This window comes from Anopheles cruzii, chromosome 2 (genome assembly GCF_943734635.1).
Source record: "Anopheles cruzii chromosome 2, idAnoCruzAS_RS32_06, whole genome shotgun sequence".
Taxonomy (NCBI): Eukaryota; Metazoa; Arthropoda; class Insecta; order Diptera; family Culicidae; genus Anopheles; species Anopheles cruzii.
The window spans coordinates 30,932,498-31,002,867 of record NC_069144.1 but is presented as its reverse complement, the minus strand read 5'-3'; the positions used below and the strand labels follow the sequence as shown (position 1 = coordinate 31,002,867).

The 70,370-nt window shown below is 49.7% G+C and overlaps 6 protein-coding genes across 6 annotated transcripts in view; 4 read left to right on the top strand and 2 right to left on the bottom strand.

Annotated features, from left to right (window-relative positions):
* LOC128268171 (supervillin) overlaps window positions 1–9,946 on the top strand; it is a 12,742-nt gene extending 2,796 nt beyond the window's left edge. The window contains exons 2-6 of the mRNA XM_053005196.1: window positions 3,278–3,428; window positions 3,497–4,246; window positions 4,548–6,753; window positions 6,922–7,042; window positions 7,818–9,946. Of these exons, the coding sequence (XP_052861156.1) occupies window positions 3,278–3,428; window positions 3,497–4,246; window positions 4,548–6,753; window positions 6,922–7,042; window positions 7,818–8,057 (3,468 nt within the window). The 3' untranslated portion in view covers window positions 8,058–9,946. The remainder of the gene's footprint in view (window positions 1–3,277; window positions 3,429–3,496; window positions 4,247–4,547; window positions 6,754–6,921; window positions 7,043–7,817) is intronic.
* Window positions 9,947–10,605: 659 nt separating this feature from the next.
* LOC128278871 (signal transducer and transcription activator-like) lies at window positions 10,606–12,810 on the bottom strand. Its single transcript, XM_053017597.1, has one exon. The coding sequence runs from the start codon at window positions 12,808–12,810 to the stop codon at window positions 10,606–10,608; it is 2,205 nt and encodes a 734-aa protein (XP_052873557.1).
* A 3,359-nt stretch (window positions 12,811–16,169) lies between these two features.
* LOC128278868 (signal transducer and activator of transcription 5A-like) lies at window positions 16,170–17,523 on the top strand. The gene is made up of 2 exons (XM_053017595.1): window positions 16,170–17,357; window positions 17,494–17,523. Exons 1-2 carry the CDS (start codon window positions 16,170–16,172, stop codon window positions 17,521–17,523), a joined length of 1,218 nt encoding a protein of 405 aa, XP_052873555.1.
* Window positions 17,524–17,657: 134 nt separating this feature from the next.
* LOC128278867 (signal transducer and transcription activator-like) lies at window positions 17,658–18,497 on the top strand. The gene is made up of 2 exons (XM_053017594.1): window positions 17,658–18,101; window positions 18,315–18,497. The coding sequence occupies exons 1-2, from the start codon at window positions 17,658–17,660 to the stop codon at window positions 18,495–18,497; spliced, it is 627 nt and encodes a 208-aa protein (XP_052873554.1).
* A 1,758-nt stretch (window positions 18,498–20,255) lies between these two features.
* Window positions 20,256–21,416, top strand: LOC128278866 (glutamate [NMDA] receptor subunit 1-like; the record flags this gene model as incomplete). The annotated part of the gene is made up of 5 exons (XM_053017593.1): window positions 20,256–20,445; window positions 20,513–20,673; window positions 20,746–20,851; window positions 20,928–21,085; window positions 21,147–21,416. Coding segments are annotated over 5 exons (885 nt in total), but the record flags the coding sequence as incomplete, so codon positions are not given.
* A 6,472-nt stretch (window positions 21,417–27,888) lies between these two features.
* Window positions 27,889–49,821, bottom strand: LOC128278865 (methylcytosine dioxygenase TET-like). The gene is made up of 12 exons (XM_053017592.1): window positions 49,792–49,821; window positions 48,543–49,082; window positions 35,919–36,047; window positions 33,254–35,666; window positions 32,375–33,223; window positions 32,104–32,308; window positions 31,827–31,990; window positions 30,325–30,603; window positions 30,025–30,256; window positions 28,446–29,928; window positions 27,987–28,394; window positions 27,889–27,927 (listed from the first exon to the last, which is right to left on the bottom strand). The coding sequence occupies exons 1-12, from the start codon at window positions 49,819–49,821 to the stop codon at window positions 27,889–27,891; spliced, it is 6,771 nt and encodes a 2,256-aa protein (XP_052873552.1).
* Between the last annotated feature and the right edge of the window lie 20,549 nt (window positions 49,822–70,370).

Genomic DNA, 70,370 nt, shown 5'->3' with positions numbered 1-70,370 from the left:
TCTTCGTAGCCACCCGCCGGGAGGCTAGGCGGCTCCTGGAGCGGCACGCCGAAGCGCTCAACCGAGACCGGCAGCGATTGATCGAAGAGATCAAGATCGATTTGCTCCAAACGCTCGGCAGCAAAGAGCGAGTGGCGGTGGCGGGGACTGTCCGGGAACCTGCAGACGGTGCCGATCCAGTGAAGGAGGAACGAATCGTACGTAGCGACACACCAACATCAACAGCAGCGGCACCAGCTGCAGCAGCTGGCTTGTGCAAGAAGCAGTTGCACGTAACGAAGGGAGTGGCTGCCCTCCCGCCGGACAACAATTGGCCGTCGGCGAGGCGGCTCGATCGGAAAGAGTGCAGCAACATTGTGAATGAAATCATCTACCAAATGCAAACGGGTTCACGGAGCGCCACGAATCTAGCCGAAGCCGAAGCCGGAGTAGATCGCGAAGGGCGAAACGCGGAAGACTCGGCCATTCTGCGCGATGTGCACAAGCGGAGCGTGGTGGCGCGCATGAAGACACTGTTCGAGCGGCAACACCACCAACCACCGGTCGGTCGGGAGAAACGGTCGGTCCAAACGACGCCCGTCCAGTTCGGCAGGGTGCTCCGTAGCAGCGCTGGCCCGCCTCGCTTTTGCAGTAGCTTGGAAAATCTGCGCTCACCGGCAGGAGGATCACCGATCACCGCTCGGTCCGAACCGCTAGCTGCTGGCGGAGGTCCTGCGGCCTTTTGGTTGCGCCGTCGCATACGCTCCCAGCAGAGCCTTTCCGAGTCGGTGGAGGACATTCTGGAGTCGCCGCCGTCGTCGGACGGTGCTCAGCGGAAACGATACTCGCAGCACTCGCCGGTCAGCGATCTGCTGCCGCCGGATGATGGCAGGAGTACAACACAGTACAACCGTGTGGCGCGGGGACTAAAAACACTGTCCACCTTCTCGCTGTCGGAACTGCTGCAGGATGACGACGAGGAGAAGGGCGCTAGTGATGGGTCTGCTGCTGCGAGTGAAACTGACGACGAGGACAGCAGTGTCGTCATACGTCCGAAGCACCACCAACTGGCTCCCCCGACAACCCCGAGGAAGCTTCCTCTGCGGCGCGATGGGCGCGAGGTCGTCGATAACATCGAGCAAATACTGATCGCGGAGAATCTGTCCAAAGATTACTGGAAGTATTCGATATCGAACCTGCTGGACTTTCTCGAGGACGACGATGGCGGCGTTGTGTGCCTGCAGGAGTTTAGCTAAGCGGCCGCCCGTGTTTATCGGCTTATCTGCGTGCGGAGGTGTTATCGATCGGTGGTGGGGCGACCGTGTGTGCTGATATGGCCAGAGAGTGCAGCAAACCGAACCGGACCTATTCCTTAATGGCTGTGATTGTGGTTTTATGTGTTTTTTCAAATGTCATCAGCGGATGACGTCGTTAGCTGTAGGTGCTGTGGAAAGTGGCAATTAAAAGTCAGTAAACTAATATTAGTTAAATACAGCAAGTTAGAAGTTATCAAATGTACCGCTGCAGTTTGAGCGCAGGTAAATGTTGCCGATTGAGTGACGCATCTCATCCACGGTGTTTCAGCTTTCTTTCTTCCGTGAACGTGCGGCCTTCGAATGGCACGATTAATGTCTTTATGAGGCGCCAACAGGCGAGGGCGACGACGGCGGCGCCCGAGAGACGGTCTTTGTGTCTCCGTTTGGGTGCTTCACAACGCCAGCAAGTCACTCCCCAGCGTATTTGCTTGCATTTTTTCTGATATCGGACTGACCAGAGGTGGCAGTAAACTAGCCACGCGTGCACCTCGTTTCGAATCATTCATTCTAAGGCCTAATGGCCACTTAGAATCGGGAAAAATTGATAGTTATAGTTGAATTTGATAGCTATATCTTTAGTAAACATTCGACTTTCAGTGCTGAAAGTTTCATCTTGGTACGCGGAGTTTATAGAAAGTTATGCTTAATGGAACTCGAAAGAAGCAAATTTTTTGCACAATCACGTCGAGAACCCTTCTGCTTTAAAAATCGTCTGCTCGTGTTTCTGTCTGCTTTAACGTTTCCGGCAACCCAATACCGTAGACCGAAAGACTCAGAGTAGGTGTCGTAGTGGAACATACGACCGGCAGCTGAACTGGAAGGTTTCGAGATCAATTAAGGCAAATTCTGAATCCCAGAAATACTGTCCACAGGATCTGTTTACGAATAGACTACTGTTCTTTCCTTGCATGTAAGCATCCAAACAGGACACTTAAGCAAAACCTAGTCGCTAAACAACGCGCTAGAAAGTTATACGAGAAGGTTCTGACGAGGTAAAAAGGATGCTTGCTTATGGACGATGAAACATACATGAAAATGGATTTTGGACCGCTTCCTGGACCAAAGTTTTATCTCGCCACGGCACGGGAAAATATCCTCTCCTGAAATTTGCACGGAAACTAATAATCTGGCAAGGAATTTGCACCTGTAGACGGAAAGCCAAGGTTTTCACCAGAAACTCGACGATGAACTCAACGCTGTACAAGGAAGAGTGCCTTAAAAAGCGAGTTCTATCATTTATTAAGTAACACAAAGGTCCGATTAAGTTTTGGCCTGATTTGGAAAGCTGCCACTACAGCAGGGAAGGTAGTTCAGAGAAACCGTGACAATAGGGTGGATTTAATCGCAAAGGATATGTAGAAATTTTGATATTTCTTTATTTTTATTTTTGTGATCGGGAGATATATTTTCGAGCGTCCGGATTCGTTGAGTGTCACGCATAAACTAACTTGAGTAATCTCCAATTGTGCGGAGAAAACTAGTCAATGAATACTTGACGATTTTTTGTAAACACTGCTCGACGATGCTACTCGAGTGCTTGAATTCGTATACGCGGACTTTTCGAAAAGATATTGCCTCGACGAGGTCGCTACAGATATCAACCCACCAAATTGCGCCCTGAACTCGGTGGCACAATTGAAAATTATTGGGCAATAATCAAATGGAAGTTGAAGAAGGCTGGAAAGCTGATGCAGGAGGCTGCAGAGATGGCGAGAAATTGGAACAAATTAGTCGCTGAGGTGGACCAGAAGATTGTTTTGAAATTCTTCTCTAAAAGTACAATAAAATACCTTTATTTTGACACCTTGACACATTTTTCCTAAGTCAAACCAACGCCGAGCTAATAGAGTTAATTCAATTGTTCCCGATTCTAAGTGGGTCAGGTTTTACTACATCACATCGTTACCGTTTTCAGCATTTTGCCGCTTTCCGTAAAAATAGGTTTATTAACAGGTTTCCCTTCCTTTTTTCCCTATCCGCAGAATGCACTTCTCGTTGCCAAGTCCCTCGAGAGCCCGGTGAAGAACAACTCACCTCGACCGTTCAGTCGGCCGACCGATCTAGAAGGGGGAAACATTTCCGACCGCTTGGGACAGATCAAGACATCGTCGGAGAACTGGAAAACCCGCGTCGGTAAGTGGCGGAAAAGAGTGTCCGCGAGACGATGATCGTCATATAACGTCATTTCGTTTCACTTTTAGAACTATCCGATGCAACGAACTTCACCGTTGCTGGCCGCATGGTCCCCAGCAAATCGCCCAAGTTACCGTTTATCAAGTCGGACACGAAGCAGTCGCCCCCGATGCACGTGTTCCGCAGCGTCAACCCACCGCAGCTCGGGCTCGCCAAGAGCCCCTCGATGATGGTCTCCTCCGTGGTGACCTCCTCCACCGTGTACGGCCAGCAGCAGCACCAGCAACATTCACCGAACCTTTCTAGTCCCGCTCCTGCTGCCGCTACTGTGCCCCAACAGCAGCGTGTTGTCGAGAGTCTTATGAAACGCAGCATTAGCGTGCCCGGGAGCGTCTCCGTAGGGACGGCCGGCGACCTACACTCATCCACCTTCGGTTCGAAGGTGTCCATTCCGAAGCTGGACGATGAAAGTTTCGGCAAGTTCTTCGGGAAGGTGGCAACTCACAGCAGCAGCACCAGCAGCGGCAGTGCGGTCAGTTCCTCGAGCTTCAAAACGTCATCGATTTCCTCGCTACTCAAGGCGTCAAGTAGCGGCGGGGACCCGGGCCAAGTGGTGACGCTCAGTGATCTCGACACGCTCAAGACGAGCGGCGCAAAGCTGACGCAGAAGAAGGTCGTGCAGGGACCGCGCGGTCGGCGAGCGATGTCCCGTAACCCACTGAAAACGTTGGCCGCCCGAGACGACCTGCAGACGGAGTACACCGAAATCAAGACAGGTATCGCCGACAAGGAGTTGCGAAGACTCAAACTAGAAGCAAGTAAGTGTCCCGATCGTCGATCGATCGATCGATCGTGTGATTGTGGGTGTGTGTCTGTGTGTGTGATAACAGCAACTGCCTCTCCCGCACGCGTGTTTGTAGTTGTTTGTAGCTCTCGATGCCGTCGCCCAGAACACGAACAGTCACGGACAGTGGAGAAGGTTGGCTGACACTAGCGCTCACCTGATCACACTAACACCCGCTCTCAGGACCGTAACGCCCTTACTGACCAAACGCATCCTTCTTCCTTTCTGCCTCTCTCTTTCTTTTTCTGCCCACCGTGTAATCGCTCTTTTTGCAGTCGCCAAAACTAGTAATCTGGCCGTCGAAGCGCTAGCCGGCTTGGCGTCCGTTGAAGATTTCAAATCGGTCAGTCTCAAGTCGAGCACGCTGCCCCTGAACCAATCGTTTGTCCCCTACAAACCGCTCATGCTGCTGCAGGTGAAGGGCCGCCGGCACGCCCAAACCCGGCTCGTCGAGCCCGTGGCCCGCTCGGTGAACCGCGGCGACTGCTTCATCGTCGTGACGGCCGACCGGCTGCTGGCGTTTCTCGGACAGTACGCGAACGTGATCGAGCGGTCACGGTGCAAGGAAATCTGCGAGCAGATTGTCCGCGACAAAGATCTCGGCTGCACGGCCGCCAGCGTCACGTTTCTCAACGATGGTGGCCCCGGCCCCGGTGGCGCTTCGGAGCGTCACTGGCATGAGTTCTGGCAGCTGCTCGGCCGCGACCGGGAGGAACCCGAAACGGCGGCGCCGGTGTGCGATTCGGGACACGCCGACGAGGACGAGCTGTTCGAGGCGTGCTTGATCGAGTCCAACATGGTGTACGAGTTCGCGGACGATTCGCTGGTGCCGGTGGCCGAACTCTGGGGCACGATACCTCGCATCGGGACGTTGGATGCCCACAAGGTGCTCGTTTTCGACTTTGGCTCCGAGCTGTACGTCTGGAGCGGCAAAAATGCTCCCTCGGAGCGCAAAAGGGCCGCGCTGCGGTTGGCGCAGGAACTGTACGCGGCCAGCTACAGTTACGACGAGTGTCAGCTGAATCCGCTCAACTTTGCCGAACTGGCCGGTGATCGACCACGGGACGCCGGTGTCCGTCCCGCGAAGACGGGCAATGGGCGGCCCGAGTGGGCACTGATCGGCCGGGTGACCCAGCACATGGAGACGGTGCTGTTCCGGGAAAAGTTTCTCGATTGGCCCGACATTACGGTGCAGTTTCGTGACGAGTTTCCGCTCGTCGGACAGGGAGGCGGCGACGGTGGCTCGATCGGGATGGAAATCAAGGCCCTCGATGGTGGACAAATGTATGGTCGTGTCAACGAGCCGTACGCCGAGCCAAACCTGGTGCTGGAGCACTCGAACCTGGGGCGAGGCAACTTCTATTACGATCCCGATTCGATGCGCCACTTTGACGTGCTGACGCACTCCGTTACGCAGTGGGAGATCGACGAGTACGAGCACAAACCGGTGGCGGGCGGCTCGCTTGGCCACTTCTACTCCGACGCCAGCTACACCGTGCGCTGGATGTATCAGATCAGCGTGACGGTGCGCGAGCTGAGCGGGAAGGTGTCGAACCGCAGCACGGTCGTGGGCCGCGATCGGTGCGCGTACTTCACCTGGCACGGCAAGAACGCACCGGCCAACGAGAAGGGAGCGGCCGCCCTGCTGACCGTCGAGCTGGACAAGGAGAAGGGTTCGCAGGTGCGTGTGGCCCAGGGCCAGGAGGCGCCCGCTTTCGTGCGTCTCTTCAAAGTGATGTTCGTTCACCGGAGCCGACGCGGTTCCGAGCCAAAGTGCGGCTGGCGGATGTACATGCTGTCCGGGAACGAGCCGGAGGAGTGCGTTTGCACCGAGGTCGAGTGCAGTATGCGCCAGTTGCGCTCCCGTGCCGCCGTGCTACTCGTACACGGAGCCCGCGGACGGGTGCTACTCTGGGAGGGCTGTAAGGCGTTGCCACACGCACGGGAGCTGGCAGCGAACACCCTGAAGCTGGTGCTGGAAGCGAAATCCCCGGAGCTGTTCGACGGCGCTACGGTCAGCAACCTGTCTTCGGTGGTGCTAGAGGAGGGCCGCGAAACGGAGGAGTTTTTCGGTGCAGTCGGTGGTCAAAATCGCCATCACTACCACAGTCTGCTGGGATCGTGCCAAAGCTACGACTACACACCGCGCGCCTTCCACCTGACGAGCATCAACAACGGGAACTTCGAGGCGACGGAGCTTCAGGGTGCGCTGCGCTCACGGGACCGCCCGACGGCCTATCCGTTCCGGCAGGATGATCTCTACCTGGCGCGCCAGCCAACGATCTTTCTGATCGACAACGGGCACGTCCTGTGGCTGTGGCAGGGTTGGTGGCCGCACGAGGACGGCTCCGGCAGTGACAGTGGCGGCAGCGGCGAAACCAATCACAGTAGCTTCGACAGCAATCGTTCCGGTGAAAACCGTTGGCAGATGGAACGGCGCGTTGCCATGGAAACGGCCGTCTCTTACTGGAAAGCGAAACAGCAGCAGGAGCGAAACGGAAGCGAAGCTTTGAATGGTCACCAAAGTGTGCCATGCAATGGAAATGGCACGGCATCGTCCGCCGCCACTGCCCTGCGCGATGAAAACGGAAACGATGAAGGTATCGATGAAGTGGACGCCCAACCGTACGGCAAACCGGCGGCGGTCAGCAGTGCGGCGGACACGACGGTGAATGGGTTCGTCGTGTGGGCTGGGTTGGAACCGCTTGAATTCATTGCCATGTTCCCGGAGTGGATTCAACAGGATGACGTTGCCGAAATTAGTGTACAGGTAAGTTATGCTTCCTCCCCACCCGAAACGGGCAGACACAGGACGTAGGTGGACGATGGTTTTCCACTCGATCGCTCCTCGCACCCCGGATAGCAAGAGGGGGTAGTTTTGGTTTGCGGCGGTTTAATAATGTGTAAACCACGATTTTTTTATTCAAAATCACAATAATTATAAGCATCTGTAAGAATCCGGGCGAGGGATCAGTGTGTGTCCTACTCGTCCCAACTCGACCACCGTGTGGTACGGTAAGCAGCCATTGATGTGCTTGACTTTACTGTTGTTTTCCATGGTTTTTGAGACCCCCCCTAATCGTTCCTCAGTGGAAACGTCTTCGTACGTTCTAACTGCTTTTCATCGCGTCGTTTGCCTCGGAAATGGATGGATGCTTCTGCGCTGCGCTGCACCTATTCTAACACCTAGACCCCCTGTGGTACTAACGGTCGACGGCGTCCCTAAATTGGCAGTCCGGTTTCAGTCACGGTTTAAAGTTCAAAAAACAAAACAGGCGTCGCAATATGGCGTCGCGATATGGCGTCGCGATATGGCGTCGCGATATGGCGTCAGCAAAACACCTCTCATGGATGACTCGATCGATAGTTAGTGCTTTAATGGGATTCAAAGGGCAATTGTTTGCCCTTTTTCAATGTTTCTAATCTTCTTGTCATAGCTTGATAATCAGATTGTTAGTGTCGCGTCAGAAGAGTGTCACGACAGGCATTGTTCGTCTCAGTTGGACCAACATTTTATTCCCCACTGTGCATGTCTCTCGTTTCAGGATGGTCGTAAATCGACACCGCAACCGATCTACGACAGTCTTTCGCTGCTGTCACGCAAAGAGTACCCGGTGGCCGTTCTGCTGGAGCGCCCGCTGCCCGAAGGGGTCGATCCAACCAAACTCGAACTGTACCTTCACGAGCACGACTATCCGGAGGCGCTCGGAATGCCAAAGGCGGAGTACGATCAGCTGCCAGCCTGGAAGCAGACGAAGCTGAAGAAGGAGCGCGGTTTGTTTTAACGAGATATCGGAGCCGCAACCGAGAGAAGCTAAATTGTCAGGAGGGAGGGCGGAACTTTCAGATTTCAGCCAGATAGAGGATCAAGTGTTCTCCTGTGTGTGTGTGTGTCTCTATGTGTGTGGCCTGTAGTAAGATTCGTCTCTCTCACCCGCCGCCAGGGGGCGCGCGCACTATATTCGTGTTCAGTTTCTGTGCTATTATTTTATGGCGGGGTGTTTTATGGAAATTACTTATCATTCGTCCGAGTGTGTTTTGTCACGGGTTGGTCAGCTTAACTGTTGTCCCCCCGCACCCCTGTGTCGTGTTGTGCGTGAAGAATGTTTTATCTTCGAGAGATTACATGGCGATAACTTTTTACGTTTTGTTACATTTTTTTTAATTTTTGTTTACTCAATGCATGCTGTCTTTCCAAGTTTTTAATATAAGCACATTTTTGTTTTAGTGTTTGATTATGTTTTCTTCTGTTCTCCCATGAACGCAAGCGCTCAGCGAACGTAACGTTCACTCATCGTTTCTTGCCAATCGTTATAACGTGCACCTCTTCTCTGTTGCGCTCTCGGGTCCCAGGTTTTTGTTTTGCCTACAGCTGGAATAATTCAATAAAAAATAGAGAGACCCTTCACATTTTCAGTTTTCGTATAGTAATCGACCGCCGCCGCGAACAATTGCTAGTCTTTAGACACGGTTCCCCGCAGTTATGCACACAGCATCCACATAACGGTGTCTGTAACGTTGTTTTTTTTAATTATCATTCTCATTATTCATATTATTTGCCTGTGTGGTGTAGTTTTTTTTTGTTCGTTACCTATGACATACTCTTTTATTTATTACTTCCGTCACAGTTGCCGCGTCACCGTTAGTGTCCTAGTGATGATGATAGAGTGTAGCAGACGCGAAAGGCTTTCCCCCGTTCAGGATGGTACAGGTTTCGAAATTGTGTGAGAAAACTACCAGCAGAAGGAGCACTGTGTTTAAGGCATAGTGAAAGCAGAAACAATAGAGGTCACTAGCGATCTGTGAACACGGATACTTTGTACTTATCTCGAAAACATAGACCACATACGGGGCGGCATCAGAGCGAGCAAGAGACAAGTAGGCTTGTGGATTATTGTGAACATATGTTTTAAGTAATAAAAAACGAAGATTTCGAAACGACGACACGACGAGGAACGGTGCTCAAGACCAGGATTGGTATACATGTATGCGTAGCATGAAGCGTATGTGTGTGTGTGTGTGTGTATACACGTGTATGATATTTTTACTTTATACAAATCAAGCAAACAAGTTTTCCTTAGACGCGGGATCAAGGCCGGTCTCTCGGGGCAACGTACTCATTGCCTAAACCTTAAACGACGAAGCACACGGAAAGTGTGGAAAGTTCTCTACCAGTAGCCCTCCAAAGTGACATGGAGCTCCATATTTTATTATTTTAAACATTTCAGTTTACATCACCAAGATTCGAAGCTGGGTTTTTTTGTAGTCACAGCTGCAGGCAACCAGACGCCACAAGGCTTCCGGAAGGCGAAAGATTGAATTCAATAAAGAACCTGAAAAAAGTAGAATTGTGTGCAATATAACATGTGTGATCGGCAGACGGAGGAACAGGAGGGAAAAACACGCAGCAGAGATAGCGCCCAGACTTTCTTGTCACCTTTGAGTTTTCTCGTTTTGTTCATTGTGTGGACCTTGCTGCCGCCCAGCCACATATCTTCTCTGCTTTCTTTGTATAAAATATTTACATTGATATTTGACTTATTTAGTAGCATAGAGTAGCCGATAACGAGAGTAACGTGACACGAACGATAATGTGACGAAAAAGGGGGGTAACACGGGAAAGAAGTTAACCCGGGGGCCCGGAAACTAAATGAACCCAAATAAAAACCGTGAAAATCTGTCGACACGTCTGTGTTGTTTTATTTGACCAATTGTCCTTTTGTGTTACCAGAAAGAATACAACGAAGCAATGTTTGTCCCAATACAGCAGCCAGCAGCCAGTGACTCGCGGACACAGTTCTCGGTCATTCATTTTTCCTGTTTCTATCGCCAACCAAATGCTTCCTTCTGGAACTGAAATCGCTCAGATGTAGGAACCAAGCGGGTCGGCATGGCAGTCCCCCGGAGCTGCCTGAGCTGACTTCCCATACCTTCAATTAGGATATACTTAGATCAACTACGTCTTCAAACTTTATGACCGGAACAGGAATGATTCAAAGAGAAAATAGTAATTATCGTTTGTCTACATCGGCACTAGATTGGAAAAGCGAAAAAAATATTTCTGGTGTCCTCTTCTTTGCCACGTCTGTCAGTGATTCTTCACGTCTTCCGGCAAATACAACCGCTGAGTGGTCTCGGCCAGTTCTCCTTAGTTCCGTTTTTACCTCTCACATTTCAACCAATTACTTCAAAAAATTCTCATTACGAAAATAACTGCTCACGCATTAAATTCTCAGCAGCTAACTTAATTCGCTGTACACAGTTCAAAATTGACTCCTATCTTGCCATCCTTGAAAAACCATTTCAGTTTGTCGAGCTACAAGAGATGTTTCACTATATATTCGCAAAGATGTTGAAAATACCCTCGTCGATGTGTAGTTCTTCACAGTCGGCTAACTCAAAGACGTTCACATTGCTCAAGCCAGCCGAAGTGGTGCTGCAGGAAGCTTCCAACGAATTGTTGTTGGTTTGGTTGTCAGGCTCAAGCACCATGCGCGTCCTTTGTGCGATGTAGCCCTTGTTCCTTGGAGTGTGGTCCGGGGTTATCGAACGGTGGAAGACTTCGTGTTTAGGTGTATTATTCGGAAACAGATAGAAGAGATCATCGATGTCATCGATACGATCGGACAATGAACGAATATGCAAATCTTTTGCGTTGAATGGTTGAAGGTGAAGAACCTGCGATCGGTCTTCGTAGAGCTTGTGGACCCACGCGATACTAATACTGCCGAGTTCACTGTCGGAAAATCGCAACAGGAATGTGCCAGGATCATGGTTCTCTAGGTAGTTCTTAGCTTGTGCTTTGGAGATGAACCCAATGATGTTACCATCGTACCACGAACGGTTGAAATGTATGCGCGTTAGCTTCATGGCTGCATAAAACCATTCCCAGAACGTGAAAGTACGATCTGGAATTTTGTCCTTACAAAATTGTTTCCTCGTGATAGTGAGATCGTTCGGTGCCGGAGTTGCGACGCTGGTGTTGAATGCTTTCTCGCAGAGGTAGTGCAAGTTTTCCGGGGTCAGCGAACGACCAGTGGAGTCACGGAACATCCTGTTCAAAACTGGTGCCAGTTTGGACCAGAGTATGGTGTCAGGTGTATCTAACGAGGATCGATTGGTAAAAGCGAAGGCGTTGTCCCAAATGATGGTGGACCATGATTCGAGTTCTTGATTGCGGTGCACAATTACGACGATCGGCTCAAAACTAGTCCAAACTGAAATTAGATAATCTCCGCAAACGTTGAAAGTAGATTGGAAAACCAAAGAAAATTTTTCTGCCAAGACACCAGCATTGATGAACAATTTGCTTCGTCGGATTGTTTTCAGTAATAGTTTTGGGAATGTTACCGAAAACTTCTTCGTTGCTTCGTTATACTGGAATTGTTCAATGTTTCTCACAAGTTCACCACATGATTGCTCTGGTGGTTGATCGCTTTGCAGCGCTCGCTGAAGTTGCGTGCCAGAAATGATCGATACTTTCACCAGCGGATTAACTGTTCTGATGTCGAGTACGTTGCCTACTAGTAAGCAGGCACTAGCGGCAAAACTGGTTCTGGTGGCTATCACCTGAGGTGGTTGTTTCTCAATTATAAACGTTTGAGTGATTAACGTTTTGAGTAAGCCTTTTACATCATTCAGCGCTTGGGACAGCATTTCTGATACATTATACACCATGCGTCGGTTCGCCACGTTCATAAGGGCAAGTTCAATTTGGTTTTTAGTGGTCAACATGATCTCTGCTAAGGACTCGCACCAACCTTGTATGACGCGGAGATCGCACTCTGTGTTGGGACATGCATTTGGGTGCAAGAGCTTATTAGTTTTCCATTGAACGAGGTACTCATTCAACACTTTGGCTTGCACATCTCCCGTGGATTTGATCATATTGCGGAAGCCATCCACTAGAGCCAATTCCATGCGCGTACAGGATTGCGTTTGCTCGTTGGTTACATGTTGGATTTCAACTACGTTGAAATAACCATGTATTGCCGGAATAGCGAGCTCCTGCGGATTCGTATGAACATACTGCAACGCATGTTTGTCCGATGGTAGTAAGCCAAGTTTTTTCATGAAGTTACTGTTGTCATTCTCGATTTGGCGTGCCATGTCCTCCAGCTCTTTGATCGCAGCGCACACTTTGTGGAGCTCAGGATTTCCGACGCACAGGCGACATCCGGCCGGCAAGGCGGCATATTCTTGTTCACGCTCTAGGCAGCAGATTATATTGAAGAACAGCTTGGATGGATTCACCGAACGCAGCACACGAAAGTTGAAGGCTGCCTCATTCAATCTGGTTTTCGCTGTGATGTTGCCCGGCAGATCGAATGCCGTTTTTTCCACCTCGTTGATCAGCTTAGTGACGAAATCTTCGCATACACCTGGCTGATCGATGGGCACAGGACGAATCAGCAGATGTTCTTCGATCCAATCCGCCAAGTAATGGCGTACTTCGATTGGAAAGTCATCCGTGTACATGGAACGAACTTCCTCGAGAATACGGCTGGGAAGCTGATTTATACGGGCCCAAAGAGACATTTTTGCTCACTCAAGCACACTCGGGGTTAATATTTCAACCTAAATCTCGTGCAATCACGGAAATCACGAAAATATTCTCCAGTACAAGTTAGAACGTGTCCACTAACTTGGCGTCGTAACGGATAATGGAGAAAACGAGGACGAGCTTTTGTTCTGCCGCTCGGTCCTGTTCCTTTGTTTGGCATCTCACTTCCTCTCGTTTTTGCTTTCTCTCTTTATCTTTTTGCGCATTATGTTTTGGGGATGACATTTTCAGGTTGGCTTTCGATCGCGATTTCCAATTGCTGGCCGCCCTGCCCTGTAGCGATCCGACTGTTAAGTTTGAGCAAACATTTTTAAATTTATAAACACGGCACTCTGCATTTCCGAAACCATACCGAGAACGATCCCAGTTGGTTGTGTGGCTGAATTATTTGCTTTCCTTTCTTGCCGTTTAGCCGCCCAGTCAGCAACATAAATCCGCCCAAATGTATGCAATTCGACGAGCAGACTACGGTATTTCAAACTCTCGTTGCACTCGTTTCTAACGTTTCCAAACAATGGCAATAGCGTGAACTTAAAACTCCATATTTCGCCTCTTCATCTCTTCGGCGAAGAATTTTGGTGTGAAGAATCCATTGTTCTAAGCCCTGCAAGTAGATTCTATGTGATGAAAACGGTATCAAGTAGTGGGATGATTTGGTTAGGAAATGTGTCGTCTGAAGTCATTGATGCATGCATGTGATCCGTAATTTGCTACATCATAACGAAAGTTACATTTGATCTATTTCTGAACTAAATGCCAGGTATAATTCAATTAGTAGTTTAATTAAGGTTGGTCTTAGAAAATGAAACAATCGTTATCATTATTCCTGTATTATTATTTAAATGAACAGTGCCGTTGTTGAGAACGCGACGATTTCTAACCTAGCGTCATAAGCAATAAAGATAAGCTACGAATTATAAGAACGTTAGGCCAAGCCATAGAACGCGATCGACCGAGGGGTCTTAAGAATCATAAACAAACAAAGCAGAAATCATAGCATGGGTGCAGACATCTTAAAATATCTAGGGACCGCGTGGTCCAGCTTGCATCTTAAAATACATTGCAGGCAAGAGATAACAATAAACATTACGATAGATAAGCGTAGGAAAGCAATGGCCACAGCATAGGACCAGATCAATAACCCGAAAATGACCCAAAAAGGAGACCACCACCGATAAGCGATGCATCGAAAGAAAGAGACAAGATATAATTTTAACAAAAAGTACTATATAAGCGTGGAAATTTGAAGAATAAATCAGATATCATTAGGCTACGGAACGCTCTGGTCTTAAGTCTTTTACTCTTGGACCGTTTGATCCCGCTGTGAGATCCCTCCGGATGTTGACTGCTTACAATCGTTTGCACCACTCCGTCGGAACTCTAATAGTCGGAAACCAATCTTCTCTCGAGGCCTCCACTGTCAGGTAGTAGTACCCATCTACCCTGTCCGTCCCAGGCCAAAAGAGTCGATTAACAAACGGTTTAAGGCGTTGGCAAAAGATCAGAACTGGTAAGTGAACGCGAGATCACTGGACCACGCTCCTTCGCGCGTTAGGTCCGCTCCGTAACAGCCGTATTATGCACCAACTTAAAGTTTTGCACTAAAGTTGACTGTTGTGTTTTCGCTTAGAAACCGATCACTCGGTGCAGCGAGGCGGATGATCTACGGGCGAGGCGAGCCACAAAAACAATCTTTCTTTACATTCAAAAGTTTGCAAATGATGAATATGGAACGAATGAATTACCATCGATGATCGACTGATGATCGATACAAATCTGCGTAACAAAATACAAACACGAGGTAAATTTGTAAATAATTCCTCATGTTCATGTGATTTATAATGCATTCACAATATTAGTCTGTGTACTAATAAAATTGCTCTCTTGATCTGCGTATGAACCGGCCCTGACGAAGGATACTAAACCGTCTCTTCTCAAACTCCTTCTAAGCACATCCGAACTGTAATGGGGTTTGAGCGGAACCTTATGAGTGGATGGTTAATATGGCTAAGTTTAGAAGGATGTGGGTGACTAGGCATCGTGGTGGCCTACCGGTCGGTCGTAAGAGGAGAATGAACCTTCAATATAACCGTTACGATGGCCTTCCAGTGTCACAGAGGCCAACCACTCCACCTAGTAAAACCCTTTAACGATACCAGCACTTTTACAGAATAGACATGGTAGTGGGATATGAAATGTGTGGTGTGTACTGTGAGCTTTTGAAACCTAAGAAAATTATTGTTGGACTACGCCATCGACAACATTCAATGCGTTTGAAGCAAGCTTTGGTCAAGAAAAGGAGAATGCGGTAAAAGCTACGATAAACTTATTTTTCAACATAACAACTCTTGAATACACATCGCAAAACCAGTTAAAACCTATCTTGAAAATGTCGATTGGGAATTGTCGAACCCACCGTATATTGCGCCTGCGGACTACTGCTTGTTCCATTGCATGAGAAACGAATTGGCATATCTAGAGTTAAAAGTTAGCACTAACAACTGAGAAGATTCGTGTTATGGTGCTAGCAGCCAACAGGCCTTTTTTCAGTCTGAGGAAACTATTTCACTCTTATCTCTTTGTTTATTATTCAATTAATTGATTAAATTAATTACGTTATGATGTATCAAATTACGGACCATATGCATCAATGACTTCAGACGACACATTTCCTAACCAAATCATCCCACTACTTGATACCGTTTTCATCACTTAGAATCTACTTGCAGGGCTTAGAACAATGGATTCTTCACACCAAAATTCTTCGCCGAAGAGATGAAGAGGCGAAATATGGAGTTTGAAGTTCACCGTAGAACGTTAGAAACGAGTGCAACGACAGTTTGAAATACCGTAGTCTGCTCGTCGAATAGCATACATCTAGGCGGATTTATGTTGCTGACTGGGCGGCTAAACGACAAGAAAGGAAAGCAAATAATTCAGCCACACAGCCAACTGTGATCGTTCTCGGAAATATGCAGAGTGCTGTGTTTATAAATTTAAAAATGTTTGCCCAAACTTAACAGTCGGATCGCTACAGGGCAGGGCGGCCAGCAATTGGAAAGCGCGATCGAAAGCCAATCTGAAAATGTCATCCCCAAAACATAATGCGCAAAAAGATAAAGAGAGAAAGCAAAACCGAGAGGAAGTGAGATGCCAAACAAAGGAACAGGACCGAGCGGCAGAACAAAAGCTCGTCCTCGTTTTCTCCATTATCCGTTACGACGCCAAGTTAGTGGACACGTTCTAACTTGTACGGAGAATATTTTCGTGATTTCCGTGATTGCACGTGATTTAGGTTGAAATATTAACCCCGAGTGTGCTTGAGTGAGCAAAAATGTCTCTTTGGGCCCGTATAAATCAGCTTCCCAGCCGTATTCTCGAGGAAGTTCGTTCCATGTACACGGATGACTTTCCAATCGAAGTACGCCATTACTTGGCGGATTGGATCGAAGAACATCTGCTGATTCGTCCTGTGCCCATCGATCAGCCCGGTGTATGCGAAGATTTCGTCACTAAGCTGATCAACGAGGTGGAAAAAACGGCATTCGATCTGCCGGGCAACATCACAGCGAAAACCAGATTGAATGAGGCAGCCTTCAACTTTCGTGTGCTGCGTTCGGTGAATCCATCCAAGCTGTTCTTCAATATAATCTGCTGCCTAGAGCGTGAACAAGAATATGCCGCCTTGCCGGCCGGATGTCGCCTGTGCGTCGGAAATCCTGAGCTCCACAAAGTGTGCGCTGCGATCAAAGAGCTGGAGGACATGGCACGCCAAATCGAGAATGACAACAGTAACTTCATGAAAAAACTTGGCTTACTACCATCGGACAAACATGCGTTGCAGTATGTTCATACGAATCCGCAGGAGCTCGCTATTCCGGCAATACATGGTTATTTCAACGTAGTTGAAATCCAACATGTAACCAACGAGCAAACGCAATCCTGTACGCGCATGGAATTGGCTCTAGTGGATGGCTTCCGCAATATGATCAAATCCACGGGAGATGTGCAAGCCAAAGTGTTGAATGAGTACCTCGTTCAATGGAAAACTAATAAGCTCTTGCACCCAAATGCATGTCCCAACACAGAGTGCGATCTCCGCGTCATACAAGGTTGGTGCGAGTCCTTAGCAGAGATCATGTTGACCACTAAAAACCAAATTGAACTTGCCCTTATGAACGTGGCGAACCGACGCATGGTGTATAATGTATCAGAAATGCTGTCCCAAGCGCTGAATGATGTAAAAGGCTTACTCAAAACGTTAATCACTCAAACGTTTATAATTGAGAAACAACCACCTCAGGTGATAGCCACCAGAACCAGTTTTGCCGCTAGTGCCTGCTTACTAGTAGGCAACGTACTCAACATCAGAACAGTTAATCCGCTGGTGAAAGTATCGATCATTTCTGGCACGCAACTTCAGCGAGCGCTGCAAAGCGATCAACCACCAGAGCAATCATGTGGTGAACTTGTGAGAAACATTGAACAGTTCCAGTATAACGTAGCAACGAAGAAATTTTCGGTAACATTCCCAAAACTATCACTGAAAACAATCCAACGAAGCGAACTGTTCATCAAAGCAAAATGTGTTTTGACAGAAAAATTTTCTTTGGTTTTCCAATCTACTTTCAACGTTTCTGGAGATTATCTCATTTCAGTTTGGACTAGTTTTGAGCCCATCGTCGTAATTGTGACCAAAAATCAAGAACCCAAATCATGGTCCACCATCGTTTGGGACAACGCCTTGGCTTTCAGCGGTGAATCTACGTTCCATGCACCTGACACCATACTCTGGTCCAAATTGGCACCAGCTATGTACAGGATGTTCCGTGACTCCACTGGTCGTTCGCTAAACCCGGAAAACTTGCACTCTCTCTGCGAGAAAGCATTCAACACCAGCTTCCCCTTTCCGGCACCGAACGATCTCACTATCACGAGGACACAATTCTGTAAGGACAAACTTCCGGATCGTACTTTCACGTTCTGGGAATGGTTTTATGCAGCCATGAAGCTAACGCGCAGACATTTCAACCGCCCGTGGAACGATGGTAACATCATTCGGTTCATCTCCAAAGCACAAGCTGAGAGCCACCTAGTGAACCATTATCCTGGCACGTTCCTGTTGCGATTTACCGATTGTGAGCTCGGCAGTATTAGTATCGCGTGGGTCCATAAGCTCTACGAAGACCGGTCGGAGATTCTACACCTTCAACCATTAACCGCGAAAGATTTGGATATTCGTTCATTGTCCGATCGTATCGGTGACATCGATAATTTCTCCTATAAAGCACAAGCTGAGAGCCACCTAGTGAACCATTATCCTGGCACGTTCCTGTTGCGATTTACCGATTGTGAGCTCGGCAGTATTAGTATCGCGTGGGTCCATAAGCTCTACGAAGACCGGTCGGAGATTCTACACCTTCAACCATTAACCGCGAAAGATTTGGATATTCGTTCATTGTCCGATCGTATCGGTGACATCGATAATTTCTCCTATCTGTTTCCGAATAATACACCTAAACACGAAGTCTTCGACAGTTCTAAAGTTCCGGACCAGACTCCAAGGAACAAGAGCTACGTCGCGTCAAGGATCCGCGCAGTGCTTGACCTTGAGCAACAATCGGATGAGGAGCATTCCGAACACACCGACGCAGGACAGTAATTCGCTGGATGCTGGAAGTATGAACTTTAGCCGTGTGGCCGACTGTGAAGCAGCAAACAATAACGTGAATATTTTGAACTATGCGAATACGAACATATGCGAATATATGCGAAATGTAGCTTGAAAAACTGTGAAATGGATTTAAAGGATGACACGATCATAAAAAAGCAGGAACATACAAATACCGTGTCTGCATTTCAAAAATGTGTATAAAATTTAACTTCGTCGCTGAATATATTCAATGTTTGTAAAAAGTTAACCTTTTCCAGCAATGGATCCCACAACAATTTATTTGTTAGTTTAATAGGGTTCAATCATTGAACCCATTGGTTGTAAAGTTTAGCGGCCTACTATGACCGGGTTAGCTGACGTAAAAATCGGTCGAATTCGGACTATTATTACGTTGCCCTCCCGTATGCTCCCTGTCGTTGGTAGGTTTGCTGATGGTGCCGCCATAACTTTGGTCTTGAATTAGAAAACCCCAACAAATGGGGATGTCGCTGCTGGATGCTTATCCAGATCGTCAACGGAATTATCTAGTGAACAGTGCTATGTCGAACGTTGCGTAAACGGTCAGTAGCTCGATGTTGCTCTTATCACATTGAACTTTCGTACGGAGGAAGGCAATCGGATAGCATCTTATTTAGATATCTGTTCATTGGTTCACGATCCATCGATAGACCGACGGTGTCGTAGTCAAGCCGCTTAGATACCAGTCTTTGGCAGCCAAAGCGATGCGGGGAGGAGAGTGTGGGGAGCGATGTCGGTGGGCTAGCCAGTACCTTTCATTCAGCGAGCGGCCAGTTAATCACGGGCTAAACTGTTGTCCAGCTCAGGTTACAGAAGCCTTTTTTGGTGCATCGATAATCGTGTCAAAGTCTGCGTAAAGACGCGTTTCACAGTTGGCGAAGAACTCGATGTAACCGTCACACATCCAAAGCAGGTTTGAACCTATTAGGTGTAATATTTGAACAATTTCGACATAATTAAGCTATCCGTATATAAACTACTGAATGTCTGTGTAATAAAATGTTAAACTGATCACGGTTGCAATGTGTAAACTGTCCCGGCTATGTCGCCGACCATGTGATAAACGTTAAATTACTGGACACATCTTTACAGTTCGACGTAAATTCTTCGACTCCCTTTATTAATCGTTATAGGTTCTTATATAGGTAATTACAACTAGCAGTCCAGTCGTCGGAATTGCCTAACTAACGAGACCAGCTAGTAATAAAAATATTCTGACAGAATGTGTATTTAATTCATGCGTTCTTCTGGAGAGTAGGACGATTTTTAGGATCGACGAGGTAGGACGAGGTCGTTACCCTGTACATCGTGCTGGCCGTAAGGTTTTACGTGTAAAGAAAATGTGTTTGTTTAATATAAGGTCCCGAGTTTTACGAATCTGGTTTGGCTTGCACGATGACAGAGTGTCCCTTGGCATTGCTGGATAGAAGTAGTGGCTTGCGCAGGCGTTGGTCTCTGAACTCCAAGCTAACATTGTCAATATAACGCAACAAAAGCATATTACACAAGAACGAAGAGCTTTCGATTAGATTAGACTTCAAGATGCATCAAATTATAGCTGGGATATGTGAGAGCGAATCGATGCCTTCTGAATGGAATCTCGGCGTCATCTATACACAAAAAGGGACACGCGATTTCTGGCGGCATCAGTGTGGTTGGAAATTTTGAGTCACTTTGGCTACATGAAGGTAACGTGCCAATGTTTGCTCGGACGATCCATTTTGCAATTCCGACACGGACGGACGGGCCATGCTGGGTCGCTTTCAGACCACTTCACAAACCAACTACGACGATGTCGATGTGCGGGCGACGGTTGAGTCGATCGTCGAATTCGAACCGAAGCTGGATAGCTTTAGCTCGTACCTGATGGACATGAAGACGGCTCAATCACGTGTCTACCTACTATACGCAAGGTACGGCCGATACGGCCCTTGCCGATCGATCCGTGGTGGTTTTTCATTTCGTTTTTCCACTTGCAGCCCAAGAGGACGCGCACGTTATATTCCGCGACGCTGCCATCCACAACATGACCGACTATGGGCACATCTGGATCGTGACCGAGCAGGCGCTCAGTGCCAACAACACCCCGATCGGAATTATCGGACTGAAGCTGAACAATGCAGAAAACGAAACCGATCACATTAAGGTAATCAACCGGCGGAGGCCGGTCGGTGGCTTTCGGTTTTGCTAAATGGACCACATTTTGTCGTCGAAACAGGATGCTATCTACATTCTGGCATCCGCCATCAAGGAAATGACGGTGAACGAAACCATAACCGAAGCGCCGAAGGATTGCGATGATTCGGGTGCCATTTGGGAGTCGGGTTAGTAGTCGGACGGATCGCAGGAACACAGTTGGATGGGGGACACAGTATAGTAGCATCGTTTCTCTTTCTCTAGGTAAACGCTTGTTTGGGTATCTGAAGACGCGCAACATTGGGCAGACGGGCCAAGTAGCGTTCGACGACAACGGTGACCGTGTGTACGCCGAGTACGACGTGATCAATGTGCACGAGAACCATTCCTTCGTAAAGGTTGGCAGTTTCCATTACGATTCGGTGAGTAGAGCCTTCCGTCGATGGATCTCAGCTGTCGGCGCCGAACCTGACGCGCCGTAAGTTAAGCTTTCGCGCCAACCTGCACTCTTCTCACCGTCTTTCTGCACTTCCTTCCAAACAAATCGGCGAGGAGCTGGAGCGGATGTACCCACGGATCAACACTGGAATCGCGCGCCAGCTGAAGCGCTTGGGGAGTGGCGAGCTAAAAACGCCGGAAACGGCTCCGGTGCTGCTGAGCGCGATCGTCCTCGACTTCTTCAAGGTGGACATCACGTGGGACAAGGTAGTATGGAATATTACATGCAATGTTCAGTCGCTCCGGCTCTCCTAGCTAAATTTCGAATTTTTCGGGCTTCGGAATTTGTGCAAAAATTGCTCTTTTTTCAGATATTTTCTGCATATGCATAACTGTGGTTACCTTCACACTCTCAGATAAGATCGCATCAATCAGCGATCAGCATCTGACCACTGCTCTCCACGGGAAACTAAAGAGGACAGCCGGATTTCTGTCTAATAAGGGGAATTCGGATCCCTATTGAAAATATCGCTGAAACTTGTCCTCTTTTTAGAGAATTGTGACGCAAACGCTTCTTTGTCGGCGCAGCTGCCGTTCCGAATCCAAAATATCCGACAAATCAATCTCCATATATACGAGGTTTCGTTCAAAATTTTTTGCAACTTTTGAATTTCCGCGGGCTACGTATATCCGATTTTCGATTTTTTTTGTGGCGTTAGATTGCTGCACATGTATCGTATCGTAAAGGTTTAGAAAACCTTGATGCACACCGGATCGTGAAAAATTCTGGTAAAATCTGAATAAGCCTGAAACTGGTGGCAAAAGTCTGTCTTCCCAAGTCACGGACACAATCAAATTGGTCCAGCCGTAAGCCCCTGCTTATGATCCTCCGAGTACAGCTGTAAAATATAACCTTGTAGCGGAGACCGGTAAGGACATTCCTGGTAGAAGTGTAGAAACTCGGTTCTCCGTTTTCCACGCCACGCTTCGGTGGCGCATGCGGTAAAAGAAAGGCAACTGCATTGTTGTGAGTGGTAGTTGTGTTTTGTTGCTTTCATTTTGTTTTATTTTTCCGTTTTCTTGTTGTCATCACTAAATATAATAAGAATATATAATAATTTTCAATAATAATCATAATCAATAATGCGCCACGTGTCTTCCGCCTGATCTGCTCGCGATTCGCGTGTATGTGTGTTTGTAAGATGCCGGGTGGCGCTACTCTTTCTATCCTTTCCTCGTCTGTCGACGATCCGATGGCGCCGCGCGCCTTCTTACAGAGTTGTGCACACCTTGTTCTGTTCTGTCTGTACGTTATTCGTGATCCAAACGTACGTTGATGAAGTTTGCGCAAAAATGTTCATTCTGCATGTCGATCATGTGAAAAAAATTCACGCACGCTCACCATGCCGACCAGAGAAGTCCCCAAAGATGGCCACATGGCTTGGAAGTGTTTGATCATCTGGTGCGCCGCGCATTATCATTGTTATACACACACTCTCTACTGATCGTTTGCCGCGTCTTATCATAATACAAAGGATTAGCAAGGAAGGAGAGAGTGTTACGTGGGTTGCGTTTGTTCTGTTTTTTCTTTTTTTTTGGTTGGCTGACAGGAAAAGTGGGAAAACGATCGCGCTTTTCCGCTCCGCTAATCTTTGTAATGTTTCCTTTCTTTTATGCTTCCATCTATCCTTGTGTGCGGATGTTCCAGTTTCGCTCTCTGTTTCCACTCTCATCGTGCTCGCCCTTACATTAAATTGTAATAGTATAATATAATGGTAATAAATACTTATTTTCTTTTCCTTGCTTTCCTTCCCTACGCTCCCTTCCACGGCTCGGCTGATCTGTGAGTACGTTTTCTGTAGTTCTTCTCTGCGTCCTGCGTCCCCGATCGTTTGCTTCTTGTTTCACACAGTTCTACTTTGTTCATCTGCTGCTTTTTTGTTTTGACACGTGCGCACGCTTTTGCTTAATTTTTTAAATATTACCTTTACTTTCTCTCTCCTTTTTTCTCTCTCTTTCTTTCTATCTGCTACGACTAAGACGTGCCTTCATTGATTCGCAGAGTTCGAGAACGACAGATTCCATCCGATTAGCTGCTTGCCGATCAATGTGTGACGTCGCATGATTTCGTACCATTAATTCATAGTTTATGGCTTCTACACACCGTAGCGTTGGTTTGATTTTGTATGTTTTCATCTCAACAGTTGTCTGTCTAGTTACTTGATATCGTTTTGGGTGTGTGTGTGTTGATTTTCGCGCGAATGCTGTGCTACGCTTCGCTTCGTTCTCTTTCTACAAACAGTTTGAAAAGCGTGTGGCATTTATGATTAGTTTTTAGATTTTATCTGAAAATTACGTAGCTTCCACATGTTTTGCCGCTGGGCTCTCTGTGCATCATCGTCTCTCTCTCTCGCTAGACTGTGGTTGGTTTGCTCCGAGTTTTTCTCCGAGGCTTCTTTCCCGTGCATTTGCTTTTGTTTGCTAAATTTTGATATCCCTACTCATGTTTTTAGTCGTTCGTCTTTTATTGATACACTTTCCGCTTCTTGCGCGTCCAATCTCCCCCCGCCTAACCGAAAGACTATGAAAATGGCGAAAATTTACAATTTTGTTTCATCCAAAGGCTTTTCTCGTGGTTTATGTGTGTTTATGTGTTTGGTGTGTTTGTATTTTGTGTTCCGTTTTCAACATTTTTCGAGATTTACTTTTTGTTCTGTTACTTTTTTGCTTTGTTTTCTCCGCACGTTTCTACACTCCCCATAACTTGGTTTTCGTTTAAGGTTCCCGTTTTTTTTTATACAATTTCGCCCCTTCTTCATGCCCTCGGCTTCTCGGCTTAGTTTGCTGATGCGACCGGGCAACCGGCAACCCTACACAACTAACAGCAGCGCGCAAAAGTTTCTACAAAATGGAAAATATTTGCATTCTTCAAAGCCGCACTCCACATGCACTACACTATTACACTCTGCTCCTTCGGCTACGATATGAGATCAATTTGAAACAATTTCACGTTTGCATGTGTGTTTGCGATTGTTTTGCATACAGTTCTGCGCTGCTGCCTCTCGGTGCTGCCTAAGTGTTATCGACTCGGTTCCATACTCCGTCGGTTTCGCCGTCTCCGCTTTTTGATTTTACTTTAATTCCAATATTAGCTTCACTCAACTTTACACTTGATTGCTTGTAGGTTACTAAGAAATTGTGAATACTTTCTTGCTCTTTATATTTGCGCCCTCTGCGACCCTGCTTACCATGTTTAGTTTGCATTCTCTTGTGTTCATTTTCCCCGCCATTTTGCTACAGAAGAAGTGCAATGGAAATGCCAAACGGACCTGCGGCGCATGCTGCGGGGACACAGGAAGAAAAGGACAAGAGAGCTATAAAGCGGCGGCTGTGGCAAGTTCTTCTCTCTTTCCCTATCCCGTTGAACTTGGCGCCCTCGAAAGCCTCGAGTGGTAGCTACCGGCTGTGCTCTACGGTTCAAAGCTTGCGAAAATGCTCGCTAATAATGGGTACGTATGTTCAGGAAGTGGTCGTTTTAGAGCCGGTCCTGCCAGATTTCCCTAATGCTGCACGAGACGCGTTTTCGCGATCCGGAAGCAACCCACAGCGAAGAGGAAGCGAGCATAGTCCTGTGTATAATCATATGATCCTCTACTGCTCTAAGGTTCTTACGCCAGCGTCACCAGCTCCGTTTGCGTGATGGCCGTATCTTCCATGGTTAAGCAGCAGTCACTCGCGCGTAGTCACTTCTTTCCTGTCTCGATCCCCACAACTCGCTGACGGTGACGGCTACTTTGAATGTTACTCTTAACGAGGTAAAGTTTTACACCTCCTCCTTAACTAACGTTGGGTTGTAAAGGGTTCTCGGAACGGAGTATAATCAGGTGTGTTTTGTCAGAAATGGCAAGATTAAAACACACCGCGACTGTGGAGCACGAAGCTTACCTCATCGCGCGCCTCACGCGAACGTCCTCATCCTCGCGGTAAAGGAATGTATGATAAATGAAAATAAAAAAATCTTGAGATAAAAAAAAACTTAGGTTTATTCATAATTGTGTGTGTTGTGGTTTTTTTTACTTGATTCATAGTAAATTTGGAATTGGATGCACTTGCCTAATGTCTTTAGTTGATTAGCTTAAAATGAACAAGAAGCACGCGCGCGCATGCAAACGTATCCCGTTGTGCTGCTGCCGCCTCCTGTTGGCGCTCCCTTTCTCGGGAACAGAACAATCGCGTATCGTCCTTCGAGAGCGGGACGACTCCTTTCTGGGTTTCCGCCTGCGTGAGTATTTCGCAATCTTTCGCGTCGTGTGTGCTCTCCTCGATATGCGTTTCCTTCGGGGAACAACGTGCTTTACCACCCTTCTTTTATCCAGTTGCTGGCGGGAAGCTGGTTCTAATGTGGTGCGCTCACTTTCATTTACATTACATGCTTCCCGTCGTCACCTCTTGCGCTTCGCCCGCTTTTGTGTTTTTCTTATAATTCTCATCTTTTATGGCAAACAGTTTCATATGCTTAACTCACGGCGTACTGCGCCGTGTTTGTTTTGTCTTTTGCTTCTCTTTGTATTGTTCACTTTTAATGTGTTTTTTACTTCATTCATAGTTCGATTATTTTGACGTGCTTTACGCGATCGCGGCTCTTACCATAAAGTTCCGTCTTCTTAGCCCTGGCGAGAAGCTGGCGCTGCTCAGACTGCGCCACCGCTGTCCTTTTCGTTGGTCTACTAAAAACTATCTGCCACATTCAAAACATGCAAAAGAGAAAGGAAAGAGTGTATCACCACTTGCTGCACGCAAAATGGCCGCTGAAGACAGTATTATGCAGAGCGAGAGAACCGGGCATAGAAAACCGGTGTAACGCAAAAGCGCACAACAACCGGTGGGGAGGGCGCGCGACTTAGAGACAACATAATTACATACTTAAACAATATGGCCACCAAACTTTTATCCCTCGCTTTTGCGCGCTGACATGGTGGTTGCGGAGTGAAACCACATCCGGTGTGTTGCAGGGCTTATTCATTGCGCAGTTTGCCTTAAAGATAGGACACACGACGTAACCCTAGCAAGAGAGAAATAATTTAAGAACAAAATCTAAAACCGAAAGTAGGCGGCGGTGGCTGTGGATTGATTGGTTCGCCGCGCCGTCAGAGTGTGCGTGTGTGTGTCTGTGTTCACTCTTTTGCACTGAGACAGTAGTAAAGGGTTTAATGAATAGATTCCACATTCGCTCTAACGAAATAAATACTTAACCTACTTAACCTCCCGCTGCCGCCGCCGCCGTCGGGATCACCTGACTTGATGCCGACCATAAAAAGGGTAAAAACGGTGTTCGTATGACGGAGTGTGACTTAAGGAAAAAGAAACGAACCCCTGGTTTCCCCTGTTCGAAAGAAGAAGATCGCCCGACCGCGGGTACTGGGATTTAAAAGATTAGTTTTACGAAAACGAAGCATTACTAGAACGTTGTTTCGACGTAGACACACACAAGCACACGGGACTAAACGATAGTTTTACATAACTAAGTCTTTTCTACACCACCGGGCCCCGCTCCTCTTTCGCACTACTCGCTAAATGATTCTTAAACGTTACGGCTAATCGCGGCGGACAGATGGATTAAAGATACAGATGTGGTGGGTATGGCTACATGGCTACGATGGTGGCCTAAAAATGAGCGACGAAATCGAATCGGCGGAGGGTGAGCTTAGCGAAAGTAGTATAAATTAAAATGCAACCGCCCTGCGCGCGTGCCGCCGCCGGCCAAATGAGGGATGAAATCAATCTTTACAGTCCGCGGGTGCGCGCGTCCTTCTTCCGAAAAACCTAAGCAACCAAAGGAGCGCGCGCTCGCGCTCGTTACTATGATACACACAACAGTGTGTCTCTTCCCATTCCAACCGGATGCTTTACTCCTATTTGTAGTAAGCGAGCCTTTTCGCTGTGGGTGTGTGTGTGTTGTTCACGAAGCGCGGTTTGTCTGGTTTGTTAAAGCAGCAAAAAATCAAGAAAAATAATCTACAGTCTAGTCCTGTGTAGCACTCGCGCTACAGTCGTGGCAAGATGGTGGACTCTTAAGGCAAGACAGCTTCTCTCCAGGGGCTGCTTCGATGCGCGTAGTAACCAAGTGTTGAGTATTTAATCGAACCTTCCAACCGCTGCCGCTGCTGCTGCTGTCCTTTCAACGACGAACTATCCCACCTCAGTAGTAATAATAGTAATAGTACTGGCCGTTCGGATCGTTCCTCTCCGAGGCCGCTGCCGCCTGCTGCTGCTGCTGCTGATGGTGCAGTTGCTGCTGCTGGTGTTGCTGCTGCTGGAGCCACTGCGAGAGGACGGTCGTTTGCGTTCGGCCGTGGTGGTGATGGTGCGGATGGTGATATCGCTGCGATAACAGCGAACTCGACAGGGACACGGCCGATTGGTGGGCCAGTTGGTGGTGGTGCTGCTGGTGGTAGTGCGCCGCCGCCGGCAGATAACTGCCCGGCTGCTGACCGAACGGGTAATGGTGGTGCAGCTGATGTGCGGACAGTGATTGGTGGTGGTGGTGGTGGTGCGACAGTGACAACGGTTGCTGCGACTGACTTCTACTGCCGCCGCCTGCTGCGAGCTGGTCGACCGCGCTGCCAAGTGCAGTGGTTGCTTCAACTACTGCGTCGGACGATGGCAGCAACGGGTTGCTGGGCGGTGGTGGTGACGAAAGTGGTTTGGTGCCGTCCTTTGGTGGCTGCTCTGGCACTCCGATCTGCTCATCCAGCGTCCGCCTCGATGGCAGATCCTTCTCTCACCACTAGACACCCGGATATTCCACGTCCATCATGTCATGTTCCTGTAAACGGAAAGAGAGGTTAGTTTCAGCGCACCACAACCGCTGACAGTGTCACTTACATCACCCATGTGGTGCCGGTGGTGCAGGTGGTGCAGCTCGTCGAGCGGTTCCGCCTTGATGTCCGCGTCCTCCAGCAGCATGTCCTTGTCGTCGATCGGATCGTTCGTCGGGATGCCCAGCTTCTTGAGCCGCATCTTCTCGGCCCACTCGGCGATTCCGTGCTTGGGCCGGTTCAGGTTCCGGTGCTGGTAGAAGATGAGCGTCATGCGCGTCGGATTCAACCGGTTCGGCTTCTTGACCGCCGTCGTCGAGTGCATCTCGAGCTTCGCACACTCGATGATGACGCTCCCGTGGGGCAGCGCAATCGCCACACCGCCCATCTGCGGGTCCTCGAAGCAGTCCACGTTCTCGTTCGTTTCCGTCACCTCGCCGAGCGTTTCCTTCGGTACGGACGGTACACTGGGCACCTGCGGTGGGGGAGCGATGACCACCGGCGGTGCCAGGCCAAGGTCCGTCACCACCGCCGACTGCTTGCCACCACCACCATGGTGGACGCCGGCTCCGGTGGCGGCCGCCACGTGAAGCTGCGTCGGTGCCGATCCGATGTGCGCCGGATAGAGGTTCCAGTTGGACGGTGGCGGTGGCGCCGGGATGACGGCCGTCGGTGGGGGCGGCGGTGCTGGCCCCGTGCCCGGGAGCTGCGTCTGGGCGGAGGCCGGGTACATGTTGTGGTAGCTCGCAGCGGCAGCGGCATGATGGTGGTAGGTCTGCGGCGGATACCCGTAGTTGTAGTTCTGATACGGATCGTACGGCGTGTGGTGGTGGTGGTGATGGTGATACGGCGGATGGTGGTGGGGGTGGTAACCGTAGCTCATCGCCGTGTTCGCATGGTGGTACCCGTAACCGGCCGCCGCCGCCGGGTTGTAGTCCGGCGGTTTCGGCTTCACGAAGCCCTGCTCCGGTTGCTGCAGCGTGTGGTACGTGTTTTGCGTCTGCTGCTGCGCCGGATGTTGTTGCTGCTGCGATTGATGCTGTTGCTGCTGCTGCTGTTGTTGCTGTTGCGCCTGCGCACCGAGCTTGGTTGTCCCGTAGTCGTCCATATGGATCGGTGTCGGCGTTTTCGTCGGATCCGGGATGCTGGGACTGAACGCCGAGTTGCTGCTGTTACTACCCGGCCGAGTGGTCGTGTCCGGGATCTCCTCGTTGCGCCCCAGCCCCAGCTTGCTCGGGTCACCGCCTCGCGGGTTCCCGTAGTAATCCGTCGGCCAGTTGTTGTAGTACTGCCGGTTGTCGATGTACTGGCCGGTGTTGTAGTCGTAGCTGTACGGCGAATCGAGGACCGTGCTCGAGATCTGGTTCGACTGGAGCTGGGCGTCAGTAAAGTTGTCGATCATTGACGCCATATCGATCAGCGTGCTGTTGGTGGCCGCGTTCGGCGAGTTGATCGCGTTGCCCGGTGCCGTGAAGGCGCTCGTGTTGTTACCGGCGGCCACGGCCTGTGGTAATCCACCGGCCAGGAGCGTTGGCACCGTGCCAGCCCCGTGCATCGGAGACAACTTGTCTCCCAGCACTCCCACGGCGGCAGTGGCCACACCCAGCGAACCACCGTTGCCGGATGCGGGACCAACGCCGATCGTCTTGCCGCCACCGCCACCGGCGCTCTTTTGGCTACCGGGCGTCAGGGCTCTCGGTGACCCGGCACCGGACGATGACCCTCCGCCGCCGCCGCCGCTCTGACTTCCACCGGCCCCTCCCGGGGACGCTACGTCGCCGTTCGCGGCCGCCGTCGTCGAGCCGGACGACGATGAGGACGACTTTTTGCTCTTCGATTTGCTCTCCTTCTTCGTCGGTGGCGGTGGTGGCGGTGGCGTTTCCGGGGCCGTGCCCCCACCGTCCGAACCGTCCTTGCCGAGCTTTTCGTCCTTGCCGTTGCCACGCTTCTTCCCGTGCCGCCGGCACGGTTGCAGCGGAGTCGAGCGGACACGCACCTCCGTTTGGAATCTGCAGAAACGAGACGGAGGAAGAATTAGTGTGTGTGAAGGTTGGTGCGCGGCCACCACACCCTGTCCCCCCGTAGAACCAATGCTTTACACTCACTTCTCCAGCGCCTGCACCGCGCCCGTATCGTGCTTCTTCTTCTGGCCCTCCTCGCTGTCGAACTCGTCCGTCGTGTCCATCGTGTAGAGTGGCAGGATGTGGAGCTGCTCGTCGTCCGGCTTTACGCCCGGTGGCAGCGGTTTCAGGAGCGTCACCTGCACCGTGCACCCGTCCTGCATGTTGTGCAGATCGCGGTGCGTGTGGGCACAAAAGTCCAAACAGCACGTCACACCTACAAAGAAGCGGAGGAGGGTGGTCATTGGAGATACACGCGGTCAAGAGGCGACCTGGCGGTCTTACCGGAGAAGGGTTTGCCCGGTTTCAGGCCAAGCCGACAGTCGGGCGCCTCCCGCTCGTACTGCACCTGGTTCTGGAAGGCTTGCGGGGCGACGGTCACGTAGAGCGGGCTCAGCATCGTGGCCAGCACGTTCATCCGCTCCTCGATCTCCGCCTCCTCGTTCTTCACCGACAGCCGGAACTTGCGGACCGTCTTCGAGCGGGCGTACTTGCACCCGTTGTAGTACATCGACCAGCTGCACCCGAAGCTGTACGACACGCCGCACGATTCCGGATCGAGCCCTGCGCGGAAAGAAGAACATTGCGATCGGTTAAAGCATGGCACACTTAAAATCGGGAAAAGTGTCTTCTAGTAGCGCCTCTGGTGGTCGGTTTTTCAAATGTTTTGACAGCTATGTCTTTAGTGAACATTCGACTTTCAGTGCTAAAAGTTTCATCTTGGTAGGCGGAGTTTATAGAACGTTATGATTAATGGAACTCGAAAGAAGCCTAATACCGTAGACCGAAAGTTTCAGAGTAGGTGTCGTAGTGGAACATACGACCGGCAGCTTAACTGGGAGGTTTTGAGATCAATTAAGGCAAATTCTGGATCCCCGGTTCGAGATATTGCAAAAAAGTATCGTGTCAGCAGAAGTACTGTCCAGAGGATTTGTCTACGAAGAGCCTACTGTTCTTTCCTTGCATGTAAGTGTAGCGACCTCGTCATAATACGAATTCGAGCAGTCGAGTAGCATCGTCGAGCAGTGTTTCCAACTAATCGTCAAGTATTCATTGACATGGTTTTCTCCGCACAATCGGAGATTACTCAAGTTAATTCATGTGTAACACTCAACGCATTCAGAAGCACGAAACTATATCTTCCGATCACAAAAATAAAAATTAAGAAATTAACAGATTTCTACATAAGCATCCAAACAGGACACTTAAACAAAACCTATGTCCTTTCTAAATTCAAATTTGTATTCGCCAATAAATTTGCACTGAAACTAATGATCTGGCATTGAATTGGCACCTGTGGACGGAAAACCAAGGTTTTCATCATAAACACGACGATGAAGTCAACGCTGTACAAGGAAGAGAGCCTCAAAAAGCTAGTTCTATCATTTATTAAGTCACACTGAGGTCGAAATAAGTTTTGACCTGATTTGGTAAGCTCCGGGAGGTAGTTCAGTGGTACCAAAGTAGTACCAAAAGTGGTGACAGTAAGGTGGAATATTTCATCGCAAAGGCTTTTTCCAACCAAATTGCCTTTTTCCAACAAAATCAACCCTCCAAATTACGCCCTGAACTCCGCCCAATCGAACATTTTTGGGCAGAAATCAAATGGAAGTTGAAGAAGATTGGAAAGGTGATGCGGGATGCTGCAGAGGTGCTGAGCTGGACCAGAAGATTGTGCAGAAAATGTTGGCGCGCTTTCTAAAGAAAGTTCGCGATTTCATCCGACGACCGACAGAATAAATTTCTGAAATTCGTCACTACAAGTACATCTCAATTCGGCGTTTTACCTTGGCAAGCGCAGGTTCGGTTCTCATTCGTGGCACAGCGCCGCACGGTGGGCAGGCCAAACTTGTTCAGCTTCACCGACAGCATCCGGTAGACGCTGTCCGCCTCGTGCGCCGGAATGCCGTCCCACACGACGATGCAGATCACAATGTACGCCGCCCGGCACCTACGAGAGAGCGAAGAATTGGGAAGAGTCAGTGTCAGTGAGTTCCTGTTGCACAGCTGGGACACAGCACAATGAAAAAGGGGTAGCACACGATCCGACCACATAGGACTCACCGGTGCCCTTGCCGGCGCTTCACGACGAACAGGAGCTTCTCCTCCTGGTCGACCCGCCGGATGACCCATTTGGCGATCGGGCAGCCCTGGCTCGATTTGCCCTCCTTGCCCGTGTACACGACCTTCTCGATCCGCAGCTGCTTGCCCGTCAGCCCCACCCGGCTCTCCGTCTCCCGGCGTAGCTCCTCGAGCGTGGCCGCGCAACCTACCAAAAAAGAGTGATTAGTGATCGCGTATCGCATTGACCGATGGAGAGGCGAGCGGCTCTTACCGAGGTGCGTGTAGTAGCTGCCCGGTTCCGACGGTGCCTTGTCGGTGCCACCGCTGAAGCAATCGCAATCGGGCGCTTCCGGTTTGTGTGACTTCTCCAGCTTGTCTTCGTCCGCCTTCTGGGCCGGATCGAGCGGTTCCTTCTTGACGTTACTCTTCGAATCCTTCTTGCTTTTGCTTCCACCGCCACTCTTGGACGTGGTGGTGGTGCTGCTGCCACCTTCTGCTTTACCCTCGGGACCATCCGCCCCACCGTGGCTGTCCTTGCTTTTGTCCTTCTTGTCACCCTTCTTCGACTTGGACTTGCTGCTGCTGCTGCTGGTGGTTGTGGTGGTGGTGGTGGTCGTCGTCGTGTTGGTGGTGCTACCGGTCGTACCACCGGACGGAGTGCCGGTGCTGGACCCACCGCCGCTGCCACCACTACCCTCCGTGGAACCTTCCGCCACAGTGGGGTTCGTTCCGGGTGGTTCGAGGGACGTTCCGGCACCTACTCCGAGTCCCAGGTACGCTCCCGAGTCGTCCGTTTCGAGCTTGATCGGGACACCGCCTTCACTGGCCGCTGCCGTGAGGCTGCTGTTCTTCGGGATCGGGTACGTGTGGGCCGGAATCTGCTGCTCGAAGTTGGTCTGGTGCGCTATCGGGCTGCTGGTGGCGGCCATCGCCGGCAGGAGCAGCGGGTTCACGTCACCGGCGCCGGCTCCACCTGCACCGAACCCACCGCCGCCGCCGCCACCGGTCGCCTGGTGGTTGTGGTAGTTCGGATAGTTCTGACCACCGTAGCTCGAGTAGCCTCCGGCGGCGGCCGCGTACGGTGAGTAGTAGCTGTTATAGTCGGCCGCTGCGCCCGGCACTTTCGAGGCCACGCCAATCCCCGCGCCACCCTGCGACTGTGCTGCCTGCGACGCCCCGTTATCGGTGCACCCTCCGTAGTCACCGTAGCGGATAAAGTTCTGATAGTTCTTCTCGTAGCCGCCACCGCCACCACCGTCAAACTTTCCGAGGGCCGCCGCCGCGGATTGACTCCCGCCGTCGCCTCCTCCTGCTCCTCCGCTGCCGTCCAGCAGGAGGCCCGGTTCCTTCTTGACCGCCATCAGGTTGTAGTTGGACGGCGGTGCACCGGCCGACGGGTGATGGAAAGCGGTTCCCTGGTGCAGGTTGGTGCTGGTGCTATTGAAGCCACTGGCGAGCGTGTCGTGCCGGAACCGGTTCAGCGGACCCTTGTCGTCCAGCAAACTGCCACCCTTGACTGCCGCCGAGTCCAGCATCATCGACGAACCGGCTGCGGGAGAGTATCCGCCGCTGCCGTTCGAGGTCGTCGATCCACCGCCGGGATATGTTTGGTTGAGGTGCGGCGCATACTGGTGCTGCTGCTGGTGCTGCTGCAGGTGATGGTGTTCGTGGTGCATAAAGCTCGAGTAGCCCTTACCCGGGTCCAGCGATGGATCGAGGTGATGATGTTGTTGCTGCTGTTGGCTGCTCTTCGATTGCTTGCCGTGCTTGTCGCCCTTTTTAGCTTTCGAGCCTGTGGATGGTGAGCCCCCTGAGGAGGGCGACGACGACGCCGACGACTTGCCCATCTTCGGCTTCAGGTCGAGGCTGCTGGGCGACCCGAGACCTCCGCCTCCGGGGTCGCCATTATTCTTGTCGATTAGTTGCTGCTTCTGCTCAAAAACCGAGTGCTTCGTGGTTTGGTGTAGGTCACCACCACCGACCAGCAGATCGTGATGTAGGTGATGGTGCTGCTGCTGATGTTGTTGCTGCTGCTGCAGGTGATGCTGCTGCTGCTGCTGCTGATGGTGGTGGTCAAGCGGTGACTTGACGTTACTACTACTATTGCTGTTGCTGTTGCCGTTGCCGGGGGCCACGGTGTTGCCCCCGCCGGGGTGCTGCTTCCAGTTCGGATCGACGAGGTTCCCCATCCCGCCGATCAGTCCTCCCGATGCGCCACCATCTCCGCCGAGAGTGGTACCACCGCCTCCTTCGTTCGGGGTAGTACCACTGCTGCTGTTGCTGTTGCTATCGCCTCCCCCGGGTGCCATCATGCCGCCAGCCGGCGTAACGCTCGGCGGTGACTGCTGCTGCTGCTGGGCTGACGACCCCTGGGACTGACCCACCTGGCCGGAGCCCGGAGCCAGGTGGTGTGTTGGCGTTAGACTGTCACGGAGATGGTGGCTATACGATAAAAAATGACCGGCTGCCTGTGGGTTGGCCGATCCGCCACCAGTCTGCTGCTGCTGGTGATGGCCGACAAGATGGCCGCCGCCGAGCGCATCCTTCGGGTCAGCGCTCTTGTTCATGATCATCGTTTTGAGGCGCGAATTCAGATTGACGCGATCGGACTGACTGAACAGATCCGCACCGGATTGTTGCTGTTGCTGCTGCTGCTGAGTCCAGCCCCAATCGGTTTGCTGCTGCTGCAAGTGACTCGGGGACTGCTGTAGGTGCTGCTGCTGCTGCTGCTGCTGCTGATTGTCTGACATCGGCGAGGGAGTGTGCATGCCGCTCGTGTACGAGGTGTTCCCGTTGTGGCTCGGGGACTGTTGCAGACTTCCACCACTGCCGCCGCCGTTGTACGGATTGGGGGACTGTTGGGCGTAGAGCTGGTTCGAGTTGGGCCGCGGTGGTTGCTGCTGCATGCGGTTCGGGGACTGCGGAACACCACCGCCCGGTGGGTGCATGTTGTTGTTGTTGCTGCTGGTGGATCCGCCACCGCCGGCTGAGCCCGTGCCGGCCGACGAGGACGTTGAAGCAGACGGAGGAGCAGCAGTGTTGCTGGCGACACTAGTTGGTGGTAGTGCCACGGTACTACTGCTGGTCGTTGCCGTCGGCGACGCCGTCGTTGTGGTTTGTTGTTGCTGGGGACCGCTGTATTCCTGTTGGCCTGAATATCCATTACAGTTGAGTGAGCGCGGCGGTACGCTGCTCACCCGTGGATATCCAGGCATGTCGTTTCCCGACAACGACGCGGACGCCGCCGAAGCGGCGGCGGACGTGGCGGACGATGCGGCCACCGCCGACTTTTGCTGCTGCTGCTGCTGCTGTTGCTGTTGCAGCTGCAGCTGGAACTGGTGGTCTGCGGACGCCGGGACCTGGCCGGCGTACGTGACGGTCGGCGCGAAACTGACGCTCTGCAGCGACACCTGGTTGATCGGGGCGGCGATCTGGTTGGCCGCCGCCTGGAAGTCGTAGCGCTGGACGGCCGCCGGCGGGGCGGCGTACGTACGGCCGTAGTTCGGATCGAACCCGATGCCGGCCGTCTGGACGTAGCCGTTCGGTTGGTACGCGGCGTAGCCCTAAAACGGCACAACAAACACAACATCAGGAACTGAGGGAGTTTGTTACGGGGTGTAGGATTGCGGAGGATTCTGTATGTGTGTGTGTGCGTGTAAGTGTGTTAGGTGGTCGCATGCAGCATCAGTGTCGTCCGCCCGGGTTTAGAAGTAGTGATTCGGGATCGGCAGCACACGATCGTACGGATCGTACTGCGTCGTCGCCGCCGCCAGGTGGCGCTGGAGCTGCGGTTGGTGGTATTCGTGGTAATGTACCTGCGGCTGGAACTCCAGGGAGTTGAGGGGCGTGATTGCGGGTGTGTTCTGTGGGATCTGCTGGATGAACTGGTTCTGCCAGCCCTGCGACGGGTCGGCCTGCCAGGTTGGATAGAACGCCATCGGGGCCTGCAAATGGGAAAGGAGAGGCAGGAGCATTAGTCTCGTTGAGTTCAGTACATTCGCGGTGCAAATTTCAGAGGTTGGTCCCGGGCCCCTAGATTTTGGCTGCATATCCTTAGGTCTACGTCGTTTTTGCTGGAAGAATGTTAATTCAGCCATTTCTATGCAAACGAGAGTGACTACGCCACACGCCATGCTGCTGCCGGCTGTAGGGACACCACACCGTCGACCATTATTAGCGTTCCTCTCCCCGGCTCTATAGCGGCGCGGCACCGGCGCGGCACCGTACGCGGGCGCTACAAAAAGGGAGGAAGGAAGCGAAGAATCGCCACTTTGCATCTATTTATTGCGCCGCCCAACGCCCGCCGCCGCCGCCAGCCAGTCTGCAATAATTTATTGCGAAATTTGCATACATTTGACCATCACCTTCGGCCACGCACCCCGCCCCCCACATACACAAGGGTGCGCGCGCCACTTGTGCGATATCTCGACGACGAGAGTCTAGTGACGGCCCCAACACGACCGGAAGATGATGCTTATCTTCGGTTCCTCTCTCTCTCTCTCTTTTGCTCGTGGCGCGACAGGGACATTAACGGGTGTCTTCTGGTCTCCCCGGAAGGGACCCGGATTGGCGGACCTACAACACAGGGCTTTTTCAACCGTTTGGGGTTCCCCGCTCTCAGGTCTCAAGTCCTGTAAACGATGATGCCTGCATATCGTCTCTCATTAAAACAATTTAACCTTCGCTGGCCCAACTACGACGAAGAAAACACAAGTTCTCGAGGGTGCGTAGGAAGTCTCCCTGCTGCTGCTGGTGGGTCACTAAATTCACCAATTGGTTCGCCATTCCCGATGCCCCGCAGGGACGCCGCTTCTGGGCAAGCCGCCACAGGGATTCCCCCTTTTTCGGGGACCCCACACCAGGTTGTTGTGACCGGAGAGGGTCTCCCCGAGGGACCCAAACCCGACCGAAGCTGTGTACTCGGTTGTTCAATAAGTTTCAATTATTTTCTTATGTTGGTACCCTCTTCATATGAACGTGTGTGAAGTTTCGTTTCAATCGGTTAATTCATCAAGTATCGTGCAGTGATTGAAGTTTTATTTTTGGAAGGTTTAAAAGCAAAGAAAATTTATGAACGAATGTGAAAAGTATACGGGAAATCTTCGCCTTCAATTAATACAGTAAAAAGATGGGTTGCTGACTATAAACATGGTCGTCTCAAGCCTTGAAAACGATCCACGTCAAGGAAGTCCAAACACAGTTTTAGAAAACGCCCAAGAAGGTGTTAGCATCCGTTTTTGGGATGCGGAAAGAATTTGGTTTATGGATTACTATGGATTTGGAATATTATTGTATCCTTCTAGACCAGATAAAGGAGAAACACTGTGAAAAAGACCCGGATTGCAGAAGAAAAAATACCGGATATCGTATTGGAAAATCGTCGAATCACTTGAAGAGATTTAGTATAAGGCCTAGCTATCTCATTGAGCAGTATGTAGCGACCTCGTCGTAACAATATATTTTCGAAAAAGTACGCGTGTACGAATTCGAGCAGTCGAGTAGCATCGTCGAGCAGTGTTTACAAAAAATCGTCAAGTATTCATTGACAAAGTTTTCTCCGCACAATCGGAGATTACTCAAGTTAGTTCATGTGTGACACTCAACGCATTCAGAAGTACGAAACGATATCTCCCGATCATAAAAATAAAAATTAAGAAATATACTAGATTTCTACAAGTATTATCAATATTTTGACTGAAGTATAGGGTTTCCTGAAGTGCCGCATTCGTTTTAAATGGAACAAAAACGCATTCGAATGCATCTTTCTTGACAACATTTAAAGTGTTTTCGATAGAATAAAGTGGATTTTGTGTCGACACGACTCATCACTATGGATGAGGCTTGGGCTCTCACCATGATCCTGAATCTAAACAAGAGGCTAAAGAGTGATTTGAACCTGATTCTTCGGGTCCGAAACGAGTTCGTGTCTAGAACTCGCCCAAAAAGGAGTTAGCATCCGTGTTTTGAGATGCGGAAGGAATTTTGCTAATGGATTACTTGCAAACTGGTAAAACAATACATTTTGAATATTATTGTAACCTTTAAGACCAGCTGAAGGAGAAAATTAGTAAGCACAAGAGCATTTTGAAAATGGCAAAAATCCATGAATTAAAGTTCGAATTGTTGGAGCATCCACCGTATTCATCAGATTCGGCGACTTTCAGCGACTTCCATCTGTTTCCAGACCCTATTTCATACGTGAAAAGCATTTTTCATCAAAGGATGAGATCATAACACCTGTGGAAGAGTATTTGGCAGCCCGCAGCAAACTTATTGAACAACCTAGTAGACCGAAAGCATTGAACTGGCCCCGGGCACAGCCGACTCGTCGGGGGCCGTCGTCCCCCGCTTGGGACATAAAACTGGGTGTAATAAAATTTTAATTGATTTCATAAATTACACTCTCTCTTTCTCTTTCCCTTTCTATCTCTCCCCACCGATTGCAGCTCGACGTGGCGGCGTGTCTGGCGACTTCCTTGATTGTGACTCATTATCGCGGCGGCAGATGATTCTTCATTCGACGGGGTTTGACAGCTCCAATGAAGAAGACGTGCCCATTTGACTGTCATATTTATGGGATTGTCAGGCAATTGGAGCTCTTTCTCTTGAGTACGTCAGCACGTAGATCGGCTCCAGCGTGCGCACGATCCCTAAGTGTCCCGACTCTGTCCCATGATGAGCCCCGTTGGGACAGGTGTTGGGACAGGAGTTCTCGCTTCTATTGGTTGCCTAGAAGTTCCACAAAAGTTTCTCTGGTCCCTGAGGACACACCATACAACAATCGAGCAGCTGGAGCGGGGTCCACGAGATTAGCTGAGGGGTCAGCACAACGAGCGCGAATGAATGGCACAAAGGCCCTTTCTTCGCGTCACCGGGAACGGGAAGATAAAGCACCAAACTCCGGCGGGATGTGTGTGTGTGTGTACACGCAAAGTTATCACACACCACCCCCCGAGAGTAACCCCCCCACCCGGGGAGGGCGCACCATAAAAGGAACCGAAAGGCCACGGGGGAGAGCCAAAGAAAGCCCGCTGGGGGGGCCTCGGGGAGTGCAGCAGTGACGACGATGCAGCGACGAAAACTGCACATAAACGCACGCACACACACACACTCATTTTGGCGGCGGCCACCTCCACCGTCGGGACAGACGGGTAGGCGGGCCACATGGCGCAGGAGCAGCAAGAGGAAGTTTTGCGCCAGACAATGGGAGCATAAATTACGTTCCAGTGACTTTGTTTAATTTATTACAATTGAATTTTCCTCTCTCGCGCACTCTCTCTCTCCCCCCCCTTCACCCGCTCGTTCCCCTGGCAACGGCGGGGCCCCCAAAGGGACCGCGCCGCAGCAGTTGTTGCAGGTTGACTGCGTCCGCGAGGTAGGTGCAGAAGCGCACAGTCGGTGTGGCGTTCGCTAGTCGGTGGTCACAATCCGGTACCCGACTCACGGAAAGCAAAGCAACACGGGGATGGTAAGTCGGCCACTAGATTCGTTTGGCACCGTTCCCTGCAATGGTGACTTGTATTCGTTCTTTATTCGTAAGAACTTACTGCAAAGTTATGGTCTGGGATGCGCGATGATGTCACACGCTTAGCCATATTCAGAGGATACTAAGACACGCCTCATAGTACCCATCGAAGTGGTATGGGAGTGTGTCAAATATAATATTTCCTTCAAACCATATTGTCCAAAGTCCAAAGTCCAAAACCATAGCAGAATTATTGCATACGTCAAGCTATAATCGATATCTTTAAAGCACTTGAGGCAACCCTGATTCGGGGCTCTTTTACTTCACTTTTCCTCCCAGTTCGAAATCTTCGCAAACGAGACTAGGGTCTTAACACTCAGGGTCACCCCGAAAGACAACTGGCTTTCAATGAATAAATAATAGAATTAAAATTGGAATTAAAAGTTAAATAAAGATAGCAATAGTTTAGTTGCATCGTTACAGAAAGCAGCAGAGATTAACATTGTCTCTGGTGCAGTCCAAGACCCCTTAGCGGTTGATGGCGAATAGGAAAAAGAAGAATTAGTTGAGTATGTAAAAAGAGGCGAATGTAAGGCAGCTCAAAGTCCCTATAAAATATAACAAACAGAAATTTGGAGCAACCCTGGACACTTCCAGATCTTCAAATCGCAACCACGCAGGCTTCGAGTAGTATCTGCAAGTAAACCAGTTCTTTGTGACACCTCGGGGAGAGAAGTCGTGAATTTCATTGCAAATTATTTCATTCGTATGATGACATTCGAAAACAGGAATCAATTTTGGTATCCAAATATTGTGACAGGAACTACTTTTGGTATTCGTTCTTGATCTTTTGATTTTGCGGGCTTTTTTGGAATTTATCCAACAAACATCAGGGACTTTAAAGGCCTAAACACATTAACTGCGTAACTTAGGGAGCGAAGGCATATCCGTCATTAATAGACATGTCCGCTGGGTGTGTGTCCGCTCAGTGGACGCGACACTTTTTCTTTACGCCATTTTGACTCACGCCCAGGCCAGCATTCGCCCACTGTGCGCGGCTGTCGGTTTTTCGGGGCGGCGAGCCGCGCTGTCGTCGGCAAAGTCGTAATTTATCGGCGGCGGAAGGCAAAAATAAAATCGCGAGTGGAGTGGTCGGATGTAACGATGTTACAATCTTCTTACACACACACACATACACACATGGGGGCGATCGAAACTATTGTTTCCTTGTGCTGGGGGCGCGTTTCAGTTGGCTGCATCCCGCTCGGAACGGACACAGGTAACGGGTGTTCACCTCTAAGATACATTCGTTGCGAGTCACAGGGAGGGCTTTCCTGTGTCTTATCGCAAGATTGGATCACTGCGTGTGTGTGTGTGCGCATTTCCCACCGCAACACACCATTCATTGTTGCGAGCGAGCGCGTGGATGGCTTTTGTTTTTCAAATTTATTTCTCGTGGCCACAATTTACATTTCTTGTGGTTTATGGGACGCGGGCGTTCCAAGCCACCGGACAGTCAGTCGGAGAGAGTGAGAGACAGTGGGAATATTTAAGTTATTTTTATTCACCTACTTAAAGCGAAGTGCACGTGTCCCCGCGCGTCCCCGGCGTTGGAAACAATCAAACGTAAACAAAACAATAACGACGCAAAAACGGGGCCAAGTCCTCGAAATGAGGACGATTAAATGGCTGCCATATTTTAGCTTCCCCGCGGAGCCGCGCATGTCCCCCTCAGCCGAGCCGGTTGAGAAAATGGGGAAAAATTAGAAAATACAAACGCAAATCGTGGGGCGCACCCTGAAAGATTTATGCCACCAGCTCACGGGGTCCCACCCCAATTGATGGGAGGGCGGCCGCGCCATCGGAAAATGGAGGAAAAATGGTAAACGGAAAATCCCGCGTAATGGAATAGGCGCGGCGGCGAAAACAAAACAACGAGATAAAAATATTTATCCCAACATCCATCAGCCGGCCGACGCCGACTGCGATGGGGAGAGAACGTGTGGTGCGGTGGCCAAAGGACACCACGGAGGCGAACAACGGCGCGGAAAACTAATAGAAATAAAACACAAACCAAGCCACTTCTTCGCTGCTGTCTCTCTCTAATTCGTTTTCTCTTTTCGATTCTGTCGCAAGAATGGCCATTTTGGCGATGTAGAAAGTGGGCCAACTAATCAACTACTCTACTAGGTTGTTCAATAAGTTACAAGTTTCGATAACAGAGAGCGCTGCTGCTAACCTAATAAAGAAGAAAAAAATCGTTTTTCTTCAGGACAATGCAACGTGCCACAAGCGCATTTTGAAAATGGCAAAAATCCAAGAATTTATGTTCGAATTGGTAGAACATCCTCCGTATTGGTCATATTTGGACCCTAGCGACTTCCATCTGTTTCCAGCCCATAACAGCTGTGGCAACATATTTTTGAAGCCCTTTTAGATTCTCACTTCAGGGACGAAATTTATAAACTGGAACCTCGTTGGAACCAGTGCATTGATGTTCAAGGAGACCGTAAACTCAGGGAGACCTGAGACTTGAAACTTATTGAACAACCTAGTATTGCCCTAGTTGGTCCCCTATTCTCGTGAATACCACAGCGCACTGTCATGGGGTTCGAACTCACGCCTACCAGCGCCAACCGCGGATTGCTCCGGATTGGAGCCCTACACTATCAGCGCGGTGAGAACTCGTCGATAAAATGGGACTACAAGAAGAATTGGAGAAACCTCAACTTGCTGATGGTTGGAATGGAATGGTCACCCTTTTTCCATGATCATCCTTTCGTCTTGGCGTCCTTTTCAGACCAGAAGCCGATGTCAACAGAATCAATCGTTGGACACATACTACTCTGGCCTTCTTCTGACATCGGAGTCTGACAGAGAGTCCGAGATTTGGGTATCCTACTTCACTCTAAACTAAGCTTCATGCCGCATTTCGAAATGATAGTCGCTAAGGCATATTGACAGCTAGGGCGACTAGTCATGAGCTGTGGCCAATGAGGACTTCCGTGACCTTGCCTACATTGAGGCGCCTTACGGCAATCTGGTCCCCGCTCGACTGCACGCTTGATTAATGGTTTGGAAAACATTCAATGGAAGTTGCAGACGACTTCCCATGAGGAAGATCTCTTGACTCCGGACGTGGATGCGCTCAGTGTTCCTTCAAAGCGGCGCTCCTAACCATCAATCCTTACGAATTTCTTATTCTTGACTATCCAAGGTACTCTAGGATAGTTCAATCCGATCAATTTCATGTGTGGAGTTCATCTACGAGTTCTTCGGCGTTCATCTTATTTTATCTGTTCAATAAATAATTGTTTGGCTTAGTGTTACCATACTGGACATGACATAGCCGTGGTGGTGAAGCTTAGTACTATGTTCTTGCAAAGGTTCTAACACTAGCCGACCTCTAGGAAGAAGAAGTGCACAGGAAATAGCCACCAATGTTCCGATTTTCTTCCGGAAAACCTCGTCACACACCCGGCCAATAAGTGTGATGTGACGTCACTGTGAACTAACACGTCCGGTCCGTCTGTTTACTAAAGATTCGTGAGCACCGCGCGTGGTGCGTGGATATTCGTAGATCCTACATCACGTAGATTCCCTTACACATTTGGCCACCACCCTCTCACGCGCTGTTTGTTTATCTGACATTCCAAGAACCGTCCCGAAGAACGAAGCGACGGCCGCGGCGGCGCGTAAACATCATCGTTTGCTGTGTTGCCTCCAAATAATGCAAAGCAAACATTGATTACCCAACCGGCCGGTGGTGGCCACATGTGCCCTAGCGCCCGTGTGTGTGTGTGTGTGTGTTGTGTCATCCAATTTTGAGCTCAACATCCTGAATGTCCTCTGTCCGAGGTCCGAGGATGATGGACCAGGCGTTGGGCAGAGGAAAAATTAGTCAGAACTTGCGATGCGACCGCCGCCGTCTTCTTCCGGGGGAAGCGACGCCCCCCACCCCCCTCCCCTCGGGGAATCCCACCGCCAGCCAGCTAGCGACCTCTGGCGGACGAATATTTTATATAAATTGCTTATTATGCGCGCCGGCAATATAATCATAAATCATAATAAGCGGTGGAAAGGGAGGCAATCTTAGGTTCTCCTGTCTCTCTCACACACTCTCAGTCACTCACACACACACACACACAGAGGCCACTGCAGCGCCACTTATCAGCTAACGACGGACCGCTGCTGCTGCTGCTGCTGATAGCGCTCGCCGATGATGACGAGGCTCCACCGCCGCTGATGATGATGATGATCATCGGGAGGGGTGGGGGGCGGTGATGGAAAATGCATGCCTCGCGACCCCCAACTCCCCGCGCACCAACGAGTGCGTTTCTTCTTCTGCGCTGAAGGCCACGGCCGGTCACTCCTTGTCGTCCTTCAACTTCCAGCCGCAGCGGGAAAGAGTGAGCGAGAGAAAGAGAAGGCGATTCCTTTCCATGGCGCACGTCAATTGCGCACTTTCGATCGAGACATTATGCCCCCCCCCACCCCACACCACCACCACTACAGCGCCCCTTACCCATCGCAGCGTGTTCCGCGGTGTGTCGTCAGGACACCACCGGAGAGTTCCCCCTTCTTAGTCACAGCTGCTGCCTTCTCCCAGCCCCCGGCCCCTTGTTGTATAACAATAGTGCACCCTCACACACACACACACACAGAGCCGGTGGCCCACAACCGGAAAGCTCCACACAGCGCGCTCTTCGTAGTCGCAGGAAGGAGGATAGTGAGCGAGGAGTGACAACATGTTTCGAGGGAGTTCGAGGCAACACCCCCCGACCCCACTGCTACCCCTACTCCTATTCTTTCAATCTACCACCCACCCACCTACACACACACACACACGCGGGCGCGCCCGCGCAGACACATGTCTGCAAGGATCACATGCTCTGCGGTGACTCACACACATGCCGGCGACACGGCGCTAAAGGAGGAGGAGGAGGTGCGATGGGGATGGGGTTGGTGGCTACGCTTCCGGTACAACGTGTCACACACACACACACACCGGTGCGCGCGCGCTCCTGGGCAAGATGGCGGCGGCGACGACCTCGACGCAGAAAGGGGCGCAATGGAGAGGTTCGCACACACACACACCCACGAACGGGGGCCACGACCAACACACCAACGAAAATAACTACCACCCACCACCATCCGCCCACAAGAGGGCGATGGTGGGTGGGTGGTAAGAAAACTGAATTCCGGGTGGTCCGAGGGAGAGGCGGACAGCGGGAAAAGCAAGCAGAGCACTATTAATTTTCCTTTTCCACCCCTACTACCACCCACCCGGCCGTCCTGGCGCGGCCTACCCTACCACCCACTAAACACACACACACAGCTACAGTTTTGTCCCCCGGTTTTCCGTCCCTTCGACCGTCGGTCGGTCGACGAACGCTTAACTATCGTCATCTTATGTACCACCCAGCCCCCCACCACCTCCTCTCCCCACCCCCCCTCCCATCGCAGTATTCAGGCTCTATGTACACATAAGCTTTTCATTAGTCTCTCCTCCTCCTCATGGTGGCCGACGAAAATTCGCCACCCATCCCCCCCGCGGCGCTGGGAAGGTCCTTCCCGGCAGTCGAGCCGGCACATGGCCGGGGTAATGTCTTTCCCCCCACCCTCCGTCTTTCCTTCCAACGACCTTTACACCATTAGTTCCCCCCCTCCTCAGAGCGTCATCCGACATGTGCGTCTCCGTGTGTGCTTGTGTGTGCGTACATAATTCATTATTATTTGCCCCCCCGACTCAACTCCAACGGCACCACGGTCTCCTCGCCGGTGACACTTGGCCGCAGGTTTTGGCGATGCCGAAAAAAAAAAGGAAAACAACCATCGACCGGTGGCGACGGCGGCAACCACACACTCCCTCTCACTCTCTCTCCTTGTCTCCTTCACACGCAAGGACGCAAGGTGAAGATGGTTGGCCCCAAAGCAACGCACCGCGAGGCGTGTGCGTTACGTCAAAAGTAGCCTCCGCCGGCCGACGTGGCCCTGGCCGTGCTGCCCCAATCCTTTTTGTACCTGTCCCGGACCTCTACGGACCGAGCGACGGATAGAAGAATCCTGCGTGATGCTTGCTTTGGGCGGATTGTTTGATGAAAACTAAAGGTGAGAAACGTGCATTGAATAATTCACAAGGCATCATTTTTATCTCAACTTCTAACATTTAAAAGAGAAACCTTCAAATAATGGAGACTAATCGATGAAGAACGTCAAATGGTCACAGATATGAGTTTAAATCATAAGCTTAACAAGAAATTGAAAGAAATATTGGACAGCAGTGAGGCAACATATTCAAGGATGATGAAAATGAGACGACCTTCATGAGATGATCTTAAGCTGATAGGTGTAGGAAATTAACACCAAAACGTGCTGATAAACGTAAAATGAAGATCTAAGCTAAAAATTTTCTTCTATTCGCCAAAAGCAGTCAATAAATTCTTCGTTGAGAAGGTTTAAAGAAGGAAAAACGAATGGCATGCCTTGAAACCTCCCTAACTCTAGGCAAAAGGGTTGTGAACTGAGGTATTGTTGCTAAGTCTCAACTCTACAGTTGTGAAGAGTTAAATTTGTTGATGTTGCTAAAGGAACGTGAAGAAACAAATTACAAAGGCAATTGCGGTCTACAAATGCAGCTTCGTCCACCAAAACTAGCACCTTTCCTGGTCGTTCCAACTCGAAAGCTTACTACAACTTGATGAAAGCAAAAATTATTCGTGAAGCAACAACTCTTATAGGTGAGGATTTCACCCTACAAAAGACTACCCCTACACGGATTTTTAGATCTACATCTACAACAACTATTAACTATCAACTTTAATATGTACGGCTTGAAATTTCCATGTGGATCGATGAAAAGTTTAAAATCCACAAATATAATCGACTCGAGATTCTTCTGCTCGTTGAATTAAACGTTGCATCCCTAGCCACTTCAAAGTGGAACTTCTTTTCCAAAGCTTCAAGGGCCTGCCACATTCACCACACGAGACGGGTGTCCAATTTTATTTCTTCCTTTAAACACGCCACACCGTCGAATCCTATTAAATATGACGATATGACTTTGAATAGGAGTCCATTTATTTGGAGGACACATACATTATTTCGCTCGTTATTTCGCTTTGAATATAAGTTGATACCGCCAGATACGTGACCGTGCCGCCAATTGTGACAACTGACCCAATGACAGCGAAGTGGCTTAAGCGACTTCGTTCTGGAACTAGAGCCCAGTTCGGACTCCAGGTTACGCAGTGCCTCTGAAGGAACTCGGGAAAAGGACCGAATGGTACCCAATTTCGTTTGCGCGATTGCCTTTTCCGTGACTTTTGGCTAATCAAGGCAGCAAAAGATGCACACGTGACGTCATCATGGCCCCAGCGCGTTCGTTTTCGCTCGTTTTTCCAAATAACGGAAACTCGCGTTTGATGAAAATGAAATATTTGTGTATATTTTCCTCGCGCAATGTAAGCAAATTTCGGGGGGCCCAAGCCCACCACCCACCACCGTATCATGTTTGCGCACACGCCGGGCCACGGAACACGAAAGTATTAGCCAAAGCCCCGAGATGAAGAAGAAAAAAAATTTAATAAAACAACTTTTCCTCCAACCCATTCCAGCGCACGAGGGCGGCACAACCACCGTATCTGCAGCCGTCGCAGCCTCCATGGCCACCAAAAATCGTCATTCATTCGTCGGTCGGTCGGTCGGTGCGTCGGTGCGGTGCTTGGCAATATTCATCATACTTCTGCCGCCGCCTTCATTTTCCGACTTAATATTTATTAAAAACCAAGGCCGGCGGCGGCGGCGGCAGGGTAAACGGAGGCCGAGGTCACCCGGCGCGGGGGAGCCGCCGAGGATTTCACATATATCCACGACGGAGCGAGCCCGGAGCTCCGTGGCCCGGAACAAGATTATTATTACCTCCCCGCCCGCGCCGGGGTTCCTTTTTCTCTCGGAAAATTTCCACTACACGTACGGCCGGGGAGCGGAAGAAAAGAGCACTCACTTTTCCCCCGGTTCCCCCCCGCTGCTGATGAATAAACAAAGTGCAGGCTCATCACCGACGACGGCCCGAGCAGCGCGTTTTCTCATTTTCCACCCAAAAACTGAGTGCCGCCGCCGCCGTGCGCCTCGTTTCCGTTTCCGTTTTCGTTTTTTTTTCCTGTGTGTGTGTGCAGAAAACTCATTTTCGGCCAGCCCGTTATCCTTGTAGTGGGGGGACGTTCGATCACGGGTCTCACAGGCACTAGAGGCACGGCCAAAAAATTCATCAACGAGAAAACCCAAAATTAGCTTTTCCTCTTAGAGAGCGCCACCCGTCCAAGACCCGCTGCCCGACCGGGCCCATCCAATCATGGCACGGAAGGCGGCAGTGCAGGTGTGCCGGGGGCGGGCTAGTTGCGCACCGAATAATGGATGCGGAAAATCCCGGTACCCAAGGACCGAGAAAAACTTTTCCCACTACACCAAAATATGTTTTTCCTGTTCCCGTACCTTCGCGCGCGGGGTGCAGGGGGGTGACCGGCCGGCCTCGTCCCGTGATGGATTAGAGATCCAGCAAGACGGGCGGGCGGAGGGCCAGGGGCAGGGCATCGTAAGTTGTCAAACTTCGCGGCCCAAAACTGCGATACGCACTCTCTATCCGAGTTCCGGAACGAAGAATTTTTCTTCGATTTTCCATTTGCCCCGCCGAGAATCCCCCTTCAGGGGAGGTCCCACCACCTCTGGAGGTGTGCTCGGTGAAACTTCGCCAACTCTGCACGCCAACCCACGTGGCGTAGCTCACGCCGGAAAATGCCGTTTTCCTCCATCGGTGGGAAAAGTTTCGGGGTCTCCCACCGGCTTATAATCAAGTTTTTAATTGAAAGTACACACAATCGAGCCGAGGACCCATCACCCCCTCGCCTTTTTCCTCTGGAAAGGCTAACCAAAGACCAACATCAACTCGGATCGGATCTCTTGAGTAGGAATTTACCATCGGTTGCTGCGGCTGATCCTTCATGGTGTTGTCGCCCGCTTCGCTCTTGATGACTATGGACTGCGCCAGGTGTTGCTGCTGATGCTGCTGTTGCTGCTGTTGCTGTTGGAGGCCCGTGCCGCCTCCTCCGCCGCCGGGGGGTGGAGCGCCTGGTATAGGGGGATGGCGGGCGAGGTGCTGCTGCAGTTGGGCCTGCTGCTGATGCTGGTGCTGCTGGTGCTGGTGCTGACTCTGGCCGGCGCTGGCTAGCAGGGCACTGTTCGGTGGCGGCGCTGCTGCTCCTGAGCCGGCGGCGCTGCTGTTGCCGCCGCTGTTGGTCTGGGCCCCGGTGACAGTCACCAGTTGCTGCTGCTGCTGCTGCTGCTGTTGCACCTGGTTCGCCTGCTGCACCTGCACCGCATTTGGCGTCGACGGTGTGCCGGTGGTCGTGTTCGGCGACGGGTGCGGGAGCGAAGCCGGGGCCGGGCTGACGGCGGCGTTCGGGGGAGCGTTCTTCGGGGTGGCGCCGAGATTCAGTGCCTTACGACCGCGGCCACTCTGCAAGAAGCGATGAGAACGACAACGATGGGTTAGAGAAATACGGTCCACACTAGGTTTACTGCTAATTACTCTAGTTACGGTCACGCTCTAAAGATATTCCACTTCCCGATGCCATTTTTTTAACCCTTCGACGGGTGAGTTCAATAATAAATATTATTTAAGCACTGGATGGCTCCAGCTGTCAGCATTATGCATTATTGGCAACACTGCCGTTTTGACAGCTGGTAAAGGATTTCGTTGCAAGACCTCCGGAGAAGTTCTTGGACATTTAAACGTAGCAACAACTCGCAGATAAGTTGAACGTGATTCAAGAAGCCATCTCCTCCATACCTACTCTTGAAGGAAGGAAGATCTTGAAGGACGATCCAGAACATCAAATACTTGGTTTTAAAATGAGCTGAACACAAAAAGAAATCATTCGGATTGTGACTAGCGACGAAAAATGGATTCATTTTGAGAATCCTATGCGTCAAAACTTACGATTCAGTCCAGGAGAACCATCAACAATCGACTGCACGGCTAAATCTCTATGGACGGAAATCAATGTTTGGTGGGATCGGAAAGGTTTGATCTACTATGAGCTACTCAAACCTGATCAAACGGTCGATATGCAACGCTACCAGCAGCAGCTGACCCATTTGAAGGAAGTCAGGGAAATGATTGAATCCTTTAGTAAGAAAATTGCCTTCACATTCGGCTAACTCACCACAAATTTGGCTTTCTCCAAATGGTACATATTTTGAATAAAATAAAACTTTTCTTTGATGTACTTAACGTAAGATATGTTTGAAAAAATCCGCTACAGGAAACGGTCTACGCCGCATGGCTCTAGAGCTGTCAATTTAGCCCTCATCATAATAATGTTAGTTCCTGCCTAATGGTTCCCGGTCGCTGGGAGATTCCAGCTGCGAAATGATGGTTTATGTTTATGTTGCAATTCAGGCGCTTGCGGGTGAGACAAACAAAGGCAAAAGTTAGCGGCCTCCGGGTCAGTTTAAGCCCAGCGCATGAAATTGCACAAAATGGCGCCGCCGAACACCAAACTCACATGAGCCCAGCAGCAAATGAAGATATATTGGTCTTAGGAAACACTATTTATTAATAAATTATGATTTTTCCTGCATCCCGCCCGTGCCTCGTCGGCGTCTTAAAGGAAGTTGGCACCCCCCGCGAGCGGCCGATTGCGCCGTTGCCGTCGCCATCGCCGCTTCCTCGTGTGAGCGAAAATAAAAATATATTGCCAACGCAGAGAGTGCGCGGCCACCGTCAAGGAGAAAGAGAGAGAGCGAGTGCAACAGGAGAGAGAGAGAGAGACGGGCTAGTGGAAAACTATAAACTAAACCTAGGGGAAAACACACAGTCCTGCAGCAGCAACAACGGCCGGCCAGGCCGTGGGCCTCTGCCGCGCGCGAGAGTGTCTAATAATAGTAAATACTAATTAATGGTATTAATAACAATTCATTTCCCCTGGCCAGGAGAAGCGGCCCAAGGAGCGGGTTGCCATTTTGCTTGCCTCTCACTCTCTCTCCCTCTCCATCTCTCTTTTCGCTGGCAGAAAGTGCAGAAAATCCAACAACGCACAATGCATCGCGCGGCTTAGAGAGAGGCTGGCTGCAGCGCCACCGTTCGTTCGGGTTCGATAAAAATACATCTTTGCCGAGGCGGCAACATACGCGCCCAACAGTGTGGCGATAAAGTTCTTGAACTGGAGCTCCAACAGTGAAAGGAAATCGCTCTTGTTTACCTCTCACATTCAATGTGCTTTACGAGAGGTCCGCGTCAGACGTCTTCCCTGAAGAGCCGGGGAATATTCCTCGCGGACTACAGAAGAGCTCGGAGTCATCTACTGAACCTTCAATCCTTGTAGCCAAGGAGAAGAATAGCGCCATTACATCGTATTAGACACCAACTTCATGTTTCGCACTCTTAAGTTGATGTTCTTGCAGCGTCCGAACAGACGTCATTCGGTTAGCAACCGATTAATCATCACTTCCTAGAGCAACCGATCACTAGAGACGCCTAACATTCATCTGTTTCTAGTTCTAGGGACTAGAGCTCACCTGAGCCTCGTGTCTCGCGTTTGTCGTGAAACCTATCTCCAAATTCGACGACTCGCTTCTCAGTGTCGCCTCGTACCGTATCGTTTGAAACTAACGTATCCCACCGCTGTCACCAACTTAGACCCATTCGAACGCTTTATCTTTGGTCTTCCAAACCCGTCCACTTCACGTTACATAGTCGGCCTCCGGGTTTACATAAATGGGGTCGGGTTACATAAATAAATGGCCCCCCAAATGCCCCCCATATGGCTCCGGCTACAGCCCGGCTACCTCAATTGCACAGTCAGTGTTGCGTTTGCTCTGCTGGAAACATCTTCTCAGTTCCGGAACTTTGTTGCCGCACTGCCCGAAGCCGGCGCCGCCGCCGCCGTCGACGCTGGCGGTTGGAGCAAAGAAGGCACACACCCATGTCTTCGGTGGGTCTTGTCTTGTCGGGGGACACCCCTTTCCTTGTGCAGCTTTAATTATCGTTATTATTCATCCGTTATCCTGTGGAGCAGGAGGAGCCGGTGGGGTGCGGGTTGCGGTACGCGTTGCATGGGAGGTCGGAGCCCACGCCATAACAAAAAAAAAACAGAGTTTGAATCCCCATCATTGGCAACGGAGCGGGGTTTTGGCAAACCTTTTGCATTCCGCACGAGTGAGAATGGCGGCGGAGCCGGGCTCTCTGCCCGTCCGTCGTGTGTCCTCTGATTGTTTAGCAATCTCGGCCCTCAGACGTACACACACATCGGGCCGGTCGGTCGGTCGGTCGGTCGGTCGGGTGGTGGGTTTGGTTTTGGAAAATTTGACTCTTACGGACCATTAATTTCTGCGGCAATCAATTTTCCCGCCGTACACAAAGCGGAGCGTGGCGCACACACATACGCACACTCTGTATGTGTGTGGGGTGATGATAAAACGAACAAGAAATCGCGCCAGGGACTCGTCGCTGCGCCGCGAAATCCTGATCCTGCGACAAGTTTAGAAAGTTCGGTTCCCTCTCTCTCGAGGGGGGGCGGCTAGTTCCGCCATTTTGTGCCGCCCAGTGTGATTTATAGTGTTTCACAGGCAGCGGCGAGCGCGGCGTTCGCATTCGGGGTAGGACCATTGGACCACTCCGTAGAGTTCCACAGAGCCTTTTTTGTAGTTTTTGTGTATGAAACGGCACCAAAGTTTGGCAAACTCTTTGTGAGACGGGATCCCCAATGTTTGTGGAGCGGCCCATGCGGGTTCTCATAGTTAAGGTCTATTTGACGAGCGCCACCTATGGGCGCCTGTTACGCATGACGAGCTCATCCCTTGTGTGTGGTCGGGTCTTTTCGGCGTGTCATCAGCGTCAACATCGCACCCGCCGCGCCCCGGAAGCTCCTTTACCCGGGGTGGTGGCCACATTATGCTGGTGTGTGCCAAACGACTGGCCGGTGTTTAATTTTGGTGTTTATTATTCGAAGGCGCTCACGACGACGCCGGTGGCGCCATCTTCACGATGACAGCCGAAAACATAATCCCCGATGACGATGCTGCTGCGGGAAGATAATGTAAACATCATTCCTTCCTTCCTTGATTGCGCTGCTCGTCCCGGCCCGGGCACGGGGGATTCGTTTACAAAACTAGTTCCCGTCCGCTCCGGTAGGTGGCGTCGCGTGTGTGTGTGTGTAAAGAAGGCAATCAGCCTGCTGAGAATCACAAATTGAATGATGACGAAGCTAAAGCTTCGCTTCATAGGGATGATGCTCTCTCCATGTGCAGATGAGAGGACGACAGAGTGCCGGGGACACGGGGACATGAAAATTTGCATACCACCTCGCACCCCGCACCCCGGGTACACCACCGCAAAATTCTAATTACTGCTGCTGGGGACACACAGCACACAAACTTTTGATTAGAATTTGCAAAACTTTTCTTCGCAACGCTCGAATGGCGGCGGTGGCGACGGACACCAGGCCGTTCCCGGACGATACTTTTCTGTGTCTACAAAGGGCCGGGAAATTAGGCAAACTAGGAAGTCCTGCGCGGCCCACAGGACCGAGCCCCCCGACCGAGCGAACTACTACAAACCGAAATTGGTGAAACCCCCTAAAGTTTTTGGCTCGCCAAAAGTCATTAATTATGCTCGATGTTGGTTTTGAAGAATCCGCAAAAAACACGGGGGACAAACGAGCAGCAGGAGAAACCCCAAGACCCACTGTCAACAAAATGGCTATCGCGAGCGTCAAGCTCCACTCCTTGTATTTGGCCGTATTTCATTTCAGTGTAATTAACTTTAAATCTGTCTATCGTTTCATTTAATGCTCCCGCGCTCTGGTTGTGGACACGATTGTGGCGGCCCTCGAACAGAGCATACTGACCGACATCGAAATTATGGTAAAAATAACATTGAGCCTTCAGACACACACACGCATCCAGCAACACACAAAACCCGCGGCGTCCGCGGTTTGCGCTAATGATCGGGAAACGATATTTTTCAACTACCGAGACCTCTAGACATAAAACGAGAACGACAATGAGAGAGAGAGAGAGGAATTTAAGCTCATTAGCGCAGGAAATCTGGCACAACATATCTGCTGGCCGGCTGGCTGCGCCATGGCCCCTCTCATGTCTTGTGGGGCAGCGAGAGGCGGCGTCCATGGTGCGGTAACATGAGGCAGGATTGGGGTTATGTTTGGTTTGGTTTTCTGTTTTTTTTGGGGCAACTAATTCACTCCACTATTAAACGTTAAACTCCCGTCACCCGTCAGAGCCGTGCCTGGTCAATAGGATACCAACAAGCATTCGGAGGACGCAAGAGTGGGGAACTTAGAGGGCAGCACCCGGCCACATAGGAGAGCATAATAATGGTTTTCCTGATGGTGGGGCGAGAAGGCAAATATTTTTAATTCTAATGATCTAAGCCCTTTGGCCCCCCGGGGAGGCCCCCGCACCAGACGCGGCCTGATAAATGACCGCGCGGCGCTCGGTACACACATCGGCGCGCGCTAATGAGCCATTAAACGTGCGCAGCAGGCCGTTTGTGTGTGTGTGTGTGAGTGTCCCCGTTTTTTAAGACTTCCGCCCATTTGATGTAACTCCGTGCGTGTTGTTTTCGGCGAATGTCTGATTTAATTATCTTTTAAGACCCCCAAGACCCATGTTGAAGGACTTTAAGGCCACAACACAACAGAACAGAACAGCGACCCACACACACACACACACACACACGCTCGTAGCGATTCGCAAAACATCATTCATCATCTTCATCGGCATCGGCGAGAGAGGAGCCGACCGCGTAAATAACGACTCCTAATGATGTTGTCCTTCTGCCCTCCGGTGTGTCTCCTACCGGCCAAAGGACCTCCGGAATGGTTACACACCCAACAGGCGACACCACACACACGCACACGCACGACGACGCGATGCCATTTATGGCAAACACGTGTCCTCCGGGTGGCGCCGTTGACCTGCTTCGTCGCCCGGGGGGGGTGCCTATTTTGCTATCCTTTTTATTGGGGTCCTTTTCGAGAAAACGGAAACCTTGGTGCATAATTTATCGTGTGACATGACAAGGGTACCTCCGACGGAACGGACTGGTGGGTGGGGCTCCGCGGCGGGCGGTGGAGTCATAAATTAAACACCACTCCATCATTTCGTCCTTGAGAAATTGTCTTTTTCGTTTGACAGGTCCCGGTTGTTGTTTTTTTCGTGATCGTTTAATGAATGTCATACACAGGCCGGCGGCACGGTCCGGGGAGAGCCGAGCCGAGGAGGAGCGAACAATTTGACCCATTTCGATACCCGTTAGTCGTTAAACAGCCCGGGCCCTGTTTGATTAGAAAGAAAACCGGAGAATTGTTTGCAAAGAAATGAACATCGACCGGCGGGCGCGCCCCTGGCCTCGGCGTGGCCAAACTTTTGCCCCTCAGAGGAACCATGCGGCCCGTTACGCACACACACACACACACGAACAGTGGCGAACGAAAAAGGGTCATTAGCTGTCATAACAACGGAAGAAACAGGTGGAAGCCATCATCTTCCTTACGCGCGCCCTTCTTCACACGGCTCTCGCCGGGGTTCCTCGATATCGATCCAACAAACAAACGTGGTCCGCTCTCGCCTCCTACTGTGCCGAACCTTACCTTTGGTGGAGAACTCCGAAAACAGATATCGAGATTGTTTCTAGCATCGTTCTGGGCGTGAGCTGACAAAAAGGCGTCCTTTGCGAACATTCCAAAATAACACGTGGGTCAATAAGTTTGAAGGCTGACGATTGTGCCCAGAAAGTGCCACAAAACACACATGCCATAAACAGTTTGACATTTTGACGACGGCTGTCAAAATGTTTATGGCATTCCGATCAGCGAGTTGTTGTTGGTTGTTGATAAGAAGGCATTGAGTTGTCGTCTCGTCTCGTCGTCTTATGTCTGAGTTGGCTCTGTGTAGTCTACTTTAGTCAATCGTCCTCTAGTCCTTGACCCACTTTGCATCATCACCGGAGTATACTAGGCTGCTCATTAAATTCGAAGCCTCGACAAGAAAGAGCGCTACTACGAGCCTGATTTTTTTTTGTGATATTGGTACACTCTTCAAATGAACGTATGTGAAGTTTCATTTCAATCGGTCACTTAATTTTTTTTCACAAGCCATTTAGTATCGACATGTTACAGTATTTTTTACAATGGAAAAAATCAAGTATGTGCGGTGATTTAATTTTTATTTTTGGAAGGTTTAAAAGCCAAGGAAAATTATGAACGAATATTGAAAGTGTATAAGGACTCTTCACCTTTAATTAGGGGGTTAAAAGAGGGTTTTCTGAGTTTAAACTTGGTCGTAGTAGCCTTTAAGATGAACCATGTCAAAAACGTGAAAAAAAGGCACAACACCTCAAATCGTAGAAAAAATACAGGATATCGTTTTCGAAAATCCGCGAACCACTGAAAGAGATTTACTATAAGGCTTAGCCATCTCATTGAGCAGTATAACCAATATTTTGACTGAAGTTTTGCGTTCCAGAATGTACTTAGCAAAATTGGTGCAGCATTCGATAAAAATGGAAGAATGCACCCAATGCAACAAATGGCAAAAATCCATGAATTAAAGTTCAAATTGTTGGAGTATCCACCCTGTTCACCAGATTTGGCCCCTAGCGACTTCCATCTGTTTTCAAACCTAAAAAAAATCCTGCGCGAAAAGCGGTTTTCATCAAATGATGACATCATAGCAGTTTTAAGGAATACTGTGACGTGACAAAAATACTGTCGATACTAAAAGGCAAAATTAGACTCGTAGCAGTTATCGAATCGTAGCCCTCTGTTATCGAGGCTCCGAATTTAATGAGCAGCCTAGTATAATCGCACCTCATTTGTATTGAGAACATTGACATGTCCATTAATCACCGCAAAAAAGCAACTTATTTCTTCCATTTCCGATGTGCACTTTTGGTTTATATTTGTTTTACGTTTATAATGCTCATTCTAGAATGTGCTCTCGGTCTTTATTGTGATTTATTTGTATCTAGCTTTAAGTTCTGTTGTTTAGGCAAGTTAAACCGCTTGACCCGTTGACTTGGCAAGAATAAATAAAAACCATGTTTTCTGACAAATTTCAATTGACAAACAATAACAAAATTGCATAAAATAAACTTCGAAGTGCGTCCTCTGCGTCCACAGTTCTCAAAAGGATTGGATTCAACGAAGAAACGTAATTCAAGGCCAAGCGATAAACCGGTTAATTCTGCTTCCGACGTGCCCCAGTATTTAAAAAGGACATTGCTTGGACGAAAAATTTTAATTTTCGAATAGATCGCTGACCTTTGGCACTAACGGGCTACCGGAAATAAGGACGTCTGGAAAAAAAAGTCGACCAAAACCCAACGGGCAGACCTGTTGGGTCAACCGAAGAGAGTACAGCCCCAACATCTTCTTAATGTCCCGGGTGGTTCGACGGCAACAGCAACTGCTATCCTTCCTTGCTACCCTTTAATGGGCGCCGTCCTTTTTCAAGGATCATTGCCGAAGGCCAAAACACGACGGCCTCCTTCTTCAAGTCCTTCTTTTCGGAAGCAGGACGGGCCGTCGACGACTTTCGTTCACTGACCGCATCGGCAGAAATCGTTCAAAGAAGCAACGGAAGTGGGCATAGCAAGAACGTAGGGCCCGAAGGACAAACTTTCTCGTCGGATGTGGTTTTATTTGCCTTTTTTATTATTTTATGCCAGAAACCAATAGCCGGGGAGGGGTCGGTCGGTCCCGTAATCCTGCATTCCTCTGGCCCGCCCGGGGCCTCTCGCGATAGACGCCAGACAACCCTCGCCACAGCCCCTTCGTGTAGTACTACGGGCGGATCCGGTCAATCAGATGATCCGTAGTCACACACAGTTAAAGGACACGCGGCGGCCGGTTGGCCGGGTTTGTTTTTATCACCTTTCTCGGGGGGGCGGGCCTAGACGGGCAAAAAAGGATCGCCGGCGGACCCGGCCGGCCGGCCGGCCGGCTCTTCTCCGGGGCCCGGATTCTTTGGGCCGTTTTCCTGGGATCTCCTCTGCTCGTCCGGCGCGCCTACTAAGGGGAAAACTTTTCGCCACCCCCCGGGGGAAAACAGAAGGAAAATGTGTTTCGCTCATTTCCCTATACCGTTCTGGGGATTTTTCTTGGTGATTGTGACTTTTTTTTAATTGTGTGTGTTTGCAGCAAAAAATACTCGGCGAAGATACGCATTCCCTCTCCGGTGCTCGTATTTTTATTTTTAATTCATTCATCGTTCGCCGGCGTGGGATTATGAATGAAGCCGGGAAATGATGTGCTGGAAAACGTTGAAAATAGCGGTCCTTTTGGGGGGGAGGGATTTATCGAAACGATTCAATCATGAACGAATCATGATTCATCGAAACGATTTTACCAGACTGTTTCTTCTGTTCCTGACGTGACTGATGCTCGAGAAAAGAGTGGCCAAGCGACAATGCGTCATAAATATAATTAAATATTTTAAAGGCACATTAAGTAGATGGATAAATTATTCACGCTCACCCGTTCATGTGATTCAGGGTACATTTGCATAATTTATCAGCATATTAGTAATCTTTTTATCTCGGGATACAGCCAAATTTCTGTTCAAGCTTATTGAACGCATCTATCCCTGTGGGTTCTACAACAACTGTTCGCAATACATAGAGCTGCTGACGGGTTTCTTAAGCATTTGATGATGCGATTTGACGTGCAATTGATCGTTGACCAAATTAAAAAAATTGATATAATTGATTGACCAAAATTGAAATTGAATTGATTCGGACAAAGTTTGACTGTTACATACAAAATTGTATTTACGATTTACTAGCTACTACAACCGGTGAGAGCGTTGCTTAGCTTCCTAAAGTGATTGTTCCTTTGTCTTCGGTTGGTTTGGGGCCCAAGAAACATTCTTCACCTTCCATTACTATTCAAGGAATTTTTAATTTCCTTCCTTTCGTTTTAAGGGGACTGGTAAACTTGGGTATTTTCTTTTGGATCCATTGAACTTGCAAGTTTTGCAAGTGAATTCGGGTTAATAGTACGTTTTCCCCGTTTGATGGTATTGTTTATCAACTCTTTTGTGATAAGCGGATTACCATCACAAAGTTTCGGCGGATCGCGATTTCTCAAAAGAATAATCACAGCTTTAAACTTCTACTTCAGTATAGCAGTTCAGGTGAATCAAGCTAGTTAAGAAATTCTTTAGGATAATTGACTGTGGGTTCTTGTAAATTAGTGCCATGTTTTGTTGATACCTAGCAATTGTTTCGCAAACTGTTTGTGCACAGTGGAGTGGAAAAGTGAAACAGACAAACATAGAAACATTCATTTTTAGATTGATTAAACAATACATCGATCTCACGGTTCGTCTAGGAAGTTAAAAATGGATTTAAGTACATGTAGCGACCTCGTCATAAGAATATCAAATAATCGAGCACCACCATCGAGCAGCATGGTCGAGCAGCTTCGTCGAGCAGCGTTAAAAAATATTATCAAGTATTCATTGACCGTGCATTCTCCGTGCAATCGAAGATTATGCAAAGCAGTTTATTGGTGACTCTCAACGAATCCGGACATACAATATTTTATTTCCCGATCACAAATATAAATATTAGGAAATTACAAGATTTCTACATACACGTAAGTACAGTACACGTAATACACGGAATGGAACCAGCAACATTCTCAACTTCACGGGATCGGCTTTAGCTCAGCCGATTCTCTGTGCATTTTTGCTGGTTTCATCTTCCTTTCCATTTATGAACACCCAAACTGAGCATCGAACTCGAATCGAGGAGGACCACAAAAAAAGGAGTCCTTCCCCAAATCGGAACACCGGCCACTGTGTGTCACCTTTTTTTTTTATTTGGCCCCAAAAAAGCCGAAAGCCTCCGATCAGCTGCTGCCCCCGACGAGGAGAGAAAGAGAGGATAATCGTGCACGGAACATAAAATACGCATCTCCCAACGAAAGTGAATCTCGAGCCGACGGCCTGGACACACACACACACACGCAGGAGCGCGTGTGCATATTTTAATTGATACCAGGCACTTTCGAGTGGCGCGAATCGACAACGCAACGACGGCAGGATGATGATGGTAGCGGCATAAAACCGCAGCCACCAATTCCGCCGCCGTCACCGATCGCATTTCATACCTGCTTTATGGTCCGGTCCTCGTCCTTCCCTGCGCCCGTCCCCGCAGGGCACTTCCAAACTTAATTCTCGCCGCGCAACACTCTCGCCATTCATTCACAAAAATTCCCGCCGAACAGCGGTGCGAACTGCAGAGCACATCACCGGAGGAGGCGGAATTGCACGTTGGTCCTGCTGGGCCATGATGCACTTGCACTGGCCCCGTGGTGGGCGCCTTATGTGGAGAACACAGGGTGGTGTACGCGTTACGTTCGTAAATAAATATATACATATAAAGTTTAATCTGGTACGCGCGTCGGCTGACCCTTTCCGGTCGGTCAGCCGGCTGGTGGGCGCAGGGGGGTGGTGGTTGGTGCTGTATGCATCCTGCTGCAATCTGCGTGTGTGTGTGTTTTGCGCGAACATTCACCGGGCGCGAGTCGAGGCCGAAAATTTGGCGGCTCGCGACTGATTTCATCATTCATTGATTCCCGTGTTTCATTCATTCATCGCTCCCTCGCCGATCATGGGGAGGCGGCGGGTGCGTGAGGGTGAGCCGGACTGGCCACCTTACTCCACACGGGTGCCGCATCCTCCGCGGGGTGCTCCGGCACAACATTCAAATATTGAGCGCAGCGGCAGATAGGTCGATGGGATGGGAGCGCACCCCAATCGCGTGTGTCATTGCACCACACACACACACACACACACACACACACACACAGACAGCCAGACGTAGGCACTGGTGGCAGTGGCGGCGGCGGCGGCGTGGGACAAACACGCGATCATCATCGACGACGATTCCGTCGATGTTGGCTACGATTTTCGAGGCGAGGCGGGGCGCGAAGAGCTTTTCGAAAATTGGTTCCCAATTGATTGCCACTTCCGCGTGTCACACGAACGGGTTGACGGATGGTTGGCAAGGGATGGCGGGTGGGGGGGTCACGTGTTGCGCCTGGTGGGGCTACCGCAGCTACACAGCCCACAGACTGCCGACTAGTGGCGGGGTTTTGGGTTGAAATTTACACCACGCGACAGGCAGCCGCACGTTTTATGCTGCGCCACGGAGGGCGGACCGTTGGAGGGGGGTGGATCCCGGGCGGTTCTCGCGTGATGCTGATTATGGTTCACCTGCCGACGCCACCACAGACTGGTTAGCCTGCCTGTCGCCTACCTTTGATCGGGCGGCGCGACTCACGGAACTCTCCGAATGCTTGAAATGCCGATTCAACAGATGTTCGCACAGGGACAGGGGAAAACAAAAAGGACACCCACTCGCCGTGCAATGTTGGAGAGTGATGCTTTTGAAACCTTATCGAAAGGGACAGTTTGTGGCAGCTATACAATGAAGGTCGGTCTGTCTGGTCTGCGGTCTCAATTAAAATAAATGAGGCGCCAAGACACCGGAGAACTCAACAAACGTGGTGTGTAGACACCGTTTTTCGTCAAAACTCCATCCCAATCCCTTCCGTTCGTGGTGTGTTAGTATCACGATATTTATTTAAAATTTGAAATTTAAATTACTATTTTCATAAAAGTTAAATGGGTTGTCGAGTTAAATTAAATGGGTTGTCGAGGAGTTAAATAGATATAAACAACAAATCCCTATTGTGTCGCTTAATCGCTCAAAATATCTTATGGTAAATATCAACAACATTTGGGAGAAACCATAACTTGCAGATGAATCAAATTATTCAGTTTGCTCAATCAAAAAGGAAGCCAGCAGTTTTAAAATTAGTCTTTCAATTGAGTTATCACATGGACATGGACAAAATAGCACAAACGCATGTGATCAATGCATCAAACTTTATGAAAAGAACATTTCGTATAACAAAATCAAATGTGATGAGCCAATAAATTAACAATAAAAACGGCAACGACATCCTGCAGAACACTGACAGGACATGACAAGGCTTAAAGTTGCATCATGAAATATAATGACCAACAAATAATACAGGCGGAAGCATCTAGTGCTCAATGACTACCGTTTAAACTACCGATTACTTGACTTTTGAAACGTCAAATTTCTCTCTAGAAATTGTAAACATATAGTAAAAATTTTAAAATTTACGAAAAAAAACGCTATACGTTTGCAGAAAATTGGAAAATATCGAAAACTTTCTTCCAAAGTAGTGAGTCTTCAACATAAACTGTACGATATTGGAACAGCACATTTCATTTAAGCTCATTTCTACTCCGATGGCGACGTCAATGAAGAGAATCGTCGTTTTTGGGGCTTTGCCACGATTGAACAATTATCTTTGGGGATAAATGTTACGCAAACAAACCAGCAACAATTGAAGACCTCAAGACCGAAATACAAATTGCTGTTGCCGAGATACGATCAGAGACAATCAAAAATGTATTCAAAACTTGGTCGACCAAATGGGCTACTGTGAAGTCAGCCGTGGTGGACATTTAACCGAAATGGTTGTTCACACATAAATTTCACGAAATAACCTTGCAAATAAATCTTCAAACTTGGAAAAATATTTAGCCGTTTCCTTTTCATAACCAAATGGAAGCCAACAAACAATGAACCAACAAACCCACTAAGGGAGATGAAGGAATGGAGCTTAATATCTCTAAACAAATAAAAGCATCAAAAACTCTCAAAATAGAAAACGCCAATCGTTGAATTCTGTCTGCCTGTTGCCTATTCGCGCATTTCCGATCGGTACTTTGGAAGCAGAATAGGTACTTCTGATCATTGTTTCTTGGCTGGCAACACAACCTATTGCTGCAATCATTAATTGCACCGAAAACTAATGCCAAATTAACCGCCTGACACCCTAAGTACCGCCGTTCGGCAGGGCCTTGGATTAGGAATCAACTGATGAGTTGACAACTTGTTGATGGCGCGTTCACCGAAGTCAAGCCCCACCGCCGTAAACCCACAGAGCTCTCAGTGCACAGTCACCGAAAGGACAAACTTTTCCATCCAAACCACCATCCGGTAACCGAGAGGCAGAGACTACTGTTGAGCTGATAGACGAGTCTCCGACCCCGACGGAAACAGGTTGTGTCCTCGTTTGTCAATTAATTCAACCACCTGATAGATGTGAAAGGCACCCTCCCCAGGAGCCAGAACCACACGACAGTGTGTGTGTGTGTGTGTTTGCCGTTTTGAATCCTTGCCAATTTGCCGGCTGGCCAATTGGGAACTTTTTGTGGGTCTAGTGTGTGCCATTTTCGATCGATTATTCTTCAAATCGATTCCCCGTTGATGATGGTTTCGATCATTCGGTCGCCCCCCGTCCCGGTACAATGACAGCGATTTGCGATGAGCCTACATTTTCCGCACTCATCAATCAGGCATAGAGCAAAACGATTTGGCCTCGAGCTGAACGGGTGACGTGGCTCTATTTCCTGATCCCAAACGTGCAATTATTGGCCACTCGGTCAACCGGCCCTCGGCAGGCGACACAGGTGGTCATCCGGCCTTCTCTCTTTCGTTCCCGCTGCTGTCTATTTTCATCGACATCGATCGGAAAAATCGCTTGACACCTTCTCCAATACGGGCGCACATTCTTTCTGGACCTCCGAGGGCAGCACAAACAATGTGGGCAAAGCAAGCAGCAGCAGCAGCAGCGGTGGGCTAAAAATACCTCAACAAAAAGACCACAAACGTAATCGATATCGATTTTTCCGCGTGGAAAGCGAAGACAATTTTCGCCAAAGCAAATGCGCTTGAATGTGCGCGACCCGACAGGTTGCCAGGGTGACATAACTGAGATGGTGCACGCGCTCTTGAAGCTTCAAAATATCCCCGCAGAGCAGGAGCAACATTCCAACAGGGTGTCCAACAGGGTGATGTTGGCACGACCGAGCGCGTTCATTAATAATTTCCGTCGCACAATCCGTCGGCGAGCGCGTAGGTTGAACGATTTGTAGCCCGCGGCCGTGGCGTTGTTTTCGACCCGATTTAGCACAGGAAATGTTTTGCCGGCCTTGTGGTGACCGCGAACAAGTTTGTTGTGCGCGTCTCGCGCGTCGCGTAAAATTTGGAGGTTTATTTTACTTTTATTTAGATTTATTTGCCATTAAGAAGCGATGACGCCCCAATAGAGTGGTATAAAGAACCGAGCTCCAATAGAGTCCCCAAATGGCAGGACAATAAAAAAAGGCTGCTACGATCTACATCGTAAAGCCTATGTTTTGGACTACTAACTCAATGAGCCGTCAATCCACGTTTCGCGATACCTTAGTTCGGTGCTCCACTTCGAACACCACTTCCGGAAGGCACTTCGCCTGGTGTCCAATTACTGCTGCATACATTTCGATGATGTTTTTCCACTCCAGCGCCATCGCAAATTGATGAGTTGCCGTGGTCGTCCACGTACAGATTTTGAGCGCACATTCTCGTTCCTGCCGCGCTGCGGAAGGATATTAACATTATCCTAACCAAAGCACAGGATAGGAACCAGCCAGCGCCGCCGTCCTTTTATCGAATTACCTTATTTGTCTCGTCGCCCACACACGCACTCCACACACACGTGTATCGAAAGCAGGAGGGACCACTCTCCTCCGTAGGGCACTCCGTAGATGAGCATAATTTTCTCAGGTGTAGCCCACTCTGATGTCCGCGCCGCAATCGACAAGCGAATTGAAAATTTTGCTTCGATGCAAATTAGAAACTAACAGAGCCGAGAGTTGACCGTACCGTACGGGGACCCTATGGCGGACCTCTATTGTACGGCACTCGTTGGGCTCATCATGAGTGCTGCACTTCAATTTCCTGCAGGAAGCGTATTCTATTTCGCTAACGCCACGAAGCGCCGAACGGACGTGGACGTGGCTAGGCGAGCGTAGCCGGCCCTCCGGCATATTCATTTGCAGCAGGAGAAGTTTCGTTGATCAACGCAACGTATATCTCGATGTAGGGGAGCCGGAAAAGAAGAGCTCGGACATACAACGAGGCGAGGCATTTCAATTAACATGCCAAAGATTCGCACAATCAGCAAATATCTGCAGCCCGCCACTACACACAACAGAGCAATATCGTGGACTGGGCATAATTTTGGAGAATGTAGTCAACATAGCCAATGTTCACTTAAAACCCAGGAGGGTAAGCATTTTCTTCTCCACATCCTCGACATTGACTTCCACAACACTCGCCACGGGTAGATGCAGTTCTCTGTGGCTCTCTGTGGTCCAGAAATTAGAGAGGTCCTTGGCCAGCAGTCAATATGCCTATGTGCACATGCGGTACTTTCACTCCACGCATCGACCATAATTTGCACGCGCGGTGGGCGCGCAGATTGTGCACTTCAGATTGCACTTCCACCCCGTACGTGCACCAGAGAGGGTGGTGCAGTATGAAGCCTCGAAGTGCAAGCCGAACAACAAACACACGCAGTCGTCGCGTATTTGTGCAAAATCTCCCTGCTGCAGCGCGCCCCGCTTTCTATTTCAGGTTTTGGGATTATTCATTTCAGCTGCAGATTCAGCTCACAAAAAAGAACCGGCTCCAGAGTGCACCTGTGGAGGCAACGAAATTGCATTTCAGTCGAGTGTTACGTGATGCGTAACCCCCAACACCTGAGACTAGTTCAAGTATACTTCGTTTTGTAGAATCATTTGTCCAGTCTAGAAATGGCATCAGGATAAAATGGAACAATGCAACTAACTCTACGAACTACCAACTCTACTTATCTGACTTGGAAAAAGCAGAACATATGAAGGATGAAGTTCCCACTAACCGGTTTCTTGTCGCTTACCTGGAAAAAGGAGAAGAAAAAACAAACATTAGTGTTGCGTAAAAAAAACAGATATCATGGTACGTCCTAGCCGCTAGCACCAGCGCACCTAGCGGATTTATTAGAAACTATAGCTAGAACGACGCACGCACATCTAGTATCCTTAGAGAAGATGGAAAAGCGAGAAACGGGCAGTTCGCGACAGACAGTGGAGAAAGAAAGACTTATAATTTTTGAGTTCCTCCTCCTGATTATCAGATTTCAGTGAATAAAGAGGTTCTACAAAAAAGGTTTTTAGTTTGTCGCGTTGAATAAATTTAACAATTAGTATCTACGCATTTCGGTGCAAAGGAACTGTGTTAATGAAACGCGCATGAATGAAGCGCGCCCGTAATTGACGCCTCCCGTGTCAGGACACTCAATCAAAGGCCGGCCGGTCGTCCCAAACGCACCCGAAAGGTCCGCCGCCGGTCCAGGAATCTCAAGAGCTAAGAGATCCTTGCTGCTGCGGCTGCGGTGGCGTTAACGAAATTCTTCACGCGCCCACACTAACTTCGACTTTCTCCCCACAGACACGCACCGCGTGGAGAAACTTTCTAGACGACCGCCAGGAAGTGCCGCCTCGAGAGTGTTTCCCGGAATTCCATCCCGGCCAGCCGGCCGGCCACCCGAAGTCGCCGCCCGAAGAAGCCGGCCGCCGCCGCCGCCACGAGTTTTGATTTTTCACGCTTTTCATCAGTTTAGCACCGAAGACTTTGCACAATCCAATTGTCGACCCCCGCGTGCTGGGTGCCCTTCTCGATCCTAATGGTCTAATCATCTGGCATTAATGCGGAAGGGATGGCCGTCGCTGAGGTCGTGGAAAGTTTCTTCCGAGAATCTCGACACCCGCAGTATCTTCCGGGAAGCGCGCCCAAATCAAGGTCTTGGTCTTGAGGACTTGAGCTTGTGGGCGCGGCAACCAATTCATTGGAATGTTATTTACATATTTAAGGCCGTGCCTTTGTGACCGATACACTGTTTGGTGAAATCTTTAAAAGTGCTCGAATTGTGCTCGAAAGTTCGAAAGAACCCGATTGACTACAAGAAGGGAGATGTCTAGGACGAGAAGAGATGAACGAGTTCTTTGAAGTTGGCGATGTCGAGTTTTATGGAGCCAACGCCAAAGGAACTAGGAAAAACAAAGACACAGAGATTGAGGTATCGTTAAAGTTGACAGTGAACCGAGCCGGGATAAGCGCCGAACGGGAGAACGTAAAATAAAAACACTTAAACTCTTTTACTTTCTCGCGCGACCTAGGATTACGCGGATACCCGGACCCGGCATTAGACCAGGAAGCCAGCGCGCGCCGCGTCCAACAGGTTCCACCGGCAGGCGCGTATGACATTTTCTCCTCGCGGTTTCTCGCGCAGTTCCGCAAGACCGGAATTCCGAGAAATCGTTTGGTGGGAACCGAACGAATAATGGACGATCGCCGCAACGCGCAACAACGTCGTCGCCGCTGGCGTCAGGCGCGCGGTTTGTAATGGCGTTTTAAGGTAGCTGCTGCTGCTGCTGCTGCTAGGTAGGTTGCCTACAGAGCTCAGCTCCTAACGATAATAAAATTAAATAGTGAAAATAAATAACCAACGCCAGAGGGAGTGCTTTTGAGGGGGGCGCTCGCGGACGTTAGATGTCCCCGTTGCTGGGACCCTGTCGGGTGTTCCTCGATCGGACCATTCGGGGGGTGCCAAGCGCGCGCCAATCGAACGGGCTTTAATTGGGGAAGGAAACCGATTAAGCGAACAGTGTTTTCCTTCTTTATTTAATTGCAGCTTTTTATGTGTTCGCGTTACAATAGAGAGAAACGTGTTCCCTACTCATTAGGGGCCGAGGGCCAGTTAAAGTTCGGCTTTTGGAACCTCTGTATTTTACTTTATTTTGGGATTTCATGAACAATCCAGAATTCATGTGGAAGTCCTTAATAGTGCTGGCCAATCGGCGGCCGAAGAACATTACGAAACGACTCACCCAAAACTATTGCCCACCAACATTAAATTGTGGGGGTCATCCATCAAACAAACTGAGCACTAAACCATTTTTATGGAAGACACATTTTCTCGGCCAGTTCCCATCCGGGGTCACCTCTTCATGGGCGGCGGTAGAACGCGAAGAATGTGGCCGCGCCGGCCGCCGGATTTGATGGGAAGGTAAAACATACTAATAAATTTGGTAATAAATTTTCCGGCCCCAGCTCTCCTCTCCTCGAGAGCTCTCGGCGCGCCATTTAAAGGATGCGCGTCGCCGTCTACCGCGATCCTCGCGATCGCGCGCGGCTGAGACTCCTCTTCAACACTTTCCATTTCACGACAGACGTGTGCTAGTGCGCTGGTGTGTGTGTGTGTTGAGAAGATATAAATCATTTTGATTAAACCATATAAATCATAACCGCTTCGCCTCGTCCGGGACCTTTCTTCCACGAAACGCCAGCAGAATGTGGAATGTGGCCACGCCGCGCAATAGAAGCGGCCACAAAGGCGTTGCAAAATGGAAAACTTTTGACAAAGATGTAGTAAATTCGCCGCCATCTTATGATGACTCTATGATGGAACACGCGACTGTTGCCGGTGGTTGACATTGAGAGCGCATCAATCACAGAGACCACTTCCTGGCCTGGTCTCGCTTGGGAAAACTATCGATAAAATCCCCACATTTTTCTTGCTCATTGACTGCAGAGAGCTGCATCGTTCGTTCGATTAGCTTTTCAAATCCGTTTTTATTCTTTTTCCAACCACTTCTCATCCGTTTCTCGTTTTATTTTGTTATCTTCGCTCGTCTACGGTGTTATCTTTGCACCTTCTCTTCACTGTTCTGTATAGGCCTGCGCCCTCTCTCTCTCTCTCTTCTTGTTCTATTCGTTTCTTAAATTGCTTTAAAGTAATTTGCTGCTTCGTGGCGTGGCCCTCTTCTTGGTACTACTCTTGGTGGCAGGCACCGTGTTTTTTTTCTTATCAATTCTCTTCCGTTTCGTTAAGGACTTCGAGTTCAGTTGTGATGTTTCTTCCTTTTCCGTACTGTTTGGTTCGTCTTACTGCGCGTCCAGTCCAGAGCCAGACATTTATTATCATCACGAAATCGTGAACGTATCTCGCTGCTTCGCTCGGGGGTCCGAGAGGTACGTTGGGGTTCCATTGGTGCCTCCTTATCTCTCGGTGGTTCCTCCTCTTCTCGCGGCCCGTTCTGTACTCTCGTTTTCTACTCTCCTTTATTTACACCGCTTCCTTCTCGCCTGTTACATGACGAATTGAATTGAGGTGCACCACCAGGGTCTTGGGAGGACGACCAAGGAGCAACCAGGGAAAATATATGCAGCAGCAGAACCAATTTTTGCGCGACGCGACCACAAAGCCACCAACCAAAATCGATCGCTCCTGAGAAGCGCGCGCACTTTTATCGTTTGTGTGGCCGCCTTTTTTTAGTATCTCTCCTTTTTTATTGTTCGTCCTCCCAAGCCATTCGTTGCTCTTCACCAAAATCCCCAATTTCCGACCCCAATCCCTCCACTTTGTTCGCTTTGCTTGATTCGCTTCACATTTCAGCTTCATTTCCTTCTTCGCGACCACCACAGACACACACACACACAGACTAATGTCCACTATGTCCTTTTCGCTTCACTACTTCTGTAGCTCTTTCTCTCTCTCTCTCTCTCTCTCGTTTGCTCTGATTGGATTTACCATTTATTTATGTTTCGTTTCGTGAGTTTAATGACTTGGGGAGCTCTTTTTGTTTCGTTTACAAATTATCGTGGTCCATTTATTTATTCTTACGTTTGGCTGTACCTTTTGTTTATGGCATGCCGGTCTCGCCGTAACGCAGCACCACCACCGCACCGCCGCTGTCACATGTCTGGGATCTCCCTTCTTCCCGCCTACTGTCCGCTGCCTTTGGCCGCTGATGTTGCGCTGCTGCTGGCCGGCCCGAAAGTTATTATCATTTTTATGTTTTATTTAGCATAATTAAATTTTTCGTTATCTTGATTACGGCGGGCGAAAACGGAGCGACCTAAGGCTGGAGACGTCAGAGGGCGTCGTCTGCGACAACGCATCCTTTGCGGCCCTCCCCGGAGGTTGACCAATTCCACGATCGAAAGCGAAAACGCCCGCTCCTCGTGGCGTCCTCTCGTTTTTCTTCATGCAAATATTCGATTATAGTTTCGCGTTCGAGGGCAAAGACGGATTCCTGGTTTCGGATTTTCGAAACTCGAGACGCGCTTTCGCCCACAACTCGGTGTGTTGTGTGTATTCGAACTCGGGGCTCGGTGGAAAAAATAACACCATAAACGTTGGGTTATGATGCTCTTATCTTTACAGCGCAAGGCGTTCAAGTTATTTTGAGGTCCACTTCCGGACCCCGAGGAACGCGGGTCCGTTCGTCGGTGCTAATTGGGTTAAGATGGTGATAACGCAACACACACACACAGAGGCAGTGTTGAAGCTGTGATTAAAACTGCTTCAATTCAAGCAGAGTCAGTTTCGACAACAAATAGACACATCTCCACAAAGATAAACGCTTTTACTTTAAATGGCAAATAAATCTGTAATAAACCTTCAAAAGAAAGTCTCTTTCCTTTCTAATTGATTTTCCTTCTCAATCTAATATCAAAAAACCAAAATTTACGCGAAACGAAGTTCTACCGTGTCCAGTAGAAGAACTGTGCTCTATCCACAGCACAAACATTTGGATGCTCGTGAACTTCTTGTCTCGTTGCTGCAGACAGCATAGGAATCGCGTAGGACAGGCCCCAGCTGTGTCACCGTTAGACACTTAGCCCTCTCGTCGTCGTCGTCTGTCACTCGAACGCATCTAATTGCGCAAGCTGCGCGCAGACAACGTGACGAAGCCAATTTCGCTCTTCTACTCGGTTTTCTTACTGCGCCCACCCTCCCCGGCT

What these genes read in the sequence shown, in the direction of transcription:
- LOC128278871 (XM_053017597.1), bottom strand. Translation starts at nt 12,810, where the DNA reads ATGTCTCTTTGGGCCCGTATAAATCAGCTTCCCAGCCGTATTCTCGAG.
- LOC128278868 (XM_053017595.1), top strand. Translation starts at nt 16,170, where the DNA reads ATGTCTCTTTGGGCCCGTATAAATCAGCTTCCCAGCCGTATTCTCGAG. An exon ending in TAGCAACGAAGAAATTTTCG is followed by an intron (nt 17,358 to 17,493) that starts GTAACATTCCCA and finishes ATCTCATTTCAG; the next exon opens with TTTGGACTAGTTTTGAGCCC.
- LOC128278867 (XM_053017594.1), top strand. Translation starts at nt 17,658, where the DNA reads ATGTTCCGTGACTCCACTGGTCGTTCGCTAAACCCGGAAAACTTGCAC. An exon ending in TGTCCGATCGTATCGGTGAC is followed by an intron (nt 18,102 to 18,314) that starts ATCGATAATTTC and finishes CGTATCGGTGAC; the next exon opens with ATCGATAATTTCTCCTATCT.
- LOC128278865 (XM_053017592.1), bottom strand. Translation starts at nt 49,821, where the DNA reads ATGTACCATTTGGAGAAAGCCAAATTTGTG. An exon ending in GTGGCAAGCAGTCGGCGGTG is followed by an intron (nt 28,395 to 28,445) that starts GTGACGGACCTT and finishes CCCCCACCGCAG; the next exon opens with GTGCCCAGTGTACCGTCCGT. An exon ending in ACCGGCACCACATGGGTGAT is followed by an intron (nt 27,928 to 27,986) that starts GTAAGTGACACT and finishes TTCCGTTTACAG; the next exon opens with GAACATGACATGATGGACGT.